We start from the raw sequence: 72,089 nt of genomic DNA, 5'->3' as shown, positions 1-72,089 counted from the left end.
AAAGCAAAGTATATTGTGGAGAAGTGAGAAACGAGATCACAGCACAAAGGCGATAGAACCAGTAGGAGTCGTGCCCCGAGATCGGCAACATCCTACTGAGGCGCGTAGCCGGTGGCCGGAATGCCGAGGAAGTATTGGGCTCCAAACATTACTTCAAACAGCGGCAGGACAGTTGATTATAGGTTGGCTGTCTCACCTAAATCACCTAAGCAGACATAGGAGGCAATTGTGGGAGAGGGGCATCTCTAGGGTTCCAGAATAACTCCAGGCCTACCCGTCATACGGGTGCGTCCTATCCATATCATCTGGGGGACGGAGAAGAACATCAGAAACATACACGACAGTTGTGAGGACTATCCCGTGGTGCTCAGCAGGGAAGTACTACAACACCCAGGCTCTAGTAGGTAGGCACTGATTTCCACCTGCAAAGGGAACTCTGGAGGTGCCTTCGGACTGGCCGGTCTCAGCCAGCCCGGTTAGCAGTGCTCTGGATTGCGGATCCCGAAGCCTTCAGTAAAGAGGTGAAGAGACTGCAACCCTGTGTCCTCTTTATTTCATCGCACCACGCACCACCACCTTTAATTGGACGCCCCTTAGCAGGGTCACGGACCGGGTCAGGCCACCGTGACAACCCCAAGACCGAGACAGAGAGGCCCGGTACCGAGTGCCCCGCGGCCCTACGTCTGGGGTCGCTCCACATACATGCACATATAAATAGCCCACATGGTATGAAGTTAGAAGTCACATATAAACCATATAAAAGAATAGCTTACTCATCAACCAAGCACAGGAAGCGCTATATTTAAGGCACACAAGACCAATCGCATGCTGAGTAGCACAAGTGTGGCAACTATTACAGAGAAATGGCCCACTTACCACATGAACAAGGATGCAGGCACATGCGCAATTGACTCACAAGTTCCAGCGACGATATCCATATCAGAGCGTGTGAATTCAGGTCCACGATGTTCTAAGCATGCTTGCTAGGGCAGCGTCTCAAGCCTTGCATGCGCACAATAGACAAAGGCCTTGCAATAGTCACCTGATTAGTGCGTCACATGAGCTTCTGATCTACACTTCAGTTTAAAGGTATCAAAAGATTTAAAGAGAAGAAAATGTCCAGCTTCACCGAATCCGTGAAAAAAAGTTTTTTTTATTCACAAACTTAAACATGGAGGATACAAACTTCAGCACAAACCATAAGTTTGTGAATAAAGAAAACTTTTTTTCACGGATTCGGTGAAGCTGGACATTTTTTTCTCTTGGATTCTACACGCCTGGACACAGCATGCTCCCGAAACTCAGCTTATGCATCATGGGTGAGCTGGTTTATATTCCTTCTCTTCATCAAAGATTTAACATATGACAAGCCGGCCACATAGAACTGCACTATGAAGAAATACTAGGTGGATACTAGTTTACACATTCAACCAGGTTTCACACCGGTAATGTGTGGTGTTAGAAAGTTCCAAGGGAACAAAAAATTTGTACCAAAAAATAATAAGACTTAATAACATAATAAGGAAATAAAATAAAAAAGTGAAAAAAAATAAAAAACAAATATATGCCATATTTTTTGGACAATAAGACGCACTTTTTCCCCCCAAATTTGGGAGAAAAATGAGGGTGCGTCTTATAGTTGTAATGTACCTGTAGATGGGATTAAGCGGCATTGCAGGAGCTGGGAGCCGGCATCGGTCGATTGGCAATGCAGGAGCTGGTAGCCACCAGCGGTGAAGCAGCACTGCAGGAGCAGGGAGCCGCCGGCGGTGGAGCGGCACTGCAGGAGCCACCAAAGGTTGAATGGCACTGTGGGAGCAGCTAGCAGTGGATTGGCACTGCAGGAGCCGCCAGCGGTGGAACGGCTCTGCCGGAGCTGCCGGCCGTGGAGCAGCACTAGGGAGACGCCGGCGGTGGAGTCACAGTTGCATCGCAGCATCGCTAGACAGGAAGTAGTCGCTCTCCCATCCAGTCATGCGCTGCAGTGATGTACTACAGAGGACGGAAGAGCACAGAACTGTACCCAGCGCAGTTCCTCTGGCCCTGGCTCTTCATTTACCGTAATCACTGTGGCTCGTGATCTGGATGGGAGAACGCCTACTTCCTTTCTAGCATGGCCACAAAGCGAATTGCAGTGTCGTACGATAATTTGCATTAAAAGTATAAAAAAGTATGAAAAAGTTAAAGCACTATCACTACTGTGGTGAACTATAACTCCCAACATGCTAAAGGACCTGCAGGACATGTTGGGAGTTCTAGTTCTCCAAAGCACTTGACATACCATACATGACACCTATGATATCTTAATGGTGACATGTCTGCTGATACATGCTGTCCAATGCTCAAAAAGCGTGTATCAGTGTAGCAATGAGCTATATGACTTTAGCCACTTTTTTTCTCTGAAATGCCACAGCATTTAAGAGAAAAAAGTGGCTAAAGTCATACAGCTCGCTGTTACGCTAATACACGCTACCTGTGCATTAGACAGCCTTTACTTTAAAAGCCACCTGGAGACTAAACAGACACGTGGGTCGCCAGCGGCTTCTCCACATCTGCTCTCATTGAGTGACAATTTTCTTTCTGCGTACATGTACAGGAAGAGACCTGTGTGTTTTTCTCTGAAACTCCATAGCATTTCAGACTGAAGCATACCGTACCTGGCTTAAATCATACAACTAGTGTCTGATACATACTGTCCGTGGATTACAGTAGCATGTATCAGCTGTCAGGTTCCCATTATAGTGTTTACAGCACTTCCGCATTGGGAGGTGAGCGGCATTTGCAGCGCCCCAGTGTCCTGGTCGCTGCAGTAATGTCATTCTCCTCTAGGGGGAGTGATGTTACGTTTGGAGACAATAAAGGAGATCTCACTACCAGGTAACACCAACACACAACACACTTCATACTCCAGTCCACCAGGGGGAGCTATGCTCCTATTTATTAGGGCACTCTTCACAATTAGGTAAAACTGGTGGTCTGGATAGAAAGTTATGTAGAAAAGCCGCGGAGACACCATCATGTGTTTCTCAACGCAAGCAATGAATAGCCAGGTCTTTCACCGGGAAGGAACAACCACGGGAAGGGCAGCATCCAATAAAGGAAAACCACCTATGCCAAAACATGGTATCCATCCACAGACAGCTGTTTTAGGGTATTTGCCCCTCATCATTGTGGAGTAGGAAACTGGCTATTAGGAGCAGTGCCTAGTGAAAAGACTATAAACATGAGGATGAATGACCTCAGGGAGATCAAAAGATCCAACACCGGCAGTCACTGTCTGAGCTTTGCTCAGGTAGTTGGTCCCTGACAGGGGTGGGAGAGAGACACAATATCTAGAACATCCACCACAGTTGTGAGGACCTTATGAGAAGCTCAGCAGTAAGGTATTACAACACCCAGGTGCTTTGCTCCTATTTATTAGGGCACTCTTCACAATTAGGTAAAACTGGTGGCCTGGAAAGGAAGTTAGGCAGTTCATGTCAGGCAGACAGAGAGGAAGGAGGAACATCTAATAGCTGCTGACAGAGGTGGTCCCTGACAGGGGTGGGATCCTGTCAGAGGCCTAGACAGAAGGCCTCGGAGCTGCACCTGCCCCATGTGCGGCAGCTTCCAGAAAAAGACACGAACAGAGAACTGTGTTGTAAAGCATGATAAGAAGTCATAGCAAAAAGGAGAGGAAACCAGAAGGAGTTCTGCCCTGCACAGGCTGCCTCATTCTGAGGTGCAGGATCCCAGTAGCCGACACACCGAGGGAGCAACAGTCCTTTATGCCTTGCTCCAGAGACCGGCAGGACAGCTAATTCTATGTTACCTGCCCGCCCTATACCCAGGAGGCAAGGTGGCACCCACGAGAGGCTGGGGCGTGATAGAGTCCCTGTAAAAAGCCTCACGCCACCGGTCATATGGGTTTGTCCTATCCATCCGGGGGACAGAGAGGGACACAATATCTAGAACATCCACCACAGTTGTGAGGACCTTATGAGAAGCTCAGCAGTAAGGTACTACAACACCCAGGCGCTAGAGGAAGGCTACTGACTTCCACCTGGAAAGGGAACTCTGGATTTGCCTCCAAACCGGCCGAACTCTGCCTGCCCTGTGATCTGGTGCTCTGGACTGTGGATGCTGAAGTCTTCAGTAAAAAGGTAAAGAGACTGCAACCTTGTGTGCTCGTTCTTCACTGCGCCTCTCACCATCCACCATCTACACATTGGGAAGCCTTGGGGTTACACTTCACCTGTGGGAAGGTATACCATCTAGCTGCCATAACATCACCCCAGCGGACCCTTTACAGCAGCGTCGGTCACCCTGACCAAGTATCACAGGTGGCGTCACAAACACTTCCCCTTTAAAGACCTCTCCCTTTTACACGGACGTCCCTAGGGCCATGGACCGGGTCAGCCACCGTGACATCCCCCTTGAGAACCGAAGGACCTGGTACCGAGTACCCCACAGCCCTAGACGGGGGCGATCCACATTCACACGTGGACAGATGCATGATTGGCAACTACGGTGTCATGCAGGTGTCTTGATTGGTTCACATTGATGGTAGGATGTTAGCACTACTCAATTCCCAATCCAGAAGCAAACGGTGCCAGAAAAAAACCTTTAACCCATCAAAAAATACAAGATTTCACCAATCTGTGCACACGCTTTTTTTCAGTCTGCCACATAAAAAAGTGGTGGAAAAATTATAAGTACCATACCACAAATTGGTACCAATAAAAATGCCAGCTTGTTTCTTAAAAAAAAAACTCTCACACGTAGGGTAAACAGAAAAAGGTGTTTGGAGTGTGGGAATATAGTGGCGAACCCGGAAGAAACCAAAGCAATCACAGGGAGAACATACAAGCTCCTTGTTGATGACCTCATTGGTGGGGTGTTGTTCCGTACAACAGTGTTGCACAACCTGTGACCCTCCAGAAGCAGATCCCCCATGATAACAGTGTCAGCAGCAGGACAAAGTACGGTACCATACTGATACCATATGTCACGATATGGTATGAAATATCATAAGTTAGTTTTCTTGCTAGCATGCGGGGGCTAAACCCCCCCCCCCCTCTCTCTGGTTCTCTTTCCTTTCCTGTGTTTCTATCTGTCTGTGTAGAAGAGCTTGCCTTGTGGGGGGAGTTTTATTGACGAAAGGTATTTACGACTAGCATAGCTGCAAGAGAAATTTGTGTTAGCAGGAACTGTTAGAGAAACTTCTAGAACGCATAGAAGGTCTTTGTTCTGTTTTTGGAAGATATTATGCAAACCGTTTAAGTTACGAACACCAAAATATATCGTCATAATCACACTCGGAGGATCTACGCATCACTCTAATCACAGGCTTGTAGCTCCATCTGGTACAGAGGTAGGGATTTCTCTGTCAGTGTGCGTGACAAATAGGACATATTTGATCTCATCGGAATGCCCACGATACTATGAGATGAACGATGGGTATGGTGCGATTATTTTATGTTCGGTGGCGAAGTTACGGGCATCAGATATATTTAATGCCCAGTTAGTGAAACCGAAGAGGTAGGAGGAGTTGGAAAACCAAGCCCTTTCTGTGAGGTCACAGACTGTAGGTTTTAAGTGCTGGCAGGCATCCAAGAGAGGAGAGTTGGGAGTTTTTACCTGAAGCGACCAGACTGCGAGTGCCAATGCACTGGGATAGATGGAAAGCTCTCCTAGCCTAGCCTGCAATGCAATGATCTGAGAATATGTGAGTGTTACCGTTTCTTCCTTTAATCCTTTTATTTTCATAATTACCTTGTACATATTTGCAATTGTCTCATTTGCAACATCTTTGTAAAATATTTTATAAACACTGCCTAAAAATCATTTATGGGGTATCATAGTTATTACTAGTTCGTTCTCCATGCTCTAAAAACGTACCCTGTCTTTGAAGGGAATTTACGCTACTGTTTTGGGTTAGCAGCCGAACCCGTTTAATCGGCGCTGGTGGCAGCTTACCGTGTGCCGGCTTTTTGGGGGGGTCACTGTAGCGACTGCGGCTTGATAATTATTGTTCCTGCCTGAGTGGGAGTAGTTATCGCGTTGCTGCAGTGCGCCCAATAGCCAGTACATAGCAGGCAGCCTTTCTGGCGACTAATTACCCCAGGTGCAGTACCTAATCTGACCTGAGAGTAAGGGGGGCGCCAGAGAGCTGCAAGTGTTAAGTGGAACTGTAAGCGGGATAGACACAAATCCCTGCAGTTCATGGTATACTGAAGAGCAGTGGGATACCTAAAATAAGCCCCTGCTGTAAACTAAGAGGTCAATAGCCTCGTGGGTGTTTTTTCATCACATTGTGGCAGTGGAGGGATAACTAGGATAAGCCCCTGCACATGTGATAGCCGTCTGCTGGTCTAAAGTCACCCCAATCCGTGACATATTGTGGGCAGCGGCTAAGGGACCTTGACAATTGGTGACAGTCACGGTGTGAATCGTGACATATTGGTGGCAAGGCGGTGGGATATTAGAGCATTAGTGATTTTGGTTTGAGCAATCATTCCTCTCACTAAAAACTTGCAGAAAGTTCTTGCGAGAACTCTGCGCAAATAAGTTTGGAGAACGAACTCAGTGTTTATTAGTTGTGAGACAATTGTGTACTGGTAATTATCCCTTCCCTTTCTTTTCGTTTTTCTATTCTATCTTTTATTTGGCAACCATGGCTGCGAAAGGAGAAGCCTGGTACACCCAGCAGAAGAAAGACACTCTTGCTGGGATATGCATGTACCATGGCCTGAAACCCCAGGACAAGTCCAAGGCTCAAATGGTCGCTGAACTGGTGCAATTTGAAGCAGACCAAGCCAGGCCACAGAGCCCAGAGGCCGCAGAAGCTGGCACAAGCGAGCATGGTGCTGCCGCAGAGGTCCAACCACTGAATACGGGCCCTACTGGCAACCAAGGGGGCGCAGACCTCCTCCTGCAGCTGGCTCTGCAACAATGCCCCGCAGATGATCTAGAGAGACGTCTGCAGCTGATTCAGCAATACCGGCAGGAGGCCGAGGCCCGAGCCGAGCGAGAGGCCCAGGCCCAGCGAGCCGAGCGAGAGGCCCAAGCGCAGCGGGAGTACCAGCTGCAGATGGCCCAACTGCAAATGCAGGGGTCGTCCCAGTCCAGCCGTGAGCCCAGCAGCGCTCAGACACCAAAACCCCGACCCGACCACTTTCCTGTTATGGAAAAGGATGGGGACTTGGACACTTTTCTGCGGGCCTTTGAGAAAGCCTGCAGACAGTACCAGCTGCCTACACAAGAATGGGCATGGTACCTGACACCAGGGCTGAGAGGAAAAGCTCTGGAGGCGTTTGCTGCACTCCCTCAAGAACAAGATGGTGACTATGAGGCCATCAAGCAGGCTCTGATAGCCAAGTACCAGCTTACACCCGAGGTGTACCGTAAAAAGTTTCGGACCCTCCAACGTGGCCCACACGACAGTTACAGTGATGTGGTGCATGGACTGGGGACCCACTTTGACCAGTGGACCCAAGGACTGTCAGTGACCACCTTTGTACAGCTGCGAGACCTGATGATCAAAGACCAGTTCTTCCGTCTTTGCCCAACTGAGGTGCGACAGTTTGTGATGGACAGAGAACCCAAAGACGTGACGAAAGCAGGGCAGATTGCCGATGCCTATGAGGCCAACCGTAGATCGGAAGTGCGGAAGCCAGTCACCACCAGCTGGAGAGGGGGTAAGCCTGCAGCCAACGCCAGTACCCCTGCCAGCCAACACACCAGAGGTCCTGTCCCCGTGGCCAACAGCACCAGACCTACCACCGAACTTCGCCAGTGTTACCACTGCAGGCAGACTGGACACCTCAGTCACCAATGTCCAGCCAGGCAGAAGAACCCCTCATCCCAGGCCCCAGGGCCTAATGCAGCAGTTCTTTTGGTGGGTGGTGTGGTTGGGAGGGGGTGTGATAACGTACAGCATGTCACTGTGGGAGGTCGTGTTGCTACAGGCCTCAAGGACACCGGGGCTGAACGAACCCTCATCCGACCCGAACTGGCGGCCCCTGAAGAAATCATTCCGGGGAAAACCCTAACTGTCACTGGGATTGGGGGCATCAGCTGTCCCTTACCGATGGCCCGGGTTTTTATTGATTGGGGTGCTGGGAGCGGGGTGAAGGAAGTGGGGCTGTCTGATAATTTGCCCACTGATGTTTTGTTGGGGACTGATTTGGGGAGGTTGGTTGCATACTTCGTGGATGACCCTCCTCCCCAATCTACTAATGAGGGTAAAGTTAACCCTGGGGATGATGATGATGATGATGATGATGGGAAATCGCATGTGTTACCTGACCATGCTTTATCTTGTAGTGATGCATCTGCTAACCATTTTTTCCCTAGGATTGATGGTGAAAATGTTGTACCTGTGCCAACTGTATCTGATAATGATGTTTCTGTAAAAGTTGATGTGTCCATAGGTACAGGAGTGCTCAGCCACGTTGCTCTGCGGAGTGAGACGGCTGAGGAACCCCTAGCAGGGGCAAGTGTCGGTGCTACAAGAAATGGGGAGATACATGGGAACCGTGAGACAGGTGACGCCATGAAATTGACCAGTGCCACCGAGGAAGGTAACTGGCCCATAAGTAGCAATGCTCCTGAGGTAACGGGGGTGGATGGGGAGGTAGAGCCCATAGCAGCGTCGGCTGTTGGGTCTGTAGAAATCCCCGGGGAGACAGCCTACGTAGCTGCTGTCACCCGCAGTCAGAGTGCCCGGAACACAGATACCTGTCTGCCTTCCGGACCCTCCTCAGTCATCAGTATGACTGAACCAGAGGTGGACCCAGTGCAGGTCCCAGAGGGCTCCCGTGGGGAAGGGACCCTGACGTCGCTTCTGGCTTCCCCTAGCCAGGAGTTTCAGGCCGCTCTGCACACAGATGCGAGCCTAGAGAGTTTGAGACAACTCGCCGAGACGCGCTTCTCCGAGACTGATAAGGAGAAGGTGTTCTGGGAAGGAGGAAGGTTGTACCGGGAGACAGTACCCGGAGAATCACAAAAGGAGTGGTTGAGGGAAAGACAGCTGGTCGTCCCGCAGCAATTCCGGGGTGAGTTGTTGCGGATTGCCCATGAGATCCCGCTAGCTGGACACTTGGGGATCAGCAAAACTAAGGCCCGGCTGTCTCAACACTTCTATTGGCCTAAGATGGGGACAGATGTGTCAAACTACTGCCGCTCTTGTGTCACCTGCCAAAGAGTGGGGAAGGCGGGGCCTGCTCTTAAGGCTCCCCTGATCCCTTTGCCAGTGATAGAGGAGCCTTTCCAGAGGATTGCGGTGGACATTGTGGGCCCGCTGGCCGTCACCAGCAGCTCTGGAAAGCAATATATTCTTACTGTGGTAGACTACGCTACCCGGTACCCAGAGGCAGTAGCTCTGTCGTCAATTAGGGCAGATAAGGTGGCGGATGCCCTGTTGGCCATCTTTTCACGTGTAGGATTTCCCAGGGAAATGCTTACTGATCGAGGGACCCAATTTATGTCTCACCTAATGGAGGCTCTCTGTAAGAAAATGCAGGTGAAGCACCTGGTATCGAGTGCGTATCACCCACAGACCAATGGCTTGTGTGAACGCTTCAATGGTACCCTCAAACAGATGCTACGCATGCTGGTTGAGACACAAGGGCGCGACTGGGAGCGGTACCTCCCACACCTGCTATTCGCTTACAGAGAGGTTCCGCAGGCCTCGACGGGGTTCTCACCCTTCGAGCTCCTGTACGGCAGGCGAGTCCGGGGACCCCTTGGGTTGGTAAGAGAATCCTGGGAAGAGGAGCCGAACCCTTCCGAAGTGTCCATAGTGGAGTATGTCATGCGCTTCCGTGACAAGATGCAGACCTTGATGCAGTTGGTGCATGACAACATGACGCAGGCTCAGGCTGATCAGAAGCACTGGTACGACCAGAACGCCTGGGAGCGGACCTACCACGTGGGTCAAAAGGTGTGGGTGCTGGTTCCGGTACCAACGGATAAGCTTCAGGCAGCCTGGGACGGCCCGTACGTTGTCCACCAACAGCTCAACCCGGTCACCTACGTGGTCACCCTTGACCACACTCGGGGTAGGCGAAAGGCCTTTCACGTCAACATGATGAAGGCTCATCACGAACGTGAACCTTTCATCCTACCGGTCTGCAGCGCACCCGAGGACGGGGAGGAAGACGCCCTCCTGGACATGCTGGCCCAAGCCAAGGCCCGTGGGTCCATTGAGGACGTGGAGGTAAGCGCCTCGCTAGATGAACCACAGCGGTTGCAGTTGCAAACCACACTGGAACCCTTCCGGGTCGTGTTCTCCAACCGGCCTGGAAGGACTGAGTTAGCGGTCCATGAGGTGGACACCGGGAACCACGCCCCACTACGGCGAACACCCTATCGAATCTCTGACCAGGTGCAGCAGATTATGCGCCAGGAGATCGATGAGATGTTACAGTTGGGGGTGATTCGACGGTCAAAGAGCGCGTGGGCCTCACCTGTAGTTCTCGTGCCAAAGAAGGACCGGACCACCCGGTTCTGCGTGGACTACAGGGGGCTCAACGCCATTACAGCCTCTGACGCGCACCCAATGCCGCGTATCGAGGAACTGCTTGAGAAGTTAGCTGGCGCAGAATACCTGACAATAATGGATCTGAGTCGCGGATACTGGCAGATTCCCCTGAGCCCCGAGGCGCAGGAGAAGTCCGCCTTTATCACACCCTTTGGACTGTACGAGTCCACGGTCATGCCCTTCGGCATGAAGAATGCCCCTGCCACTTTCCAGCGGATGGTCAATCTCCTGCTTCAGGGACTGGAGAAGTACGCTGTGGCGTACTTAGATGACATTGCCATCTTCAGTCCCTCCTGGGATGAACACCTGCAGCATCTCGAAGAGGTGCTCGGGCGAATTCACCGAGCAGGACTGACTATCAAGCCGGGAAAGTGCCAGATGGGCATGAGGGAGGTTCACTACCTGGGGCACCGGGTAGGTGGAAACACCCTAAAGCCAGAGCCTGACAAAGTGGGCGTGATCGTGAACTGGCCCACTCCCAGGAACAAGAAACAGGTGATGTCCTTCCTGGGCACTGCAGGGTACTATAGGCGCTTCGTGCAGCACTATAGTAGCCTGGCAAAACCTTTGACGGACCTCACCAGGAAGAAGCTACCCCACATCGTCAACTGGACAGATGGCTGTGAGGGGGCCTTCCAGGCGTTGAAAACAGCACTGTGCAATGCCCCTGTGTTGAAAGCCGTCGACAGCAGTCGACCGTTCTTGGTACAGACCGACGCCAGTGAGTTTGGCCTTGGTGCTGTGCTCAGCCAGGTTGACTCGGAGGACCAAGAGCACCCCGTGCTGTACCTGAGCCGGAAACTTTTGCCGAGGGAAGTGGCCTACTCCACCATCGAGAAGGAGTGCCTGGCCATAGTCTGGGCCCTGCAGCGCTTGCAGCCCTACTTGTACGGTCGCACCTTCACCGTGGTGACCGACCACAACCCTCTGCGCTGGCTAAGCACCATGTGTGGAACCAATGGCAGGTTGCTACGCTGGAGCCTTGCCCTTCAGCAATTTTACTTCACCGTTAAACACAAAGCGGGCAAAGAGCATGGTAATGCAGATGGACTCTCCCGCCAGGGTGAACCCACGGAGGTGCGCATGGAGGCATACCGAGAGGTCCTGCCGCCGTAGCGCACGCCAAAAGGGGGAGGTGTCACGATATGGTATGAAATATCATAAGTTAGTTTTCTTGCTAGCATGCGGGGGCTAAACCCCCCCCCCCCTCTCTCTGGTTCTCTTTCCTTTCCTGTGTTTCTATCTGTCTGTGTAGAAGAGCTTGCCTTGTGGGGGGAGTTTTATTGACGAAAGGTATTTACGACTAGCATAGCTGCAAGAGAAATTTGTGTTAGCAGGAACTGTTAGAGAAACTTCTAGAACGCATAGAAGGTCTTTGTTCTGTTTTTGGAAGATATTATGCAAACCGTTTAAGTTACGAACACCAAAATATATCGTCATAATCACACTCGGAGGATCTACGCATCACTCTAATCACAGGCTTGTAGCTCCATCTGGTACAGAGGTAGGGATTTCTCTGTCAGTGTGCGTGACAAATAGGACATATTTGATCTCATCGGAATGCCCACGATACTATGAGATGAACGATGGGTATGGTGCGATTATTTTATGTTCGGTGGCGAAGTTACGGGCATCAGATATATTTAATGCCCAGTTAGTGAAACCGAAGAGGTAGGAGGAGTTGGAAAACCAAGCCCTTTCTGTGAGGTCACAGACTGTAGGTTTTAAGTGCTGGCAGGCATCCAAGAGAGGAGAGTTGGGAGTTTTTACCTGAAGCGACCAGACTGCGAGTGCCAATGCACTGGGATAGATGGAAAGCTCTCCTAGCCTAGCCTGCAATGCAATGATCTGAGAATATGTGAGTGTTACCGTTTCTTCCTTTAATCCTTTTATTTTCATAATTACCTTGTACATATTTGCAATTGTCTCATTTGTAACATCTTTGTAAAATATTTTATAAACACTGCCTAAAAATCATTTATGGGGTATCATAGTTATTACTAGTTCGTTCTCCATGCTCTAAAAACGTACCCTGTCTTTGAAGGGAATTTACGCTACTGTTTTGGGTTAGCAGCCGAACCCGTTTAATCGGCGCTGGTGGCAGCTTACCGTGTGCCGGCTTTTTGGGGGGGTCACTGTAGCGACTGCGGCTTGATAATTATTGTTCCTGCCTGAGTGGGAGTAGTTATCGCGTTGCTGCAGTGCGCCCAATAGCCAGTACATAGCAGGCAGCCTTTCTGGCGACTAATTACCCCAGGTGCAGTACCTAATCTGACCTGAGAGTAAGGGGGGCGCCAGAGAGCTGCAAGTGTTAAGTGGAACTGTAAGCGGGATAGACACAAATCCCTGCAGTTCATGGTATACTGAAGAGCAGTGGGATACCTAAAATAAGCCCCTGCTGTAAACTAAGAGGTCAATAGCCTCGTGGGTGTTTTTTCATCACATTGTGGCAGTGGAGGGATAACTAGGATAAGCCCCTGCACATGTGATAGCCGTCTGCTGGTCTAAAGTCACCCCAATCCGTGACATATTGTGGGCAGCGGCTAAGGGACCTTGACAATTGGTGACAGTCACGGTGTGAATCGTGACACCATAATTTTGTATTTTCTTGTAGAAAGATACGATCGTGTACTGTACTCTCTTGTAAAGATGTCAAAGCAGAAAAGGATTTCATATAAATTCCCTTTTAAACTGGAGGTAGTGAAGTACACCAAAGAACATGGGAACAGAGCAGCAGAGAGAAATTTCGGGCCACCTCCAACTGAAAAAATGATACGGGAATGGAGGAAACAGGAGGAACAGCTGCAAAAAATTGACAAAGAGAAAAAAAATCTATTCGTGGGCATGATGCAAAGTGGCCACATTTAGAAGTGGATGTGAAAGTCAGTTGCGACGTTTCCAGTAATAAGCCATTTAAAGTTTTAATGAGAAAAGAGTGGAATAAATGGATGTCTGCTGGAAATCATGACCTGACACCAACTGGACAAATGAAGAGGCCCACTATCACCCAAGTTTGTGAGTGGGTGAAAACTTCATGGCAGTCAGTTAAGGATGAAACCTTTGTGAAGTCCTTCAAAAAATGTGGCAACAGCAATGCCTTAAATGGCTCTGAAGATGACATCCTCTATGAACAGAGTGAAGACAGTGATACTATTGATTCTGAGGAACCGAGCTTCATAAATATGGACAGTAGTGACGAGGAGTTCTTGGGGTTCTCCGATAATGAGTTTCCGTACTTAAATCAATATTGGTTGTTAATGCTGCTATTGAGTTCTGTTTACATTTGCCTAGTGAAATATTATGTTATGGTATTAAATATTTTACCCCATAATTTGCTTTAAATTTTTTTTCCTATTTTCAACCTCTAAAACCTAGATGCGTCTTATGGTCCGAAATATACGGTACATCAAAGAGTATAAAGGATTCATGCAATACCATTAATGTTTAGTGGGGTAAGCGGGCAAGTGACCGCTACACCACAAATTAGTATATACTGAGATGCCAAATATACAGTATATCAAACCTTTACTGGGTGAACTAGAAAAGAATTGAACTAAATAAATATTTATATATGAATATAAATAAAAAGGGGAAGGGGACGAGAACAAGAAGTCCAAAAACGCAGTGAAGAAAAGTGCACGTAATGGTGATAGAAAAAAACATGTTATTAAAAAAAAATAACATTCAATAAATACCTTGTGTATACATGACAGAATGGTAAGGTATCATACCATATGGTGCCAATAACTATAAAGGGTAATAATATATTTGCATAAATGTGCATGCATTGTATTCACCCTAGTGATTTAGAGAATCATGAAATGAGTGTGTAAGTAATAAAATGTGAGCAAGTTGGCATAAAGTGTGAATAAGGTGTCATAAACTGCATGAATGTAAAAAAGTGCCTTAGTGTATGCATGTTCCATCTGTATATATTCATATAAAATACTAAAAAAGAAAGAGAAGGATGATTATGGGACCAATTAGAGTCCATGTATAATGCAATGGTGTCAAAACCCTGAAATCCTGGACTATATCCAAGTAGCATAAATATTATTCAATTCAGCAATACAGTGGATACGGAAAGTATTCACACCCGTTTAAATTTTTCACTCTGTTTCATTGAAACCAATTGGTAAATTCAAAAAAGTTAATTTTTTGTCATTGATGTACACTCTTGCACCCCTTCTTTACTGAAAAAAAAGAAATGTAGAAATGTTTGCAAATTTATTAAAAAAGAAAAACTGAAATATCACATGGCAATAAGTATTCAGACACTCTGCTCAGTAGTGAGTAGAAGCACCATTTTGAGCTAGTACAGCCTTGGGAATGATTTCACACCTGGATTTGGGGATCCTCTGCCATTCTTCCTTGCAGATCCTCACCAGTTCCGTCCGGTTGGATGTTGAACATTGGTGGACAGCCATTTTCAAATCTTTCCAGAGATGCTCAATTGGGTTTAGGTCAGGGCTCTGGCTGGGCCAGTCAAGAATGGTCACAGAATTGTTTTGAAGCCACTCCTTTGTTATTTTAGCTGTGTGCTGAGGGTCATTGTCTTGTTGGAAGGTGAACTTTTGGCCAAGTCTGAGGTCCAGAGCGCTCTGGAAGAGGTTTTCATCTAGGATATCTCTGTACTTGGCTGCATTCATGTTTCTTTCAATGGCAACCAGTCGTCCTGTCCCTGCAGCTTAAAAACATCCCTATAGCATGATGCTTCCACCACCATGTTTCACTGTTGGGATTATATTGGGCAGGTGATGAGCAGTACCTGGTTTTCTCCACACATGCCACTTGGAATTATCACCAAAAAGTTCTATCTCTGTCTCATCAGACCAGAGAATCTTATTTCTCATAGTCTGGGAGTCATTCATGTGTTTTTTTTAGCAAACTCTATGCGGTCTTTCATATGTCTTGCAATGAGGATAGGCTTCCATTGGGCCACTCTGCCATAAAGGCCCAACTTGTGGAGGGTTGCAGTGATAGTTGACTTTGTGGAACTTTCTCCCATCTCCCTAATGCATCTGAGGAGCTCAGCCACAGTGATCTTGGGATTCTTCTTTACCTCTCTCACCAAGGCTCTACTCCCACGATGGCTCAGTTTGGCTGGACTGCCAGGTCTAGGAAGACTTTGCGTGGTCCCAAACTTCTTCCATTTAAGGATTGTGGAGGCCACTGTGCTCTTAGGAACCTTGAGTACTGCAGAAATTCTGTTGTAAGCTTGGCAAGATCTGTGCCTTGCCACAATCCTGTCTCTGAGCTCTTTGGCCAGTTCCTTTGACCTCATGATTTTCATTTGGTCTGGCATGCACTGTGAGCTGTGAGGTCTTATATAGATAGGTGTATGCCATTCCAAATCAAGTCCTATCAGTTTAGAAAAACACAGCTGTACTCCAATGAAGGAGTGGAACCATCTCAAGGAGGATCACAAGGAAATGGACAGCATGTGACTTAAATATGAGTGTCTGAGCAAAGGGTCTGAATACTTATGACTAGTGATGAGCGATTGCACTCGCCACTACTTGGTACTCGCCTGAGTATCACTATGCTTGGTGTACTCGGCGAGCACCGAGAATTTCCAGGATTATTCGGCAGGAGCTCGGGTCTCCACCCTGCAACTCTGGCACTCTTTAGAGGATCAATGACAATGCAGGGATTGTCAGCCATGCACCGTAATGCTGGAGCCATCTTTGTTGTGGTATTACAGTGATTGGCTGGCCACACAGCGTCATCAGGTCTATAAGAGACCTGGAGCCGATCTGCTTGCCGTATTATGGTCCGGACTTAGTGGGTGTAGGGAAAACTGCTGCTGAGATAGGGTCAGAATCGTCCTTTTAACAGTTAGTGTAGGTCTGCAACTGTTCAGTCCACAACCCCTGAGAAACCAACAGTCCTTTTTAGGGCTAATTCGGGGGTCCAGAGATTACGGTGCTAGCTAGACAGGGGAGTCTATGTGCACATATCCACATTAGTGCAAGGCCTCCAGGCACTGTATGTGAGTTTGGAGCGCCCCCAGATGCAGGGCAGTGGGGTACTTGGTACCGGGTCCCTCTGTCTCGGTTCTGGGGATGTCACGATGGCCCGACCCGGTCCGTGGCCCTGCTAAGGGGCGTCCAATTAAAGGTGAAGGTAGGAGTCTGTCAAGTGTTTGTGACGCCACCTGTGCTGTTCGGTCAGGGTGACCAACGCTGCTAGGGGTCCACTGGGGTGATGGAATGGCAGCTAGATGGTATACCTTCCCACAGGTGAAGTAGGTCCCCAGGGCTTCCCTTGTGGTGTAGATGGTGATGATGTAGGTCGCAATAAATAACGAGGACACAGGGTTGCAGTCTCTTTACCTTTTACTGTAGACTTCGGTATCCACAATCCAGAGCACTGCTAACAGGGCTGGCCGAAGGCACATCCAGAGTTCCCTTCACAGGTGGAAATCAGTAGCCTTCCTACTTGCGCCTGTGTGTTGTAGTATCTCCCTGCTGAGCACCACGGGATAATCCTCACAACTCTTGTATCTGTTTCTGATGTTCTTTCTCTCTTTCCGTCCCCCAGTGTGGATAGGACGCACCCGTATGACGGGGTAGGCCTGGATCTATTTTATAGGGACCCTAGAGACGCCCCTCTCCCACAATTGCCTCCGTTGTCTGCTTAGGTGAAAATGGTGAGACAGCCAACCTAAAGTCAACTGCCCGGCCGTGGTTGGAGTAGTGTGTAGAGCCAGTACTCCATCGGTATTCCGGTCACCAGCTACGCGCCTCAAAAGGATGTTGCCACGATCTTAGGGCACGACTCCTCCCGGTATTTCTCCTTTGTGCTATATCTGTGATCTCGTTTTCTCACTTCTCCACAATACACTCCGCTTCTTGTCCTTTCTTAAGATACCGCTGCAAGGTTGTGCAGGCGCGGTTCCGTAATGATCTGTCTCTTGCTAGGCCACTGTCAGGATCCCACCCCTGACAGGGACCCCCCTGAATCTTTCCCCGCAACACCCTCTCTCACAGGATGTTGCCTGGGCAAAACCCAGTCAGCTTCTCTCTAACTTCCTATCCAACCCCCAGTTTTACCAGAGTGTGAGGAGTGGCCTAATAAATAAAACCTTTTGCTCCCCCTGGTGGCTGGACTGTGAAGTGTAGTGTGTGCCTGTGATACCTGGTCAGGTGAACTCCTTTAGTACAATCAGACGTAACATCACTCCCCTTAGTGGCAGAGTGAAATTACTGCAACGACCAGAACTCTGGGGCGCTGCAAGCACATAGCTCTCACTGCATATCTCCAAAAGCTCCATTACTGTCTGCTGCTGTTGCTTATTTAATATATACCTAGCTGCAGTTTTCTGTGGCATTTTTTCACCTTATACCTGCTCCTTTTATTCTATAGCAATCCATAGCCCCCTTATTTCAACATTTATTTGCTTGGTCATGCTGCAGACTACAGCCAGGTTATTGTAATCGAAGAGTGTGCAAATCTAACATTTTTTTTTTGTCACAGGCATCAGATGTGAGTGCGCCAAAATATATTTTTTTGTGTGCCATAGCCAACTTGTTGACACAAAAAAATCAAGGCCACATTTAGATCAGTCTGTTATCTCAGGCTGACGGCTGGTGTATCTGTGGTATAAAAATCATAGCTTCGCAGGCATAAGTTTCATAGTTCTGTTTGCTAACCTTGCTCCACTCTTTTTTTTTTCAAAAATTCACACACAAAAAAAAATGTAGATAGTCTGTTATGTCAGGCTGAGGCCTGGTGTATCTGTGGTGGAAATATAGTAGCTTCGCCAGCATAAGTTGCATAGTTCTGTCTGCTAGCCTTGTAGTACTCATTTTTATTTTTTTTCCAAATTTCACATGCAACAGAAAAAAAAGTTATAGAGTCTATTATCTGTGGCTGCGGCCTGGTGTATCTGTGGTGGAAAACACCTAGTTTCGCAGGCATGCGTAGCATAGTTCTGTGTGCTAGCCTTGTTCTATTGTTTTTTTTCAAAAATTCACCAAAAAACAAACAAAAAAATGTATATAGTCTGTTATCTGTGGCTGAGGCCTGTTGTATCTGTGGTGGAAAAATAGTAGCTTTGCAGGCATACTGATCAGATATAATTTTGCTCCAAATAAATACATTTGAACAATATATATAATAATTATAAATGCTGGTGCCATAATCTATTATTATGTATGTATTTTTTTGGCTATGCACCAGCATTTATAATTATTATATATATTGTTCAGTCAGTTTACTTATTTTTACTATATACTATTTTCTGACTTGAACGTCCCGCCCTTCACCATACCTGTGATTTTGAATTACATCTTAACACTATTGGTTCTGAGCCTCCCTATATAAGAAGGCTTTATCATGTCATTAGCCACAAGCATGTGTTCACATTGGGCAGTAGCTCAGAGACCATAGGTAAGTGTTCACACCAGGCAGGCAGTGTAGTTACCCATTCCATCTGAGATTACCTTGTCGTTGGTGAATGGGCTCACAATATTTGGCCAAATTTTGTGCTAAAATCTCATGTTTGTTCATAAAGTTCATAAGCCGTTATGCTATTCCTATTCCTTATATTTCAAACTTCCTTATTTTAGCACAGATGTGTGCAGCCATAATCTATTATTATGTATGTATTTTTTTGGCTATGCACCAGCATTTATAATTATTATATATATTGTTCAGTCAGTTTACTTATTTTTACTATATACTATTTTCTGACTTGAACGTCCCGCCCTTCACCATACCTGTGATTTTTAATTACATCTTAACACTATTGGTTCTGAGCCTCCCTATATAAGAAGGCTTTATCATGTCATTAGCCACAAGCATGTGTTCACATTGGGCAGTAGCTCAGAGACCATAGGTAAGTGTTCACACCAGGCAGGCAGTGTAGTTACCCATTCCATCTGAGATTACCTTGTCGTTGGTGAATGGGCTCACAATATTTGGCCAAATTTTGTGCTAAAATCTCATGTTTGTTCATAAAGTTCATAAGCCGTTATGCTATTCCTATTCCTTACATATCCCCCCAACAGGCAGGAAGAAGCAGTGTGGTGGCCACAGATAGAAGGCGTGCATCCATTCCCCGTAACACAAACATGAGGGAAATTGCCATTCCAACTGTTAGATCTTCCCTAGTCTGGTTATTTTTTAATGACTCTGCTGATAACTCAAAACAGGCCATTTGCAGCACCTGCCATGCTCTCATCAGCAGGAGTAGAAAAACTAACAGCCTGACCACTTTCAGCATGATCAGGCACATGGCAGCAAAGCACTCGACTTTGTGGGCCGAACCCCAGGCTCCAGGAACAGTGTCTGCAGGTGACACCACTGCTTCTTCCACTGTTTTGCATAGAGGCCAATTCCCAGTCCATCGTGCATGTGAATTGGAATGCAAGCGGAAATACCCAGCCAACGCCCCACAGGCCACAGTACTAAATCCTAGGGGCGCATGCACGGACTTCGATGGTAGCAGATGGACGCTGCTGAGCTCTGCTCCCCAACAGGCTAAAAATAGCCCTTATTAGCACCCGGACCATGACAACTTGAATGCCGGAGACATCCCCGCTTACCCAGGACCTCCGTAAGGTGATGCCGACAAGGAGAGTCCCCACACGGCCTGTAACACGTCCAATTTCTGAACACTTCTCAGAGTACAGGAAAACTAAAATGGCCGCTGCGCCTGCAGCGTCTGCTTCTCCTCCTGCTCTGCAGTCACAGGGGGAGCATCTGGCAGGGATGATCTCTCCCTCCACGGGAACACTGAAGTACATACAGCAGAGCTGATAAAAGCCCTACAAGAAACTTTTAGGGCGGAATTGGCCTCGGCTAATCAGACTATTACTATAAAACTACAGGACATAGCACATAGAACTTATGCATTAGAGGAGAAGATGGACGCTGTAGCTGACTCTTTGGAGGAGAACCAGGGGGCCCTTAAACATCATATAGAGCATATTACTGAACTGGAATTGAAGTGCGAAGATATTGAAAACAGATCCCATAGGGTAAACTTACGTATCTGGGGCCTCCCTGAGGAAACCACAGCTCTTAAGGACATGGCCGCTGCATTATTTTCTGCTCTACTCCCACAAATAGAACCAGCCCTGCTGCATATCACTAGAATTCACAGAGTAGTGGGAAAACCACTTTCAGACAATAACCCCAGGGATGTTATCCTTAAATTGCTTCATGAAGAAGCTCGTGATCTAATACTAATGGTGGCAAGAGGCTTAAAGACTCTACCTGGCCTTCTGGACTCAGTGCAAGTATTTGCAGATATAGCACCTGCCACCCTGATGAGACAAAGAAACTTAAAACCAGTAACCTCCACTTTACATGCAGCTCAAATTAAATATAGATGGGGATTCCCTTTCGCCCTATCCTTTTCAGCGCACAACAAAACTTATATGTACAGATCACTGGAGGAGGGTAGGCTGGCGTTGACTCAAACGGGAATATCAATACCGGAGGCTCTTCAACCATTACCACACCGGAGCTCAAGGCCTGTGAGGGAATGAACAGAAGTCCGAAGATCGAGCTGCCAGCAATCGAATGTCTCCTGATGATCCTCGATCTATATATATACCCAAGTTGGGGTTTGATCTCCTTCTCTTTCTTTTTTTTTTTTTTTATCGGAGCGGCCTCTGATGAACCGAAGGGGCACTATTGGTCCTGATGGCACTCCCTAATTACGACTGTTTCTTATCTTCCCCAGTTGCCCCGACTTGTATGCAGAGAAGTTTGCTTATTGTTTTTGAGTCTGTCCTGGTTTTATGACTCGGTCCTAGATAATTCAGGATTTCAACATAAGCAAGGGCTTTGCCTATGGGGACATTACATGCTGCCCAAATGTGGTGATCCCTGGCCTACCTCTGATAATAGGGGGTACCAGATCACTGTGAAAATTGGACTTTTAGTCCATTGGATGTTATTTGTTTACTGTTTGATTAGTGTGTTTGTCTCCCCTCCCTCCTGTTTTCCCCTATTGTTTCCACATAGGATTGCTCATACTTGCTGTTCCAGTGATTCCCGAGCTTACCACGAGGTTATTGAATTATTTTCATTCTTCCGTATATACGGGGTGAGTGATCAAGGGACGTTATTTATTGGCTTCATAAATTCCAATCAAACATGTGTAGGGTCCTATCACATAATGTAAGAGGCTTAAAATCCCTTTTAAAATTAAGTAAAGCATTCCTGGACTATCAAAAGCATAACCCAGATATTATCTGCATCCAGAAGACTCACTTCTCAAGCTCCTCATCCCCAAAGTATTTTGACTCTGCATATTCTCGCTTTTTCCTATCGGCTTGGGACTATAAAACAAAGGGAGTGGCTATCTTCCTTAAAAATAGTTTCCCTTTACAACCAGTAAACACCTACGCATATCACTAGGGTAGATTTTTTTATTCTTCAAGTTACGTTACAGAGACAAAATATTTGCATCATCAATAGCTATCTTCCAACCTCAGCCCAATTCTCGACCTTCAAATTAATCCTAACCAAACTCAGCATGTTCTCTTTCAACCATTTGATATGGTGCGGCGACTTTAATTTTACTATAAATTAGTGATGAGGGAATATGCTCATTACTCGAGATTTACCGAGCATGCTCGGGTGTCCTCCGAGTATTTTTTTAGTGCTAGGAGATTTAGTTTTTAGCGCCGCAGCTGAATGATTTACATCTGTTAGCCAGCATAAGTACATGTGGGGGTTGCCTGGTTGCTAGCGAATCCCCACATGTACTTATGCTGGCTAACAGATGTAAATAATTCAGCTGCGGCGCTAAAAACTAAAACTCCGAGCACTAAAAAATACTCGGAGGACACCCAAGCGTGCTCGGGAAATCTTGAGTAACGAGTGTATTCGCTCATCACTACTATTAATCCTTCTTTAGATAGTAGTGCCGCAAAACGCTCTGATATTACTAAAATAGAGAGGAAAAAAATTCTTAACCTAATGAAGGAAAATCATTTAGCAGATCTTTAGAGAGAGCATAATGGGACTTCGAGAGGTTACACTTATTTTTCACCAGCCCATTCTAGAATAGACCTCCATTTGACCATAGCTACTTCACTTATAACGGCTCTTTACACGCGCCATGTACCCTCCTTGTGGTCAGACCACGACGCAGTCATGTCAGTCTTTAGATTTAATATTGCCACATCTAGGCTTTATAGGTGGAGGCTAAATGAGTCTGTCCTTGCTGATCCGGTTAATGTAACAACTTTAAAAAAAGAATTAACCTATTTCTTTGAAACTAACACAATGGACGAGTCATCACTTGGAATGATTTGGCTTGCGCACAAAAAATATATCACTGGATCTTTGATCAAGTTAGCGGCTAACAGGAAAAAAAGAATGTTCTGAACTTGAATTAGCTAATCAACTCTCTCCATCCCTTCACATATCTAAACAGATTCAAGACACGAAATTGCAATTACAGTAAATACCATTCTTACTGCCAAAATGGAAAGGCCTTAACCTGGACTAAAGCCACATTTTAGAAACATGCTAATAAGCCTAATAAGATGCTATCTCGCAGGTTCGGAGCAAAAGAGTCACTTAATATTATATCCTCAATAAAAAAAACCCAAGGGTCAGATATCAGCCCACCCCGATGTCATTTATAACACTTTTAATGATTACTACCAGAATTTGTATACAGCCCCACAATCACCCCCTCCCTCACTACTAGAGGCATTTCTTCACAAATTACATTTACCAAAACTGACCGAGTCGGTAGCACAACAACTCTATTTAGACATCTCTGAAGAGGAAATAATTTCAACAATCAAAATAATTACAAAAAGGGAAGGCCCGGGACCAGATGGTCTTACTGCAATATACTATAAAAAATTCAGTGATGTGCTGATACCACACATAAAAAACCTTTGTAATTCGCTGCTGAATGGTTCTCAGTTGCCCCCTGAGTTTTACGTGGCGCATTTAACCATAATCCCTAAAACTAAGAAAGACCACCTCCTCATAAAAAACTATAGACCCATACCCCTTTTAACATTGATGTAAAAATCTTCACGTCCATTCTGACTACTAGGATTAATAAAATCCTTCCCCACCTTATCCATCAGGACTAGGTAGGTTTTATACCTACACGACAAGCCCCAGATCATATTAGAAGAGCTTTAAATATTATACATACAACTATCTTACAACGAAAGCATCTTCTATTGCTTGCCTTAGACATTGAGAAGGCTTTTGATTCAGTGTCCTGGACATATCTTTTCATGGTTCTCTCAGAATTCGGATTCTCCCCTAAACTTATAAAGAGCCTTCAATTGTTATATGATAGTCCGATTGCCTACTTAAAACTCCCATCAACATACCCTGCCCCTATTAATATTCAGAGGGGCACCAGGCAGGGTTGCCCTCTATAACCGGCGCTTTTTGCAATAGCAATGGAACCCATAGCGGAAGCAATAAGGAGAGATCAGAATATCCTGTGCCCTGAAAATTTGGATGACCAATATAAAGTCAGCCTCTTTGCAGATGACCTTCTGTTAACATTGAGAAATCCCCACACCACTCTTCCACACTTGTTTTCCCTTCTTCGCGAATTTGAGAAAATTTCAAGATTAAAGATCAACATTGATAAGTCCGAAGCTTTATTTGTACATTTTTCTAAAACAGAGCAAGCAAATATAGCATCCCACTTTGCTTTTATATTTAATGAACATTACCTAACATATCTGGGTATTAACTTAACAGCCAACAGATCAACCTTGTTTAGGTGGAATTACACTCTGCTAATTCAAAACTTTCAGAGGGACCTGGATAGATGGGCCTCTTTAAAGCTATCCTGGCTTGGCAGACTTATATTTATTTAGGTCCCTCCCAATTACAATACCAGCTATAACCTTTATCCATCTACATTCTATTATGACGAAATTTCTCTGGCTAGGTAAAAAACCCAGAATTACGCAAAAACCTATGTTCCATCACAAAAAAGAAGGGGGTCTTTCACTCCCCCACTTTTTACTTTACCACAAGTCAGCACAAATTGCTCAATTAATATGTCCACTTCCCATACTCTTTTTCAGGACTAATGTGGACCACAGGCCGCCTTCCACGGGGACAAATGAATGTGGCTCACATTACAGCCCATTTGTTGCTCCTCTGGAGGAAAGCCTGGTTTAAATATAATTTACAATCAAACCCCTCCCCTTTGACAGCTATACTACAAAATCCCATGTTCCCACCAGGTCTTGAGCCATGGTTTTTTCTTGGTGGATGCTGAAAGGTATTCATATACTTAAACACCTGTGCTCCCCATTTAATATTTTACTTGACAGGCAGGAGTTTGTTCAAAAATTTGACCCTCCTTTTAAGGAAGTTATGCGATTGAAACCAGATCTACCACTTTGCGAAGCAGCTTCACCCGAACGGTACTACCCTCAAAGCGACAATCTTTGAAAATAAAGTCTGAATGACCCTTTGGGTAGGGGAACAATCTCATTGGTTTATCATACTTTAAATTCCCCTCACGATAGTAAAATACTGAAGTATATGATCCAATGGGAGTAGAATCTGGGGTTTGAAATGCCAATTGAAGAATGGTATCGGTGCTGTGACATATTATCAAAGGGTAGCCACCAGACCTCCCTTGTAGAGACCTCTTTAAAACTATTACACAGAACATACTATGTACCGGAAAAAATTCACAACATTTTCCCTAACATCTCGAGAGACTGCTTTAGGGGCTGTGGTATACCTGGTGACATGAAACATATCTGGTGGTCTTGTATGGTGGTGTCTGGGCTTTGGGAGAGGGTCAAGGGTATGATAATTCGAATGCATGGCGGTCCGGTTAATCTGGACCCTCCTGCCCTCTTACTGGGAGCCAGGCATCCTCTGTTTTCAAAAAGCTTTCAGAAACTAACAAACTACTTATGCATGACCACTAAAATCCACATTGCGTCAAGATGGAAATCACCTTCACTATCAATGGTGAAAGAGAAAATGAATGACATCATGTTGTATGAAGGAATTGAAGCAACAAGAAATGACACATGGGATTCTTTCTTCAAGGTTTGGCATCTCAGGATGAAGCTTCACGCAGATAACAGACTCAATCAGGCATAGAGGTTTTCTCCATAACCAATCGCAAACTAGGCACGGTCTGCAATGAACTCCACCAATGATCTCATGATGATGGACTGTATTTGTACTCTAAGCACCCTGAGAAGTTTGTTAATGTCACTATTGCTGATTTATGGACTCCATACAATTGACTCCTATGTATCTTTCCCTACCCCGTCACTGTCTTGTCTTCCCTTATATATTTTGAAGTTCCTTGAATGTTTGTTTACTGAACATTTGTTAACCTACGCTCCCCTGCGTGGGAGTGCAAAAAGTTTAAAAACTTGGTTTTCTAAGTTTCTAAAAAAAATTTATTGAAACTAAATTCCAACATTTCTCTTCTGCTTGCACTCGAAATGTTGCCTTTTAGGCTCGTTGAGACGGAAGCTTTCCGCAACCTAATGGCAGCGGACGTCCCAAAGTACTCAGTCCCCAGTCACCACTATTTCTCTCGGTGTGCCATACCGGCATCACACCAGCATGTGTCCCACAACATTATCCGTGCCCTCAACAAAGGATACGTGGACAAGTGCTTGAGGGCAGTGACGGTTCATCTCACTGACGGCACACTAGGTTAACATAATGGAAGCCGGTGCCCAGTCAGACCTTTGGATGGAACACATCCTCACCACGCTGAGGATTGCGGGCCCTACGTCAATCATGGTTGCCCCCACAGTCTACAGTTCCTGCACCTCCTCCTCCTCCTCTTCAGCCTCCTTCTCTGAAATCAACACATCAGTCAGAAGCTGGAAGCACTGCAGCACTGTGTCACGCTCACGCCCTGACTGGTGGGCGTGAGCTCGGGGGGGTTTGTGGCCCCACTGTGCCACAAACCAGACTACCCTGGAAGGGGCGTGACTATGACAGCTGCCTGGGTTTTCACTGGAGCCTCTGATGGTGAGGTCAGGCTTGTGCAGCAGGCAGCTGCCAGGTGCTACTCCAGGGTGGTGTCTGGCTGTGGCTGCTGATCTCACTTGGGAGACAGGAACACCAGGGCATCAGGCAGGACTGGCAGAAGAGCATGGCTGAAACTCAGATGAGTAGGCTGGCACGGCAGAGACACAGGGCTGGCAGAGACACGGCAGAGAACACAGGGCTGGCAGAGACACGGCAGAGAACACAGGGCTGGCAGAAACACAAGACTGGCAGGGACGGCAGGAAACACAGGACTGGCTAGGATGGCAGGAAACACAGGACTGGAAGGCACGGCAGAGAACACAGGACTGGTTGATGTGGTGTATGAAGGAACAGGTAGGGACCTGTTCACACAGGTGGTGCGGGAACAGATATGAAATATGAAGGAACAGGTAGGGACCTGTTCACACAGGAGATGCAGGAAAGGAAAGAAGCAGAAAGGAATGAGGTATGAAGGAACAGGTTGGAACCTGTTTACACAGGAGATGTAGGTACGGAAACAAGCCAGAAGGAAGGGAGAATGAAGAAACAGGTTGGGACCTGTTCACACAGGAAGAGAACCGCAAGGCTGCGGATAGGAATGGTTGAGCAGCAAGAGAAAGTGTAGCAACAAAAGCTAAGCAGAGCAGAACTGCAAGGAATACGGAGAGGAGCTGCAGCGAGAGGTTTCTGCAGCAAAGCAGAGCGGAGCCGCAAGGAATGTGGAGAGGAGCTGCAGCAAGGGATTATGGCAGCTACAGAAGCTAAGCAGAGTAGAAAGGAGCAGAACCACAGAAGTGCGGAGCAGAGGTAAAGCCACAAAGGTACAGAGCAGGCAGAGCCACAAGAGCGCGGAGTGTAAGCAGACTGAGAACACAAGGAAAGACACAGCAGGGAAGGAAGCCACAGACAAGGAGACCGAGATAAGACTAAGTTCAGACAAGGAAATGGAACAAGACAAGAAACAAGGACAAGGACACAGGGACCAGGATATTCTGCCTCCTGGAGGGCGGACAACAAGACCAAGGCAATAGCACAGAGAAAAGCCTCCAGAGAGGGAGTAACACAGAGCAAGGCCTGGCAAACTCAGAAGCTAAACACTAACTGAGCTAACAAATTGCACAGGCCCAGACCACTTGGTGGAGCTACTCTATATATTGGAGGCCTCTTGGTAATTGGTCAGGAACAGATTAGACAGATGCACCTGATTCCTATAAGAACCAGAGAGTTCAGGTGCCGCCCCCTATACACACAGCCATGAAGCATGCAGCGAGCAGAGACACAGAACATGGAGCTGGCATGAAACAGAAACCACATCATGTCCTGGAGCAGTGGGTAAGATAGTGTGAGAGATGCGAGGCCATGCCGTGATGCCAGCAGAGTTGTTACACACTGCCTCAGCCAAGCGGCAACAGGCTTTGCTGAAGCTAGTCTGCATAGGTGACAAACCGCACAATGCAGAAGAGTTGTGGACAGTTTTGGAAGAGCAGTTATATATTTGGATGAAACCGCTGAACCTACAGCCAGGAGTGGTCATGTGTGACAATGGCCGGAACCTGGTGGCCTTCCTCCACATCTCATTATTCTCTGTAACTAGAACACCATGGTGAACTTGTTGTATGCTGCAACAGCCATTCCATTTATGTGCAAGGGTGTATTTATGATGCCCATTACCAATTTGAAACCAAAACAAATGTTAGTCCCCAGGAAGAAATGTCATAAAAATGAGATGTTTGTATAATCTTCCCATTTATTTGTATATTTTCCATTTTTCATATCTCTGGAGAATTCTCTAATGAGATACTGTATACCTCTACAATAGAAAAAATCCCTGTCTCTGAGCTGTTGCTAGGGACAAACATATCTCATTAGACATATTCTGGCTTCAAATCTATCAACCTGTGTTCGCCCCTCCCTTTTGTCATTTTCTTTCAGAGGTGGATTCACTTTTTTTTATTCATTTGTTTGATTTTAGTATTATTTATCATTATGTCTCCTCATTCTCCGCCACTAGATCACCAGGGTTAACATGTTCTGTGCTGCTACAGGCAGTCCAATTTTTGCCAAGCCTGTCTATGATGTCCATAAAACAATTTTAAGAAAGGTAACCCCCATGGGGAAATGTTTCTCAGTCCATGCACTTCGTGTATGGGCATTACAAGTCTGGGTAGACCCGCTCCTTAACATTGGGCCTAGTTTTTAATTTTGCTAGTTGGGCAGGGTAGTCTATGTGCACATATCTACATCACTTCAAGGCTTGCAGGCATTGTATGTGAGTCTACAGATCTCCCTGCATACATCAAAATTATCCATTACTGTCTGCTACTTATTTAACATACACCTAGCAGCAGTTTTCTGTGGCATTTTTTTCACCTTATACCTGCTCATTTTATTATAAAGCAATCTATAGTCCCCTTTTTTGACATTTATTTGCTTGATCACGCTGCAGACTACAGCCAGGTCATTGCAATACAAGAGCGAGAAAATATAATTTTTTACCTATTTTTTGTTGGGCCCAGGCATCAGATGGAAGTGGGCCTAAAAATCTGTCCTTTTTAGGGGTACTTTAATATTTTGTAGTGTCTTGCAACATTTTTGGACACCATTTTGCTGCCCCCAAAAATTTAGCTACAGTTGTTATATTTATCATTGTGAGTTGTACGCCACATGCATCACATATCATTGCGCTAAATATCTTAAAATTTTAATACTCCAATTTTATTTTTGGGTGTCATAGCCAACTTTTTGACACAATTTTGGTGTGCCCAAAAAAATCAAGGCAAAAACTGGAGGAAAGACTAATGCGTATGTAGAAAGTGCACACCCGAGGTACAGAAAATATCAAAAACTACTTTGTCACCAAAGCACAAACATTTAAAAACAACAATGATAAGACCCCCATCCATGTACTACTATGTGACCCTAGGACATGATACCATAGCAACATAGGCACTCATAATGGAAATGCAATATGCATGAATAATGTAAACACCAAGAAGTTATCATAAGGTCTTAACAATCCACCCGTAAATAATAAAATAAAAATCATTTAAGTCAATATAGTTGGCGTAGTGCACATACCTACATACCCACACCCTGGAATGTGGGTGTCCCCACAGTTGTAAGCTCGGTGCCTGAGAAAGATAAAGCAAAGAAGGAAGAGTCACATACTGTGACAGGAAGCCATCCTAAATCCCTCTTACGTGCAAAATAGCACTATACAAATTGGAACAAGACACTTGATGGGTCATAAAGCATAAAATCACATTGTGGCCAAGAGTGAAACCGTATCACTCTCCCATCATAATTATCCAACAGAAATATTTGAGTGAGAGTACTCCCAGATAATATACCTGCAAACACTTGGAGTAAGCACAAAGTCTCACAAATCATTCTACAATACTTCATTTATTAAACAAATATTATACACAAATATGTCAAAGTACATAATACATACAGGACAGAGCAAGGAACAAACTAGCGATATACCAGGGAGTAAGTGGGAAAGGAAGTATAATCCCTCATGGTAATAGCCTTAATTTCTGCATTAAAGTAACCCAAGACACAGCCCATAAATCGCCTATTGTACAGTACTATAATAGCATCTCAGCGTACAAGACAGTCAAGACGGCTTACCCATGATACGGGGTGGATCCCACGAGCTCCCTGACACCCCTGACGCGCATTTCGCGGTCCAGCTTTTTCAAAGGGGAGGTGAGTATAAGCTAGTCTTTTGGCGTTAAATAGGAGGAAACCGGAAACCGGAAATGCCTGATGATGTCGGCGCACCCATCCCGGACTACATCACCCATCATCCCTGTGGCCGTCAGGGCGGAAGTGCGCATGTGGGCGGAACTCCAGCCTCTGACGTCAATTGTACATGCACACTCCACCTAGAGTGATAGCCACCAGGGAGGTAGGGCTTAGTGGAGCCAAGGTATGCATGCGCACCATCAGACACCATGTTGTTGAAGACCATAAAAACGGCCATTGTACAGATGGTGAAGTTTATACTGCTATTTCTCCCAAGAAAAAAATACACATGAACACATATTATATATTACACAATGATTATATATTTACAATCAATACTGCGTGTAAAAGCCCGACCTAAAAAGGTTGTGATTATAATATTAAAGTGCAGGGGAAGTGCAAGACCCCAGATTAGCATATCAATACGTCTATTATCTTATTATCTAATTTAAAGTGACATAGTGCAAACACATTAGAACAGACAAGACAAAAAATTTATCCTCAACTAACATAGTGCTTATGGGCCATATAAACTAACCTGGTGCAAGTAGTACATACAATCAAATAACCATTAGTGGAAAAAATCTTCCATAAGTGTATAATATTACATATAAAATTAACATACATAAATAAATAAAGAAAAATTGGATTTGCAGTATGCTTCCTTTTCTGTATCCATCTTCAAAAGGGGGACTGTAAAATCCAACGATGATTATCAAGACAGACTTGAACAGATCCAGTTTCCTCAATAGACAAATTACATATATACTAAAAAAAATAAAGAGTTAGAAACAAAAAATAATAATAAAAAAAGACTAAAAACAAACAGTGGCTTAATATCCAGGGAGCGTGAAAAACACTGTCACTTTAGACCTTTTCAAAGCCCAATATTTTTAACTGAGCTTAATCAAATGCGAACAAAGTACACGTGGAACAGGGTTATCATAGTCCACCACATCTATAGATGCAATGGAGAGAGGATCATAAAAAGAGGAAAAACTCAAATTGTCATTCAGTCCCCTTGGTGCCAGGGTATTAAGGGTGACAATCCATCTGCACTCACGTTGTGCTGAAAGTTGATTAAGATTGCCACCCCTAATCCCTCCATGTATTTTTTCAATTCCTCTCACCATCAAGCCACCCGGATCAGACCCATGGTATTCTTTGAATTGTTTCGGTAATGTTTTTAATGTAGAGATATCTGTTATTTCCTTGGCTGCTTTGATGTCCCTCACGTGTTCGCGTGTCCTAACTTTTAGTTCCCTGTTATGATCCTTAGTGGCTGAGGATCACAAAACGGACTAGCTAAGTTAATCAACATAGACACGAGCTCTAGGGAGGTGGTAACTGGACTGACCGCAAACCTGATCCTAACCAAACACACTAAAGGTAGCCGGTGAACGTGCCTAAATTCCTGGACGTCTCGCCGCAGCCTGAGAAACTATCTACTCCTAGAGGGAAAGTAAGACCTCACTTGCCTCAGAGAAATCACCCCAAAGATATAGGAAGCCCCCAACAAATAATAACGGTGAGGTAAGGGGAAAATACAAACGTAGAAATGAAAACAGATTCAGCAAATGAGGCCCGCTAATACTAGATAGCAGAAGACAGATAGGGAACTGTGCGGTCAGTAAAAAACCCTATGCAAAATATCCACGCTGAGAATACAAGAACCCCCACACCAACTAACGGTGTGAGGGGAAAAACTCAGCCCCCTAGAGCTACCAGCAAGCAAGGAAATCACATATTAGCAAGCTGGACAAGAAACAAAAATAAACCAAGAAACATATGAACACTGATGATCAAAAAATGAACAAACAAAAACTTAGCTTCTCTTGAAGAGACTGATAACGAAGGAATGCAGGAGAGCTCAAAATAGCACTGAAGACATTGACAGCAGGCAACCACTGAAAGTCCAGGTGAGCTAAATAGGAAACCAACTACCAGATAACGAGACAGCTGATCCCAGCCACAAACCTGCAGAAAAACACAAAGAGCCACCAGAGGGAGCCCAAAGACAGCACTCACACAGTACCACTTGTGACCACCAGGGGGAGCCCAAAAATAGAGTTCACAATAGTACCCCCCCTTGAGGAGGGGTCACCGAACCCTCATCAAGACCCCCAGGGCGATCAGGATGAGCCACATGGAAGGCACGAACCAAATCGGCCGCATGAACATCAAAGGCGACAACCCAGGAATTATCCTCCTGACCATAGCCCTTCCACTTAATCAAATACTGAAGCCTCCGTCTAGAAATACGAGAATCCAAGATCTTCTCCACCACATACTCCAATTCACCCTCAACCAGCACCGGAGCAGGGGGCTCAACAGAAGGAACCACAGGCACCACATACCTCCGCAACAAAGACCTATGGAACACATTATGAATGGCAAACGATGCTGGGAGGTCCAAACGAAAAGACACCGGGTTAAGGATTTCCAAAATCTTATAAGGACCGATGAAGCGAGGCTTGAATTTAGGAGAGGAGACCTTCATAGGCACATACCGAGAAGACAGCCATACCAAATCCCCAACACGAAGTCGGGGACCCACACCACGACGGCGGTTGGCAAAGCGCTGAACCTTCTCCTGTGACAACTTCAAATTGTCCACCACATGGTTCCAAATCTGCTGCAACCTATCCACCACAGAATCCACCCCAGGACAGTCAGAAGGCTCAACCTGCCCCGAGGAAAAACGAGGATGAAAACCAGAATTGCAGAAAAAAGGCGAAACCAAAGTAGCAGAACTAGCCCAATTATTAAGGGCAAATTCGGCCAATGGCAAAAAAGTCACCCAATCATCCTGATCAGCAGAAACAAAACATCTTAAATACGTTTCCAAGGTCTGATTAGTTTGCGCGGTTTGACCATTCGTCTGAGGATGGAAAGCCGACGAAAAAGACAAATCAATGCCCATCTTAGCACAAAAGATCCGCCAAAATCTGGACACAAACTGGGATCCTCTGTCCGACACAATATTTTCAGGGATGCCGTGCAAGCGAACCACATTCTGAAAAAATAAAGGAACCAAATCGGAGGAGGAAGGCAACTTAGGCAAGGGCACCAAATGGACCATTTTGGAAAAACAAATCACACACCACCCAGATGACAGACATTCTCTGAGATACTGGAAGATCCGAAATAAAATCCATGGAAATGTGCGTCCAAGGCCTCTTCGGGACAGGCAAAGGCATAAGCAAACCGCTGGCACGAGAACAGCAAGGCTTAGCCCGAGCACAAATCCCACAGGACTGCACAAAGGAACGCACATCCCGCGACAAGAAAGGCCACCAGAAGGACCTAGCCACCAAATATCTGGTACCAAAAATCCCAGGATGACCTGCCAACACCGAAGAATGAACCTCGGAAATAACTCTGCTGGTCCATCTATTAGGGACAAACAGTCTCTCTGGTGGGCAACGGTCAGGTCTATCCGCCTGAAATTTCTGCAGCACTCGTCGCAAATCTGGGGAAATGGCAGACAAAATCACTCCCTCTCTGAGGATACCAGCCGGCTCTGAAACTCCCGGAGAGTCAGGCACAAAACTCCTAGAAAGAGCATCAGCCTTCATGTTCTTCGAACCAGGCAGGTACGAGACCACGAAATCGAAACGGGAGAAAAACAACGACCAACGAGCCTGTCTAGGATTCAGCCGTTTGGCAGACTCGAGATAAATCAGATTTTTGTGATCAGTCAAGACCACCACACGATTCTTAGCTCCCTCGAGCCAATGTCGCCACTCCTCAAATGCCCACTTCATAGCCAACAACTCCCGATTACCAACATCATAATTCCGCTCGGCAGGCGAAAACTTTCTTGAAAAGAAGGCACAAGGCTTCATCACAGAGCAATCAGAGCTTTTCTGCGACAAAACAGCCCCTGCTCCAATCTCAGAAGCATCAACCTCGACCTGAAAAGGAAGAGAGATATCAGGCTGACATAAGACTGGAGCTGAAGAGAACCGTCGCTTCAGCTCCCGAAAGGCTTCCACGGCCGCAGGAGACCAATTAGTCACATCAGAACCCTTCTTGGTCAAATCCGTCAAGGGCTTAACCACGCCAGAAAAATTAGCGATGAAGCGACGGTAAAAATTAGCAAAGCCCAAGAACTTCTGAAGACTCTTAACAGATGTAGGCTGAGTCCAGTCATGAATAGCCTGGACCTTGACTGGGTCCATCTCAATAGTAGAAGGAGAAAAAATAAAACCCAAAAAGGAAACCTTCTGGACTCCGAAGAGACATTTTGAGCCCTTCACAAATAAGGCATTAGCACGCAGGACCTGAAATACCATCCTGACCTGCTTCACATGGGTCTCCCAATCATCAGAAAAGACCAAAATGTCATCCAGATACACAATCATAAATTTATCCAGATATTCTCGGAAGATGTCATGCATGAAGGACTGAAACACAGAAGGAGCATTAGAGAGTCCAAAAGGCATCACCAAGTACTCAAAATGGCCTTCGGGTGTATTAAATGCTGTTTTCCATTCGTCCCCCAGCTTAATACGCACAAGGTTATACGCACCACGAAGATCTCTCTTGGTGAACCAACTTGACCCCTTAATCTGAGCAAACAGATCAGACAATAATGGCAAAGGATACTGAAATTTGACCGTGATTTTATTTAGAAGACGATAATCTATACAAGGTCTCAGAGAACCATCCTTCTTGGCCACAAAAAAGAATCCTGCACCAAGAGGGGAGGAGGATGGACGAATATGTCCCTTCTCCAAAGACTCCTTTATATAACTCCGCATCGCGGCATGTTCTGGTACAGACAAATTAAAAAGTCGTCCCTTAGGGAACTTACTACCAGGAATCAAATTTATAGCACAATCACAATCCCTATGAGGAGGCAGGGCACCGGATCTGGGCTCATCAAATACATCCTGGTAGTCCGACAAAAACTCAGGGACCTCAGAAGGAGTGGAAGGAGCAATTGACACCAAAGGAGCATCGCCATGAATCCCCTGGCAACCCCAACTTGACACAGACATTGCTTTCCAATCCAGAACTGGGTTATGGGCCTGCAGCCATGGCAGGCCCAATACGACAACATCATGCAAATTATGTAGTACCAGAAAGCGAATCACCTCCTGATGTGCAGGGGCCATGCACATGGTCAATTGAGTCCAGTACTGAGGTTTATTCTTGGCCAATGGTGTAGCGTCAATTCCCTTTAGTGGAATAGGGAATTGTAAAGGCTCCAAGATAAAACCACAGCGCCTGGCAAATGACAAATCCATCAAATTCAGGGCAGCACCTGAATCCACAAAAGCCATAACTGAGTAGGATGACAAAGAGCAAATCAAAGTAACAGACAAAATGAATTTAGGTTGTACAGTACCAATGGTGACAGACTTAGCAAAGTTTTTTGTGCGCTTAGAGCATGCTGAGATAACATGAGCAGAATCACCACAGTAAAAGCACAACCCGTTCTGACATCTGTAGTTTTGCCGTTCAACTCTGGTCAGAATCCTGTCGCATTGCATAGGCTTAGGTTTCTGCTCAGAAAATACCGCCAGATTGGGCACAGGTTTGCGCTCCCGCAAACGCCGATCAATCTGAATGGCCAAAGACATTGACTCATTCAGACCCGTAGGCGTGGGGAACCCCACCATAACATCTTTAAGGGCTTCAGAAAGGCCCTTTCTGAAAATCGCCACCATGGCGCACTCATTCCACTGAGTGAGCACTGACCACTTCCTGAACTTCTGGCAATAAACCTCTGCTTCATCCTGACCTTGAGAGAGAGTCAGCAAAACCTTCTCTGCCTGGTCTACTAGATTAGGTTCCTCATAAAGCAATCCAAGCGCCAGAAAAAACCCATCAACATTTAGCAGTGCAGGATCTCCTGGCGCCAGAGAGAATGCCCAATCTTAAGGGTCGCCACGTAACAAAGAAATAACAATTTTAACTTGCTGAACAGAGTCACCAGATGAGCGAGGTCTCAAAGAAAGAAATAACTTACAATTATTCTTAAAGTTCAAAAACCTAGATCTATCTCCGGAGAACAGCTCAGGAATAGGTATTTTAGGCTCTGACATAGGACTGAGGATTACATAATCCTGAATGCCCTGTACCCTTGCAGTGAGATGATCCACACTAGAAGACAGACTCTGAATGTCCATATCAGTAGCTGCATTCAGAACCACCCAGAGATAAAGGGGAGGAGAGAAGCTGAACACAGTGCAGAGGAAAAAAAAAATGACCTTTTGATTTCTCTTCTCCCTCTTCTGCTGCATTTAACACTTTTGGGCCTGCTGTACTGTTATGATCCTTGTGGCTTAGGATCACAAATCTGACCAGCTAAGTAGGAATATAGAACGAGCTCTGGGGATGTGGTAACTAGACTGAGCGCAATGCTGATCCTAACCGCACACACTATAAGCAGCCGTGGAACGTACCTAGAAATCCTAGACGTCTCTTCACAGCCTGAGAAACTAACTACCCCTAAAGGGAAACAAAGCCTCACTTGCCTCAGAGAAATAATCCCAAAGTATAGAACAGCCCCCCACAAATAATAACGGTGAGTAAAGGAGAAGGCACAAACGCAGTAATGAAAACAGATCCAGCAAAGGAGGCCCGCTAATCACTAGATAGACAGAGGACAGCAAAGAGTCTATGCGGTCAGTAACAAAACCCTATCCAAAAATATCCACGCTGAGGATGCAAGAACCTCCACACCAACTAACGATGTGGGGGGAGCACCTCAGCACCCCAGAACTAACCAGCGAGCAAAAAATCACATAAAAGCAAGCTGGACTGAACTCATAATATACTGAGAAACATTTTCAAGGAAATCATGAGCAAATAAACAAGCAAACTTAGCTTCTCCTAGCAGAAGACTGGTCACAAGGAATATTCAGGAGAGCAATGAATCAGGACTGAATACACCGACAGCAGGCAACAAGTAAAGGTCCAGCTGGCTTAAATAGGCCTCGCTTAGCAGCAAAAATGAAACAGCTGAACCAGCCAAGACCAGCCATAAAGCTAAAGGCCACCAGAGGGAGCCCAAGAACAAATTCACAACAGAGCCCAAGAACAAATTCACAACAATCTCCACTTGTGGACAAATGGACAATGGAGGGAAGGTGTGTGATCTGGGCATAAGAGACCGAGGGAAATTACCTATATGGTTAGGTTGTTGTTCCCTTAATAGATCTTCCAGGGCTGTCAATGCTTCATGTTCCACATCATCAGATATACCCTGTTGAGTGTTTCCGTGGCCATGTAGCTTTTTAAGAATCAATTTGCGACAAAACAGATGTGTATCCTTCAAGGCTGTGAAAAAATCAAAGCTATTACTAGGTACAAAATTTAAACCTAATCTTAACAGTTCAGACTGTGTGTCAGAAAGGATGTGTGAAGACAGGTTAATTACCTCTAAGATGGAATTCTTGGCTTTACGCTCATATATAGGTGGAGATGTAGGTTTCCTCTTATTATAATGTCCTTTTGTCTTCCTCATTGGCAATGCTCGCCTGGTTTTCTCACCCCCCACCCCCAGTCTGGACTGGTCCAAATTCAGACTAGACTCCTCAGCGGAGGTAAATCAGGAGATAGAGCCCGATCTAGACTGAGAAGGGAGTCGTGCTCTAATTTTGTTGTATCTCCATTGATATACCTTGTTTTCCCGATAATCACTATGGTCTCTCTGTAATTTCTTGGTTTTTAGTGCACCTATTTCCTGCTCCCATTTGGAGAAATCCTTCTCTAAATCCCCATTTAATTTTTCCAAGGCCTCAGAAGTTAAAGGGAACCTGTCACCTGAATTTCGCGGGACCAGTTTTGGGTCATATGGGCGGGGTTTTTGGGTGTTTGATTCACCCTTTCCTTACCCGCTGGCTGCATGCTGGCCGCAATATTGGATTGAAGTTCATTCTCTGTCCTCCGGAGTACACGCCAGCGCAAGCCAATATTGCCTTGCGCAGGCGTGTACTCCGGAGGACAGAGAATGAACTTCAATCCAATATTGCGGCCAGCATGCAGCCAGCGGGTAAGGAAAGGGTGAATCAAACACCAGAAAACCCCGCCCATATGACCCAAAACTGGTCCCGCCAAATTCAGGTGACAGGTTCCCTTAAATTCATCCTTAACAGATGTCTGTATGGTATCAATTTCTTTTTCAATGTCATTTAATTTATTCTCATCTAGTTTAATCAGGAGCTCCATGAAACCACGGGAACATTTGGTTGCAATATCCTCCCAATCTCTTCTAAAATCTTCATTCCCCACCGGGAAGGATGGAAAGATTTGAACTCGTAAACCTCTAGGTATTAGGCCAGGAACAAGGTATTGTCCCAGGAAAGCCCTGTTCCACCATAACTTCGTCCGCTTATGTAACAATGATTTCAGTCTCACAATCCGTTCCCTGGAATCACCACCGTTTGTAATTAAAACGTCACCAGAATCTTCCTCCATCCTGTAAGCGAGACAACCAAGTCTGGTCTCGAGTACGAAAATCCATTTGCTTTAGACTAATGGCTGTGAAAAACACAGAATAAACACATTCACTTGATGGGTCATAAAGCATAAAATCACATTGTGGCCAAGAGTGAAACCGTATCACTCTCCCATCATAATTATCCAACAGAAATATTTGAGTGAGAGTACTCCCAGATAATATACCTGCAAACACTTGGAGTAAGCACAAAGTCTCACAAATCATTCTATAATACTTCATTTATTAAACAAATATTATACACAAATATGTCAAAGTACATAATACATACAGGACAGAGCAAGGAACAAACTAGCGATATACCAGGGAGTAAGTGGGAAAGGAAGAATAATCCCTCATGGTAATAGCCTTAATTTCTGCATTAAAGTAACCCAAGACACAGCCCATAAATCGCCTATTGTACAGTACTATAATAGCATAAATATAAGCGTCGCCGGTCTCAGCGTACAACAAACAGTCAAGACGGCTTACCCATGATACGGGGTGGATCCCACGAGCTCCCTGACACCCCTGACGCGCGTTTCGCGGTCCAGCTTTTTTGAAGGGGAGGTGAGTATAAGCTAGTCTTTCGGCGTTAAATAGGAGGAAACCGGAAACCGGAAATGCCTGATGATGTCGGCGCACCCATCCCGGACTACATCACCCATCATCCCTCTGGCCGTCAGGGCGGAAGTGCGCATGTGGGCGGGACTCCAGCCTCAGACGTCAATTGTACATGCACACTCCACCTAGAGTGATAGCCACCAGGGAGGTAGGGCTTAATGGAGCCAAGGTATGCGTGCGCACCATCAGACACCATGTTGTTGAAGACCATAAAAACGGCCATTGTACAGATGGTGAAGTTTATACTGCTATTTCTCCCAAGAAAAAAATACACATGAACACATATTATATATTACACAATGATTATATATTTACAATCAATACTGCGTGTAAAAGCCCGACCTAAAAAGGTCGTGATTATAATATTAAAGTGCAGGGGAAGTGCAAGACCCCAGATTAGCATATCAATACGTCTATTATCTAATTTAAAGTGACATAGTGCAAACATATTAGAACAGACAAGACAAAAAATTTATCCTCAACTAACATAGTGCTTATTGGCCATATAAACTAACCTGGTGCAAGTAGTACATACAATCAAATAACCATTAGTGGAAAAAATCTTCCATAAGTGTATAATATTACATATAAAATAAACATACATAAAATAAATAAAGAAAAATTGGAGATGCAGTATGCTTCCTTTTCTGTATCCATCTTCAAAAGGGGGACTGTAAAATCCAACGATGATTATCAAGACAGATTTGAACACATCCGGTTTCCTCAATAGACAAATTACATATATACTAAAAAAACAATAAAGAGTTAGAAACAAATAATAATAATAAAAAAAGACTAAAAACAAACAGTGGCTTAATATCCAGGGAGCGTGAAAAACACCGTCACTTTAGACCTTTTCAAAGCCCAATATTTTTAACTGAGCTTAATCAAATGCGAACAAAGTACACGTGGAACAGGGTTATCATAGTCCACTACACCTATAGATGCAATGGAGAGAGGATCATACACTGTGTTCCAAATTATTATGCAAATTGGATTTAAGTGTCATAAATGTTGTGAATTTGCTTTTTGCTCCCTCTAGTGGTTACTAGTTTTTTGACTCTGGTTTTTCTGTCTTTCCTTTTATCCGCACCTGGGTCGTTAGTTAGGGGTGTTGCTATATAAGCTCCCTGGACCTTCAGTTCAATGCCTGGCAACGTAGTTATCAGAGCTAGTCTGCTGTGCTCTTGTCTACTGATCCTGGTTCCAGTTATATCAGCTAAGTCTGCCTTTTGCTTTTTGCTATTTGTTTTGGTTTTGTATTTTTGTCCAGCTTGTTCCAAATCTATATCCTGACCTTTGCTGGAAGCTCTAGGGGGCTGGTGTTCTCCCCCCGGACCGTTAGACGGTTCGGGGGTTCTTGAATTTCCAGTGTGGATTTTGATAGGGTTTTTGTTGACCATATAAGTTACCTTTCTTTATTCTGCTATCAGTAAGCGGGCCTCTCTGTGCTAAACCTGGTTCATTTCTGTGTTTGTCATTTCCTCTTACCTCACCGTCATTATTTGTGGGGGGCTTCTATCCAGCTTTGGGGTCCCCTTCTCTGGAGGCAAGAAAGGTCTTTGTTTTCCTCTACTAGGGGTAGCTGGATTCTCCGGCTGGCGCGTGTCATCTAGAATCAACGTAGGAATGATCCCCGGCTACTTCTAGTGTTGGCGTTAGGAGTAGATATATGGTCAACCCAGTTACCACTGCCCTATGAGCTGGATTTTTGTATTCTGCAGACTTCCACGTTCCTCTGAGACCCTCGCCATTGGGGTCATAACAGTTTGCCAGGCCAGTATTAAATGTTTAATGCATTGCAGAAGAGGGATTATAAGAAAGAAGATTCTGAGTTTTTTTTTTCTCCTTCCCCTTTACCTCAGAGTGGCTATGCTTGCTGCAGACATGAATGTCCAGACCTTGATTACAAGTGTGGACCAGCTGGCTACTCGTGTGCAGGGCATACAAGACTATGTTATCAGAAATCCTAGGTCAGAACCTAAAATACCGATTCCTGAACTGTTTTCCGGAGACAGGTTTAAGTTTAGGAATTTCGTGAATAATTGTAAATTGTTTTTGTCCCTGAGACCCTGTTCATCAGGAGATTCTGCTCAGCAAGTAAAGATTGTTATTTCGTTCTTACGGGGCGACCCTCAGGATTGGGCTTTTTCGCTGGCGCCAGGAGATCCGGCATTGGCTGATCTTGATGCGTTTTTTCTGGCGCTCGGTTTACTTTATGAGGAACCCAATCTTGAGATTCAGGCAGAAAAGGCCTTGCTGTCTATGTCTCAGGGGCAGGACGAGGCTGAAGTGTATTGCCAAAAATTTCGGAAATGGTCCGTGCTGACACATTGGAACGAGTGTGCACTGGCCGCTAATTTTAGAAATGGCCTTTCTGAAGCCATTAAGAATGTTATGGTGGGTTTTCCCATTCCCACAGGTCTGAATGATACTATGGCACTGGCTATTCAAATTGACCGGCGGTTGCGGGAGCGCAAAACCGCAAATTCCCTCATGGTGTTGTCTGAACAGACACCTAATTCGGTGCAATGTGATAGAAAAACCGCAAATTCCCTCATGGTGTTGTCTGAACAGACACCTGATTTAATGCAATGTGATAGAATCCTGACTAGAAATGAGCGGAAAATTCATAGACGCCGGAATGGCTTGTGCTACTACTGTGGTGATTCTACACATGTTATCTCAGCATGCTCTAAACGTATAGCTAAGGTTGTTAGTCCTGTCACCGTTGGTAATTTGCAACCTAAATTTATTCTGTCTGTAACTTTGATTTGCTCACTGTCATCTTATCCTGTCATGGCGTTTGTAGATTCAGGTGCTGCCCTGAGTCTCATGGATCTCTCATTTGCTAAGCGCTGTGGATTTACTCTTGAACCATTAGAAAATCCTATTCCTCTTAGGGGTATTGATGCTACACCATTGGCAGCAAATAAACCGCAGTATTGGACTCAGGTTACCATGTGCATGACTCCTGAACACCGCGAGGTGATACATTTCCTGGTTTTACATAAAATGCATGATTTGGTCGTTTTAGGGCTGCCATGGTTACAGACCCATAATCCAGTCCTGGACTGGAAGGCTATGTCAGTCTCAAGTTGGGGCTGTCGTGGTATTCATGAGGATTCCCTGCCTGTGTCTATTGCTTCTTCTACGCCTTCGGAAGTTCCGGAGTATTTGTCTGATTATCAGGATGTCTTCAGTGAGTCTGAGTCCAGTGCACTGCCTCCTCATAGGGACTGTGACTGTGCTATAGATTTGATCCCAGGCAGTAAATTTCCTAAGGGAAGACTGTTTAATCTGTCGGTACCTGAACATACCGCTATGCGTTCATATATCAAGGAGTCTCTGGAAAAAGGACATATTCGTCCGTCTTCTTCCCCTCTTGGTGCGGGATTCTTTTTTGTGGCAAAAAAGGACGGATCTTTGAGACCTTGTATTGATTATCGGCTTTTAAATAAGATCACTGTCAAATTTCAGTATCCTTTACCGCTGTTGTCTGACTTGTTTGCCCGGATTAAGGGTGCCAAGTGGTTCACCAAGATAGACCTTCGTGGTGCGTACAACCTTGTGCGCATTAAGCAAGGTGATGAATGGAAAACCGCATTCAATACGCCCGAAGGTCATTTTGAGTACTTGGTGATGCCTTTTGGGCTCTCCAATGCGCCTTCAGTTTTTCAGTCCTTTATGCATGACATTTTCCGGAAGTATCTGGATAAATTTTTGATTGTTTATCTGGATGATATTTTGGTTTTTTCTGATAATTGGGATTCGCATGTGGAGCAGGTCAGGTTGGTCTTTAAAATTTTGCGTGAAAATTCTTTGTTTGTCAAGGGCTCAAAGTGTCTCTTTGGTGTACAGAAGGTTCCCTTTTTGGGGTTCATTTTTTCCCCTTCTGCTGTGGAGATGGACCCAGTCAAGGTCCGAGCTATTCTTGATTGGACTCAGCCCTCGTCAGTTAAGAGTCTTCAGAAGTTCTTGGGCTTCGCTAACTTCTACCGTCGTTTTATCGCTAATTTTTCTAGCATTGTGAAACCTTTGACGGATATGACCAAGAAGGGCTCCGATGTAGCTAACTGGGCTCCTGCTGCCGTGGAGGCTTTCCAGGAGTTGAAACGCCGGTTTACTTCGGCGCCTGTTTTGTGCCAGCCTGACGTCTCACTTCCCTTTCAGGTTGAGGTGGATGCTTCGGAGATTGGGGCAGGGGCCGTTTTGTCGCAGAGAGGCCCTGGTTGCTCTGTTATGAAACCTTGTGCCTTTTTCTCTAGGAAGTTTTCGCCTGCCGAGCGAAATTATGATGTGGGCAATCGGGAGTTGTTGGCCATGAAATGGGCATTGATTTGTCGTTTTCGTCTGCTTTCCATCCTCAGACTAATGGACAGACGGAGCGAACCAATCAGACTTTGGAGGCTTATTTGAGGTGTTTTGTCTCTGCTGATCAGGACGATTGGGTGACATTCTTGCCGTTGGCTGAGTTTGCCCTTAATAATCGGGCTAGTTCCGCCACCTTGGCTTCGCCTTTTTTCTGCAACTCTGGTTTCCATCCTCGCTTTTCTTCAGGTCATGTGGAGCCTTCTGACTGTCCTGGGGTGGATTCTGTGGTGGATAGGTTGCAGCAGATCTGGAATCATGTGGTGGACAACTTGAAGTTGTCACAGGAGAAGGCTCAGCGCTTTGCCAACCGCCGCCGCGGTGTGGGTCCCCGACTACGCGTTGGGGATTTGGTGTGGCTTTCTTCCCGCTTTGTTCCTATGAAGGTCTCCTCTCCCAAATTTAAACCTCGTTTTATTGGGCCTTACAAGATATTGGAAATCCTTAATCCTGTATCTTTTCGTCTGGATCTTCCTGTGTCGTTTGCTATTCACAATGTATTTCATAGGTCCTTGTTGCGGCGGTACATTGTGCCTGTAGTTCCTTCTGCTGAGCCTCCTGCTCCGGTGTTGGTTGAGGGCGAGTTGGAGTACGTGGTGGAGAAGATCTTGGATTCTCGCCTCTCCAGGCGGAGGCTTCAGTACCTGGTCAAGTGGAAGGGCTATGGTCAGGAGGATAATTCCTGGGTGGTCGCCTCTGATGTTCATGCGGCCGATTTAGTTCGTGCCTTTCATGCCGCTCATCCTGATCGCCCTTGTGGTCGTGGTGAGGGTTCGGTGACCCCTCACTAAGGGGGGGTACTGTTGTGAATTTGCTTTTTGCTCCCTCTAGTGGTTACTAGTTTTTTGACTCTGGTTTTTCTGTCTTTCCTTTTATCCGCACCTGGGTCGTTAGTTAGGGGTGTTGCTATATAAGCTCCCTGGACCTTCAGTTCAATGCCTGGCAACGTAGTTATCAGAGCTAGTCTGCTGTGCTCTTGTCTACTGATCCTGGTTCCAGTTATATCAGCTAAGTCTGCCTTTTGCTTTTTGCTATTTGTTTTGGTTTTGTATTTTTGTCCAGCTTGTTCCAAATCTATATCCTGACCTTTGCTGGAAGCTCTAGGGGGCTGGTGTTCTCCCCCCGGACCGTTAGACGGTTCGGGGGTTCTTGAATTTCCAGTGTGGATTTTGATAGGGTTTTTGTTGACCATATAAGTTACCTTTCTTTATTCTGCTATCAGTAAGCGGGCCTCTCTGTGCTAAACCTGGTTCATTTCTGTGTTTGTCATTTCCTCTTACCTCACCGTCATTATTTGTGGGGGGCTTCTATCCAGCTTTGGGGTCCCCTTCTCTGGAGGCAAGAAAGGTCTTTGTTTTCCTCTACTAGGGGTAGCTAGATTCTCCGGCTGGCGCGTGTCATCTAGAATCAACGTAGGAATGATCCCCGGCTACTTCTAGTGTTGGCGTTAGGAGTAGATATATGGTCAACCCAGTTACCACTGCCCTATGAGCTGGATTTTTGTATTCTGCAGACTTCCACGTTCCTCTGAGACCCTCGCCATTGGGGTCATAACACATAAAGGTTTAATCGTTTTGTTTTTCAAATAAACTCATGGATGGTATTGTGTCTCAGGGCTCAATGGATCACTGAAATCAATCTTAAATACATGTGATAATTAGTTTTCCAGGTGATTCTAATTAAAGGAAAACTACTTAAAAATGAAGTTCCACATTATTAAGCAGGCCACAGGTTTCAAGCAATATTGGAAATAAAAAGGATCTCTCTGCTGCTGAAAAGTGTTAAATAGTGCAATGCCTTGGACAAGGTTTGAAAACATTAGATATTTCACGAAAACTTAGGAGTGATCATCATACTATGAAGAGATTTATGAATGAAACAGACTTCATGCAGATAAAGGCATATTGAGGAAGGTTTCTGCCAGACAAATTCATTGAATTAAGAGAGCAGCTGCCAAAATACCATTACAAAGCAGCAAAAAGTTATTTGAAGTTGCTGGTGCCTCTGGAGTCCCTCAAACCTCAAGGTGTAGGATCCTTCAAAGGCTTGCTTTGGTGCATAAACCTACTATTCGGCCACCCCTAAACAGTGATCACAAGCAGAAATGGTTGCAGTGGGCCCAGACATACATGAAGACTATTTTTCAAGCAGTCTTGTTTACTGATGAGTGTCGAGCAACCCTGGATGGTCCAGATGGATGGAGTAGTGGATGGTTGGTGGATGGCCACCATGTCCCAACAAGGCTGCAACGTCAGCAACGAGGTTGAGGAGTCATGTTTTGGTCCAGAACAGCTGGTAGGGCCCTTTAAGGTTCCTGAAGGTGTGAAAATTACCTCTGCAAAGTGTATAGAGTTTCTGACTGACAACTTTCTTCCATGGTATAAAAAGCAGAAACATGCCTTCAGGAGCAGAAGCATCTTCACGCATTACAATGCACTATCTCATGCTGTCATGCTGCAAAGAATACATCTGAGTCATTGGCTGCTATGGGCATAAAAGGAGATAAACTCATGGTGTGGCCACCATCTTCCCCTGACCTCAACCCTATAGAGAACCTTTGGATTATCATCAAGCAAAAGATCTATGAGGGTGGGAGGCAGTTCACATCAAAACAGCAGCTCTGGGAGGCTATTCTTACTTCATGCAAAGAAATACAAGCAGAAACTCTCCAAAAACTTACAAGTTTAATGGATGCAAGAATTGTGAGGATGATATCAAAGAAGGGTTCCTATGTTACATGTAACTTGGCCTGTTAGGATGTTTTGGAGTTAAATAGCTTTTTTGTTCAGTGAATGTGACCTCCTAATGCTGCAAATTCCACAAATGAGCATTTTCAGTTCTTTAAAACATATCAAATGTTTAAAAATTCTACTGTGCCTAATAATTTGGAACAGTGCATTTTGAGTTTTTATTCATTTTAAAGATTATACTGTTATCATTGGGAGGTTTATCCAATAAAATTCGATATATACTCTAACGGGTGATGACTTTTATTAGACTGACTGTCATTTGCACTGACCATTTAGGAAAATCCGAGAAAAATGTCATTTGCATAATAATTTGGAACATAGTGTAGAAAAGAGGAAAAACTCAAATTCTCATTCAGTCCCCTTGGTGCCAGGGTATTAAGGGTGACAATCTGTCTGCACTCACATTGTGCTAAAAGTTGATTAAGATTGCCACCCCTAATCCCTCCATGTATTTTTTCAATTCCTCTCACCATCAAGCCACCCGGATCAGACCCATGGTATTCTTTGAAATGTTTCGGTAATGTTTTTAATGTAGAGATATCTGTTATTTCCTTGGCTGCTTTGATGTCACTCACGTGTTCGGGTGTCCTAACTTTTAGTTCCCTTGATGTAAGTCCCACTGTATGTATTATGTACTTTGACATATTTGTGTATAATATTTGTTTAATAAATGAAGTATTTTAGAATGATTTGTGAGACTTTGTGCTTACTCCAAGTGTTTGCAGGTAAATTGGAACAAGAGCGCAGAAAAAATGTATTATAGTGGACAAAGTTATTATCCAATATTGAATACCTGCAATGTCAAATAGATATGCTGCGCTGCGAAAGAACCAGGTGGTAATCACAGGGGAGAGCCCATGTAAATAGCTAGAGAGTCCCTAAGACAATAGAGATAATGGCAGCAGGGAGCCCCTGGATGAAGGGAGGAAGATGGATGGCATGGAAAGATGGGAGTGTGGGAGAGCCCCACGCGTATCGCTGCAGTGCAGCTTCATCAGGGGAAGTGCCAGGCAGTGACTATTGCAGTCTTTAAGTAGAGGCAAAAGGAGTTAAGATAATTAGAAAACTGATTACCGCTGTGTCAGGAACGTGTTTCTCAACCACACCTGAATCAGGAACATGGCGCCGAAGCAGGAAGTAAAGCTGTATATGGGAAGAAGAGTACAGCATAACTGCGTATGCTCCCAGTGCCACAACAAACCTGGGAAATACCATTATTAGAGGAGGGCGCATGTGCTGTGAAGAGCAGTGTCAGGATTAGTGTTGAGCGATACCGTCCGATACTTGAAAGTATCGGTATCGGAAAGTATCGGCCGATACCGGCAAAGTATCGGATCCAATCCGATACCGATACCCGATACCAATACAAGTCAATGGGACTCAAGTATCGGACGGTATCCCTGATGGTTCCCAGGGTCCGAAGGAGAGGAAACTCTCCTTCAGGCCCTGGGATCCATATTAATGTGTAAAAGAAAGAATTAAAATAAAAAATATTGCTATACTCACCTCACCGAGGGAACCGGCAGCGTTGTTTGCTTAAAATTTGCGCATTTACTTCCTTACGTGAAGTCCCGGCTTGTGATTGGTCGCGTCGCCCATGTGACCGCGACGCGACCAATCACAAGCCAGAACGTAATTTTAAAATCCTGAAGGACCTGATATTACGTCACGGCTTGCTGTGATTGGTCGCGTCGCGGCCACATGGGCGACGCGACCAATCACAAGCCGGGACGTCACGGGAGGCAGGACACGCGCGCATTTTAAAATGCGCGCGTGTCCAGCCTCCCGTGACGTCACGGCTTGTGATTGGTCGCGTCGCCCATGTGACCGCGACGCGACCAATCACAAGCCAGAACGTAATTTTAAAATCCTGAAGGACCTGAAATTACGTCACGGCTTGCTGTGATTGGTCGCGTTGCAGCCACATGGGCGGCACGCGACCAATCACAAGCCGGGACTTCACGTAAGGAAGTAAACGCGCAAATTTTAAGCAAACAACGCTGCCGGTTCCCTCGGTGAGGTCCAGGCTGCGTCGGAGAGGTGAGTATAGCAATATTTTTTATTTTAATTCTCTCTTTTACACATTATTACATTAATGTTGTTTCGATACCGATACCCGATACCACAAAAGTATCGGATCTCGGTATCAGAATTCCGATACCCGCAAGTATCGGCCGATACCCGATACTTGCGGTATCGGAATGCTCAACACTAGTCAGGATGTAAAGAGTAGTGTGAGCAGTCATTATAGCCATATGCTGGGAGAATGAGTCCCAGAGTTTGGCTTGAGGTACAGCATGGGTGCCTTTAGTCAAGGTACCTGAACATAAAGGCAAAGGGGTCACCTGATAAAATAGAACATGATATGTTGTGAGATGCGAAGGGTATAAAATGCAAATATTGATGGACAACCACAAATGGACAAGAAATAAAGAAAATTAAAAAAGGAAAAAATGTGTTAATAAATATAGATGTGAAGAATGAATGGAAGAATAAATGGGTAAACAAAGACAACAATGGATGAAAACATAATAAAATAATGAATATATGGACAAATGTATTGGAGAGTGAGTGTCAAAGCATGTAGAAAAGAAAGATTAGATAAGAGAATGTGGATGACAAAATAAACAATGACATGGCAAATATGCCATATAAAATATTAAGAAATAAGGAAGGGGAAATTGCGTACATGTTAGAAAAAGTCATGAAAACCTGCAAAAACCAGACATCAATCATATAAGTTGCAAAAGAGACCAAAATCCATTTATTAAGAGGAGACATGCCACGAATGGAAAACACAGAATAAGGTTATTGGTTAGTTCCTGGTGTTTAAGAATAAGGGACCAAGTAGCATGTCAGATATTAAAGGTTTTTTTTTTTTCCCTTTCCCCCTTTTCCTTTCTCTTTCTTATTCCTTCTCCCTTCCTGCATGCCACTGTAATAGTATGCAGGTACTGAGTATGTCACCACGGAACAGACAGACCAACAGTTGAGGGGTTTAATAATAGGAATCAGGTTCTCCTCGCAGGGAGGAAGCAGTTGAATATAACAAGTAGGGTTGAGCGACCTTTACTTTTATAGGATCGGGTCGGGTTTCACGAAACCCGACTTTTTCAAAAGTCGGGTCGAGTGAAATCGGCCGATCCTATAAAAAAGTCGGGGTCGGGGTCGGCCGAAACTCGAAACCCAATGCAGTGCATTGGGTTTCCAATGGTTCCCAGGGTCTGAAGGAGCGGAAACTCTCCTTCAGGCCCTGGGATCCATATTTAAGTGTAAAATAAAGAATTAAAATAAAAAATATCGCTATACTTACGCTCTGATGCGCCCTGGTACTAAGCGGGAACCTTCCTTCCTTAGAATCAGCCTTCCAGGACCTTGCGGTGACGTCGCGGTGACGTCGCGGCTTGTGATTGGTCGCGCGGCCGCCCATGTGACCGCTCGCACGACCAATCACAAGCCGCGACGTCACCGTGACGTCACCGAAGGTCCTGGAAGGGCTGATTCTTAGGAAGGAAGGCTGCCGGAAAGAAGCCGAGGGTGAGTATATTCCTATTAGGTATATACTCACCCTCGGACATGCCCTGCTTCTTTCCGGCAGCCTTCCTTCCTAAGAATCAGCCCTTCCAGGACCTTCGGTGACGTCACGGTGATGTCGCGGCTTGTGATTGGTCGCGCGAGCGGTCACATGGGCGGCCGCGCGACCAATCACAAGCCGCGACGTCACCGCGACGTCACCGCAAGGTCCTGGAAGGCTGATTCTAAGGACGGAAGGTTCCCGCTTAGTACCAGGGCGCATCAGAGGGTAAGTATAGTGATATTTTTTATTTTAATTCTTTATTTTACACTTAAATCTGAATTCCGATACCAATTCCCGATATCTTAAACATATCGGGAATCGGTATTGGAATTCCGATTCCAGATTCAGAAGATCACCGACTTCATGGCCGACCCCACACAGGGGTCGGGTCGGGTTTCATGAAACCCGACTTTGCCAAAAGTCGGCGACTTCTGAAAATTGCCGACCCATTTCGCTCAACCCTAATAACAAGCAATAAAACAGTGCAAAAATATGGGAGTCAAACAGTGTAACAGAATTAAGCAGGATTTCTTGAGAAAAAAAGAACACTTATCAGTCTGATGAGGACTTGCTTGAAGGGTCATCTTCTCCAACGTAGGTGCCGAGAAACAGCAGCACTTGTTGTCCCTCTATTGTCCGTGGGCTGAGTAGTCTCTAGGAGCCCGCTGCCTGGGGTTTTGGGAGTTAATGTGGTATGCACAGGCTCTGAGTCTTTAGGTTTTACAGCACAGCCTATCCCGGGAAAACGATGGTCAGTCTATTATTAAGTCTCTCACCAGAAATCAAGGGCTCTGCACTGATACCGTGGGTAACAAGGGTCACAGTCTTTGTACTGATACCATGGGTACCAGGGGGTCACAGTCTCTGCACAGGCCAATGTCTCTGAACAGGTCTCAAAGTGCCCCTCTCCAGTCACAGCAGAGTCCGCTTTCATGTACTCACAGGATGCAGTCTTTCTGGGCAATCTCCCTGTATTTGTCCTCTGACCGGGAGCTCTCTCTCTCTCTCTCTGTGCGCAGCTGTGCCCTGCTCTGACCGCTGCTCACGCTGCACACGCTGCTCTCTCTTGTGCGCGTGCCTTTCCCGCTCTGTGCCCGGCTTCCTTCCTGTCCCAGTCTCTAAGTCTGCCCCATGGGGAACCTGTAGCACAGCTCAATGGTTCCAGACACAGAGCCGAGAAGGTAACCGCCCCCGGACTCTTCTTGTGCTTCACCTCCTTACATTTCCCCCCTCTTTCTGTTCGCCATTCCACAGGCGAGATTTTCAGGAGTTCCTCTTGGCAATCTTCCAGTCCTTGCACAATCTGCTGCCAGATGAAATAGTCCTGATTGTAGTGAACAGGGGGTACACAAGCCGTTGAACGTTCAGAGTGTCTCAAATCAGCAGGGGCGGTGGTGTCAACTGCTGTGGGAGTAGTCAAGGTTTCCTCCAATACGTTGATAGTTTCAGGCACCAGCCCTGTTTCTGGGTTCCCTGGGAGAGATTGGGAGTCTTCCTCGTCTTCTACATCTACATTGATCACTGGCGCAGCCGGTGTGGGCGCTGGAGCCAATTGGACTGATTCAGGATCTCGAGACAAACATGGATGCAACATATTCCTGTGCAGTGTGCGGGTGGGAGTCCCCTCTTCTGTTTCAGGCTGGACCTCATAAACGGGAGCCCCGTTGCCAAGCCGCCGCTTCACTCGGTACGGCTTTTTCTCCTACCGGTACCCTAGTTTGTTGTGTGGGTGCTTTTCCCTCACGAAGACTCGGTCTCCAGGCCGCAGGGCTGTCCCCTTTTGAGGAGCTACCTGGGGATGCTTCAATTCTTGCAGCCGGTTCTGCACTAGACGTTGAATTGTCCGCAGCCGACGACGATGTTCTTGAACCCAGGAGCACACCCCCATCCGTGCGTAGTCCTCCTCGGGTTCCAGCTCCAGCTCTGCCAGCCCCTCCTCTGGTTGGCCAAAGAACAAAGAGTAGAGGGTGAATCCGGTGGTGCTGTGTTTCCAATTGTTATACGCCCACACCAATTCAGGGATGGACTCAGTCCACTTCGCCTTCTGGTCCTCTTCCAGGGTGCACAGCATTTGAATCAGAGTGCGGTTAAATCTTTCACAAGCCCCATTCCCCTGTGGATGATAAGGGGTGGTCCGGGACTAATCGATTTTGTACAGCTGGTGCAGCTCCTCCATCACTCTTCCGAGGAAGCAGGCCCCTTTATCAGAATGGATGCGCTTGGAACACCCATACACCAGTATGAAGTGTTTGCAAATTGCGTGAGCAGCAGACTCAGCAGTCTGGTCCTGCGTGGGCGTCACTACGGCAAATTTAGTAAAGTGGTCTATCATCACTAAACAATGCTCATAGCCTTGGTGTGCTGGTCCAATTGTCAAGTAATCTATTGCCAGTAGGTCCATGGGGTCAGAAGACCTCACCATCTCTGTAGGGGCTCGTTGTTCTGGTGGTTTGACCAGCTCACAACTTCTGCATTGCTGACATACTTTCTCCACAATGTTCCTTAACTGGGGATGATAAAATAGGCGCTGTAACCACTGGAAAGTTTTTTCTGGCCCAAAGTGTGCTCCTTTCTCATGTGCTTCCTTAGCCACCTGATCTATCAAGGACGAGGGAATCACCGTCTGCCATACAAGACTGAGTTCTGTTTGCAGGAATACCTTCCGGTACAGGATACCATCCCACAACTGGAGCCTCTCCCACTGGCGTAGCATCTTCAGTACTTCAGGTGACATGGACCTCCTCTCGTGCCGATTGGGCATTTGTTCAGACACGACCCACCTTCTCAACTGAGCTAGCTCCGGATCCTCCTGCTGCACTCAGACACACTCTTTGCAGGGCTGCTCCATCAAATTCACACAGGCCTCTTGCTGTTCAATTTCCCACGTCGCTGCTGCTGTCCTGGCAGTTCCTCCAAAACCTGGAACCTCCACATTTTCCTGTTCTACATCCTGGCTGGGTGCTGGTTTGCGATAGTTTACTCGGGAGAGGGCATCAGCAAGAACATTCTCAGCTCCTCTTTTATATGAAATTCTGTATTGAAACTTGGCCATTCGGGCTACACCAACGTTGTTCTAGGGCCTCTAACTTGCCATTCTAGAGATGGGCCAACGGATTGTTATCGGTGCGTACATGAACTTCTGAGCCTGCCATATATTCCACGAACTTCTCAGTTATTGCCCACACCAGTGCCAACAACTCCAGCTTAAATGAACTGTAGTTTTCTGGATTCTTTTCAGAGTCATGCAAAGACTGACTGGCGTATGCGATGATGCGCTCTTTCTCGTCCTGCATCTGCAATAGTACAGCCCCGAGGCCCTGCAGGCTCCCATCAGTGTGCAAGATGAACGGTTGTGTGAAGTCAGCGTAGGCCAGCATGGGGGCCTCCGTCAAAGCCTTCTTCAAAGCCAAGAATGCCTCCTCCTGACGCTCCTCCCACTGTATGTTCCTGTTTTGGCACAAGAGGGCACTCCCCTCAACAACTCCTGGAGTGGATTAGCAAGGAGGATAAAGTCTTTTACGAAGCATTTGAAGTATCTTGTGAGTCCCAGGAACTCACGCACATCTTTCACAGTTTTTGGAGTTGGCCACTCTTGTACCACAGAGATCTTCTCCTGGGAAGGCCTCACCCCCTCAGCGGAGACAACATGTCCCAAGTATTCAATCTCAGTACCGAAGAGGTGACATTTCTGGGGTTTCACTTTCAAGCCATACTTCTGTAGCCGACTCAGAACTTGCTCTAGTCTCTGCACATGCTCCTCAAAGGTGGGGGCAAAGACGATGATATCATCCAAGTAGATCAAAGTGGCTTCAAAGTTCAGATCTCCCAGACATCTCTCCATGAGTAACTGAAATGTTCCTGGGGCGTTTGCTAGGCCGAAAGGCATCCGGTCGAAGTCATACAGTTCCATCGGAAGGATGAAAGCCGTCTTGGCTCGGTCTTGCTCAGACATGGGCACCTGCCAGTAGCCACTGGCCAAGTCTAACGTGGAGAAATATCTGGCATTCCCTAGTGCCATCAGGGACTCCTCTATCCTGGGCAGTGGGTACGAGTCCTGCACTGTGCAAGCATTGAGCCAGCAATAGTCAACACAGAACCGCAAGGACCTGTGTTTCTTTTTCACCAAGACTGTAGGGGCAGCCCACAGGCTCTGACTCTCGCGTATAACTCCCTTCTTCAGCATGTGTGACAGCATCCCCTTCACCTCCTGGTACATCTGTGGGGGTATTTGGTGGTACCGTTCCCAGATTGGTGCCACATCCCCGGTGGGTATCTCGTGGGTGATGGCCGTGGTACGTCCAAAGTCATCTTCATCTTTGGCGAACGCATCTTGAAAATTCTCCAATACGGCTTCCACCTGAGGTACCTGCTGCGGAGTAAGTTCTGAGAGCTCCGCCCTCATGCATTCCAGAATCTGGCGCCCTTATTGCAGTAATCTGGGGTCCGGAGCTGCCTCCACTCTGATGGTCACCAGCCACGGATCTTCTGGCCTTGCTGTGAGCTGTACCGCCTCAGTTGGGACCAAATCATCTGGGAGGCCCAGGACTTGAGCAACTTCGCTTCTAGGGGGCAAAGTTGTATCTGTCTCCCCCAAATTTATGCAGAGCACAAGGACAGTTCCATCCAGCATGGTAGCCAGGGACCTTGCGACCAATATTCCTGACAGCAGCTGGTCGGCTCTGCTGGGCTCAATTTAGACTTCGACCCCTTCCAGCGGGATGCCAGCTCGTACAGACAGGGGAAGCACTGTCTGCCCAGGGGGCAACACTCGATTGACTGAGGTGGGGGGACGACTTTGCCGAGTTCCTTTCCGTCACTGTATGCTTCCCGGACCTGGGTGGTGCGTATCAGTTGTTGAAAGACCCTTCTCTGGGGGGTTTGGTCGCTCCATTGTTGCAAGAACTGTTCCGGGGACTTGTTTAAAAACAGGCTTCCGAGGTCTTTTAACACATTCATGCCCAGGGTCACGGTATGGTCATTAGCTACCTCTCCATCCACCAGTACCACTCCTCTTCTCCCGAGTTCTTTTCCGCAGACCTCTATGTTCATCCATACCACCCCTGCGACCGGGATGGGCAAGTGATTTATCACCATAAGTTTGATTACAGGGCCCCATTTGGGCCTTAGCGCCACTGTGAAGTGACGGCGGAAATATCTCTCAGGCATGGTGGTCACTTGTGAGCCGGTGTCTATCAAGCACCGCACTGCTCTTCCATTGATTTCTGCCCAGACCAGAAGGCGCATGGAAACAAGGCTGTGGGGACTTTTCTACTCCTCCTCTGTTCTTCACGCTCCGAGCGGTGCCCCTCAAGCTCAGAGCCACCTAGTTTAAAGGAGGGCGCGGGGATGGTCGGCTCCGCCGGGGACACCATCCAGCAATGTGGCCGGATTCTCCACAAGTGTAGCATATAAGAGGGCTTCTCCTCTTGGTAGTTTTACCCTCCCTTCGGGGGGCAGCTTCTCTGTCTCGCACCAGAGGGCCGGGCCCTTCTGGAGGCTATTTCTTCACGGACTTGTCTAATCTCCATTCTCAGGTCCTCCACCCACTGGGGCATAATGCCTGGGGTGGTGGTTACCTCCCCACTCTGCACCCTTCCCACCATCCCCGTCACTCCCTATTCTTGTACACGCGCCTCACTTCCAACCTCAGAGAAAGTCATGTCTGGCTTTACTCGCATGCGCTCTCGCAGTGCCTGTTTCATCATTGCATCACGCAGTCCCGCCACCAGCTGATCTCTGAGCACCACATCAACTGACCCAACCCCTACACCATCCTTTCGTCTGATAGCAGTGTGAAGCTCTTGTAGGGCATTCATGAATTGGGTCACGGTCTCCCCCTCCCATTGTACCCAGTGAAACAGTCGCATGCGAAGTACCCCTACGTCAGTGGGGTCCCCATGCGTCTCCTCAAGTATGCGCAGCACTTTGTCCAGGGTATCTCTCTCCCGGGGGGACCTATGCATGACAGAATCCCGCACCTCCCCCTCCAGGGCCATCAATGCAATTTCTGCCTCCAGGGCTGGTGTCATGGGATGCATCCGCATCATTCCCTGGATACGCTCCGTACAACTCCACAGCATTACATTGTACCCAGTGACAATTGGCAAATTATTCAACGTGGCTCGCAGGGAAATGCTAGACCTGGGAACTTTCCCAGCTGCTTGGTCTGCCCTGTCCGCGCTACCGTGTGACATCCTGCCGACTACGCCAAATGTAATAGTATGCAGGTACTGAGTATGTCACCACGGAACAGACAGACCAACAGCTGAGGGGTTTAATAACAGGAATCAGGTTCCCCTCGCAGGGAGGAAGCAATGGAAAATAACTAGCAATAAAACAGTGCAAAAATATGGGAGTCAAACAATGTAACAGAATTAAGCAGGGTTTTCTTGAGAAAAGAACACTTATCAGTCTGATGAGGACTTGCTTGAAGGGTCGTCTTCTCCAACGTTGGCGCCGAGAAACAGCGGCACTTGTCGTCCCTCTGTCCCTCTTTGGGCTGAGTAGTCTCTAGGAGCCCACTGCCTGGGGTTTCGGGAGTTAATGTGATATGCACAGGCTCTGAGTCTTTAGCTTTTACAGCACAGCCAGGAATCAGGGGCTCTGCACTGTTAAGTCTCTCACCAAGAATCACAATCTCTGTACCGATACCGTGGGGACCAGGGGGTTGAAGTCTCTGCACGGGCCAATGTCTCTACACGGGTCTCAAAGCGCCCCTCTCCAGTCATAGCAGAGTCCGCTTTCATGTACTCATGGGATGCAGTCTTTCTGGGCAATCTCCTTGTATTTGTCCTCTGACCGGGAGCTCTCTCTCTCTCTCTGTGCACAGCTGTGCCCTGCTCTGCTGCTCATGCTGCACACGCTGCTCTCTCCTGCGCGCATGTCTTTCCCTCTCTCTGCCCGGCTTCCTTCCTGTCCCAGTCTCAAAGTCTGCCCCCTGGGGAACCTGTAGCACAGCTCAATGGTTCCAGGCACGGAGCCGAGAAGGTAACCGCCCCCGGACTCTTCTTGTGCTTCACCTCCTTACACCACCAATATACACTGAGATAACCACAGACTAATGAGACCATGAGATAGTGACAGGTTAAATACAGATGGAAAAGCAAAGGAGTAGGAAGATCAGCAATCTTCCAGCCATTTTCTGTCCGGATCCTTGCCCTCGGCATGACTTCACTTAACAAATAGATTTTGGTCTCTTTTGCAACTTATATGATTGATGTCTGGTTTTTCAGGTTTTCATGACTTTTTCTAACATGTACGCAATTTCCCCTTCCTTATTTCTCAATATTTTATATGGCATATTTGACGTCATTGTTTATTTTGTCATCCACATTCTCTTATTTAATCTTCATTTGTACATGCTCTGATGCTCAATCTCTAATACATTTGTTTATATATGCATTATTTTATTGTTTTTTCATCCATTGTTGTCTTTATTTACCCATTTATTCTTGCATTCATTCTTCACATACATATTTATTCACACATTTTTTTCCCTTTTTTCATTTTCTTTATTTCTTGCTCATTTGTAGTTGTCTATCAATATTTGTATTTCATACCCTTGGCATCCTAGAACATATCATGTTCTATTTACATACTTACATGCGTCCCCTGCCGTCTGCTTCCCACACTGACTGAGCGCCGCAAAGTGAAAGTGAAAGCACAGCACAGCGGTGACGTCACCGCTGTGCCCTGCTACTGCCGGCGCTCACACAGTGCAGGAAGCGGACGCCGGGGGACGCATGTAAGTATGTACTGTTTGTTTTTTTTACATTTTACGCTGGTAACCAGGGTAAACATCGGGTTACTAAGCGCGGCCCTGCGCTTAGCAACCCGATGTTTACCCTGGTTACCCGGGGACCTCGGCATCGTTGGTCGCTGGAGAGCGGTCTGTGTGACAGCTCTCCAGCGACCAAACAGCGACGCTGCAGCGATCGGCATTGTTGTCGCTATCGCTGCAGCGTCGCTTCGTGTGAAGGTACCTTTACACCTGTGGGGACGCCCACATTCCAGGGTCCATGGTATGTGCACTATGCCAACTATATTGACTTAATTGATTGTTATTTTATTATTTACGGGTGGATTGTTATGACCTTATGATAACTTTTTGGTGTTTACATTATTCTTGCATATTGCACTTCTATTATGAGTGCCTATGTTGCTACGGTATCATGTCCTCGAGTCACATAGATGTATTATAGTGCATAGATGAGGGTCTTATCATTGTTGTTTTTAATCATGTTTGTGCTTTGGTGACAAAGTAGTTTTTGATATTTTCTGTACCTCGGTTGTGCACTTTTTACATATGTGGCGTAAAAATCACAGCTTTGCAGGCATAAGTTGCATAGTTCTGTCTGCTAGTCTTGTTGTACTCTTTTTTTTAAAAAAATTTACCAAACCCCCGCCAAATAAGTCCTCGACTTCAACCAACACTGCCTGGTTCATCTTGATGTACATTTGTTATGTGATCTTGAACATGTTCTGCAGAAGAGCGTTCGCAGAGTCCTAATTTCTACGGGGGTAAAAGGGCAGCCAATTATTCATATCTTGGGAGCTAATCAGGACGGGACCCCTTTGCTCTTGCAACTGATCAGCAACCTGTGGATTATATTTAGCAGATTTGTCTTTTTGCAGCGATTCTCCCTTTGAACTGTAGGAGTTCGGTATCAAAATTCAGCCCCCAGCTCTTTCTGAATGCTCTTATCCATGTGTATTTAGTTCTGGCAGTGGTGGTAAGCGGGTGTAAATGGCCAGGTCTTTCATGACGTTGAAGTTGTTTCTCATTCTGTCGGTCAGACCTGTTAGGTTACAGTACTCTGGCACCAGAACCATAGCTCCGCCTGTGGCTCCCGGCTTGGGCCTCCGGGGGATGTTCACGATTAGCGGCTGGATTATGTATTTCACTTGTTCGTTGTATTGGTTCTTATAGTAGTCCACAAAGCTGATCTTGCTTCCGTCTGCCTTCTTGAAGGTGGATGCTGGAGTCATTTTCCAGGCTCTGACTTAGGTGGCGTCACCGCTCGGGTTGTAATAGTTACGTCCTTTCTGCTTCATATCCATTCATATTCATATCCATGAATTTCATATTCATATCCATATCTTCAGGAGTCTTCGGAAAAAGATGTTATAGAAATGGAAGCAGGTGGGCGAGGTTGATGGAAGCTCATTGGTCAGCGTGATTGTTATCCGCATGTTCTCTGCATTTCGAGTTTGGCTGAACACCTCGGTCATCTTTCTCAGTCTTTTTGGTAAAACACGGTTCCATGAAATGCCCACGCCTTCCCGATGGTTTCTTCATGATGGTACAGGAGGCCATACTTCAAACACTTGGACTCCATGGCGAGGTTGAAGTCACCATGATACTGGTACAGGGCCCACTGTGCTCAGGACACTAGCTTGATGTGGTTGTCTTGGTTCCAGAGGCTCCAGCTTTCGATTTTTGGACGTGTTCTATAGTCTGCCAGGTGTTCACCCTAATGTGATGGAAGTCACGCATATGGCCGCCCCGTTACCCAATAGACACTTCTGCAAGTCCGGCTGACACCTGCAGAACCTTGGGCGATGGTCTCTCTGCTGCCACTGCAGGCGGACTTCTCTGGCGTCATCTGCCGACAAGCAAAGGCTCAAGCACTTGCTGCTGAGATCTGACTGCTAGCTGGGGTCCTTTGGGCTGCTGTACCTGTCCAGGTGGTCTTTGTGGGGCCTGCTCCTCTACACAAGCTCAGCCACCGGCCAGGGATCTTGCTGGTCCACTCATCTTTTACTTCATACAAAAAACAGTTACATTGGGCCTAGTTTTTAATAAGGCCTTCATCAATGTTTCCTCTTTCTCCACCACTAGATCACCAGGTTTAACGTGTTCTGTGCTGATACACCTGTGCAATTTTTAGCAAAAGTGTCTATATGATGGACGTTACCAATTTGAAGCCAAAATAAATGTTACTCCCCAAGGGGAAAATTTCGTAAAATGGAGATGGACATATCTTCTTCCCGTTTATTATTATATTTTCCATTTTTCATAGCTATGGACAGTCCTCTAAAGAGGTAGTGTATACCTCTACAATAGAAAATTCTTCAAAGACTTTTATATTATATTTTTATTTATAGCCCTGTCTCTGAGCTTTTGCTAGGAACAAACATATCTCGTTGGACAGATTCTGGCTTCATATTTATGAATCTGTGTATGCCCCTCCCTTTTGTTATTTTCTTTTATTAGGTGGAGTCACATTTTTTATTTATTTCTTTTATTTCAGTATGATTTATATTATGTCTCCTCATTCTCCAACACAAGATCACCAGGGTTAACTGGTTTTGTGCTGTCAGTCCAATTTTTGCCAAGAGTGTCTATGATGGCCATAAAAGATTTTTTAAAAATGTAACCGCCATAGGAAAATGTTTGTCAGCCCATGCACTTACTGTATTAGCATTACAAGTCTAGGAGACCCGCTCCTTAAAATTGTGCCTAGTTTTTAAGAATGCCTTCCTCAAGATATCATCATTTGGCGCCACTAGATAACCATGGTTAAAGGGTTTTGTGCTGCTACAGCCAGTTGAGTTTTTGGAAAGGGTGTCCATGATGCCCATAGAAGATTTTTAAAAAATGTACCCCCCATGGGGAAATGTTTGGACAATTTTAGTACTCCAAATGTTTTATTTTAGTGTCATAGCCTGCTTATGGACACATTTTTGGTGGGCCAAAAAAAAACAAGAACACATTTTGATCACTCTGCTATTTCCGTCAGATGCACGGTGTATCTGTGGTGTCCAAATCCTTTCTTTCCAGGCATACATTTTATTTTTTGGTTTGCTAGACTGCTACCCTTGGTGTATACAGTATTTTGTGGTTTTAAAAAATTACATCACACATATTGAAACAGTCTGTTATCTCAGTCACATGTCTGGTTTATCAGTGGTCTTCAAATCTTGTCTTTTCAGCCATACATTCCAGTTTTTGGTCTGATACCCTTGCTATAGACAGTATTTTTTATTTTTTTTTAATTTTAAAAAAATACATCCCACATATTGAAACAATCTTTTATCTCAGTCACATGTCTGGTCTATGTGTGGTCTTCAAATCTTAGCTTTTCAGCCATACATTCCAGTTTTTGGTCTGATAACCTTGCTGTAGACAGTATTTTGGGTTTGTTAAAATTTTAAAAAATACATCCCACATATTGAAACAGTCTGTTATCTCAGTCACACTTCTGGTCTGTCAGTGGTCTTCAAATCTTGTCTTTTCAGACATACATTCCATTTTTTGGTCTGATACCCTTGGTGTATACAGTATTTTGTGGTTTGAAAATTTTTTAAAATACAGGCCACGTATTGAGACAGTCTGCTATCTCTGTCTGACGGCCATTTTATGTGTGGTCTAAAAATTTTTTTTTTTCATACATACATTCCAATTTTTGGTCTGTCTAATACCCTGGGTCTATACACTATCTTGATTGCAACAAAAAAAAAATTTGACAATGCGGTAGTTCCGTGACACGCCTCATCTATCTGTGGGCTACAAAGTTTCCTTTTGATGCTTCCATTCTCCTTTTTTTGCTGTGTGCTACCCTAGCTCAATACAGTAAACACTATTTTGTCATGATTTTTTTTTTTTTATTCAACCCCCAAGGGGAAATGTTGGTCGGCCTATACACTTAGTGTATGGGCAGTATGAGTCTAGGAGACACACTCCTTGGTAATGAGACAGTTTTGTTTAGGATGCCCTCCACCATGCTTCTTACAAGGGGGGATTGGGGCGCGGGCAAATTTGGGATAAGGCGGGCCTTGCATTGAATGTATAAGAAACCTGTATGGCAGGACCAACTGAAGACTGTGAAGTGGGTTTTCCTGTGGCCGTCCAGTACCTGGGTTCAAAAGCTTATTGGGGTGCATATGACTTGATAGCAGGCCAAGCCTTGAATTCAATGCACCTCTCATGAAAGGGATATTGGGGTGGGTTGTAATTCTTGGCAGCCCAGCCACTCACAGCATAGGCGATAAAAGCATAGGAGACCCACTGTTTAATAATGGCCCTTTAAGAATATTAATGCCACCTGATGCCCCTCTAAAAATAGGCTTTGTGACTTTTGGAGTCCCTCCTTCATAAATAAGACAAGATGTGTCTCCTTATGTGTCACACGCTACATGCCCAGCTAGGGTTGTTAAATGTTACATTTCAAAGTGAATTTATTTGTATTGGTTGAAAGCACTGTTACAGTTGAAAAACACATCAAAAACGCTGCGTGTGAACATACCCAAGTGGTGGAGGAACATTTTGGTCTGAGGTAAATTGTTTTGCCTTATATACAAGTCATTAGCCTGGAAAGGATGTACCTTAACTAGTGATGAGCGAGTATACTCGTTACTCGAGATTTCCTGAGCTCGCTCGGGTGTCCTCCGAGTATTTTTTAGTGCTCGGCAATATAGTTTTCATCACCGCAGCTGAATGGTTTACATCTGTTAACCAGCTTGATTACATGTGGGATTCCCAAGCAACCAGGCAACCCCCACATGTACTTATGTTGGCTAGCAGCAGTAAATCATGCAGCTGCATCAACAGAAACGAAATCTCTGAGCACTTACAAATAGTCTCAGACTCCCAAGCATGCTCGTGAAATCACGAGCAACATGTACAGTACAGACCAAAGGTTTGGACACACCTTCTCATTTAAAGATTTTTTCTGTATTTTCATGACTATGAAAATTGTACATTCACACTGAAGGCATCAAAACTATGAATTAACACATGTGGAATTATATGCTTAACAAAAAAGTGTGAAATAACTGAAATTATGTCTTATATTCTAGGTTCTTCAAAGTAGCCACCTTTTGCTTTGATGACTGCTTTGCACACTCTTGGCATTCTCTTCATGAGCTTCAAGAGGTAGTCACCGGGAATCGTCTTCCAACAATCTTGAAGGAGTTCCCAGAGATGCTTAGCACTTGTTGGCCCTTTTGCCTTCACTCTGCTGTCCAGCTCACCCCAAACCATATCGATTGGGTTCAGGTCTGGTGACTGTGGAGGCCAGGTCATCTGGCGTAGCACCCCATTACTCTCATTCTTGGTCAAATAGCCCTTACACAGCCTGGAGGTGTGTTTGGGGTAATTGTCCTGTTGAAAAATAAATGATGGTCCAACTAAACGCAAACCGTATGGAATAGCATGCTGCTGCAAGATGCTGTGGTAGACATGCTGGTTCAGTATGCCTTCAATTTCGAATAAATCCCCAACAGTGTCACCAGCAAAGCACCCCCACACATCACACCTCCTACTCCATGCCTCACGGTGGGAACCAGGCATGTAGAGTCCATCCATTCACCTTTCACCTCAAAGACACGGTGGTTGGAAACAAAGATCTCAAATTTGGACTCATCAGACCAAAGCACAGATTTCCACTGGTCTATTGTCCATTCCTTGTGTTCTTTAGCCCAAACAAGTCTCTGCTGCTTGTTACCTGTCCTTAGCAGTGGTTTCCGAGCAGCTATTTTACCGTGAAGGCCTGCTGCACAAAGTCTCCTCTTAACAGATATTGCAGAGATGTGTCTGCTGCTAGAACTCTGTGTGGTATTGACCTGGTCTCTAATCTGAGCTGCTGTTAACCTGCGATTTCTGAGGCTGGAGACTCGGATAAACTTATCCTCAGAAGCAGAGGTGACTCTTGGTCTTCCTTTCCTGGGGTGGTCCTCATGTGAGTCAGTTTCTTTGTAGCGCTTGATGGTTTTTGCCACTGCACTTGGGGACACTTTCAAAGTTTTCCCAATTTTTCAGACTGACTGACCTTCATTTCTTAAAGTAATGATGGCCACTCGTTTTTCTTTACTTAGATGCCTTTTTCTTGCCATAATACAAATTCTGACAGTCTATTCAGTAGGACTATCAGCTGTGTATCCACCAGACTTCTGCACAACACAACTGATGGTCCCAGCCCCATTTATAAGGGAAGAAATCCCACTTATTAAACCTGACAGGGCATACCTGTGAATTGAAATCCATCCCCGGTGACTACCTCTTGAAGCTCATCAAGAGAATGCCAAGAGTGTGCAAAGCAGTCATCAAAGCAAAAGGTGGCTACTTTGAAGAACCTAAAATATAAGACATAATTTCAGTTGTTTCACACTTTTTTGTTAAGTATATAATTCCACCTATGTTAATTCATAGTTTTGATGCCTTCAGTGTGAATGTACAATTTTCATAGTCATGAAAATACAGAAAAATCTTTAAATGAGAAGGTGTGTCCAAACTTTTGGTTTGTACTTAATACTCGCTGATCACTAACCTTAACATATTTCCCAGCAAAATCCACTTTGGTATTATTTTTGTGTGCACCTGTAAAAATGGTGTGAAACTCTGACAACATTGTTTAAAGCTGTGACCTAGGAGTCAGAAATTCTTCCAGGGGCGATCCCCCTGATGTTCCTGTGTCATTTGAGCAGTGTTTCCATCATTTTCAGACATTTTTAGACCTTAAAAAGACTCTGGGGGGGGGAAGATCGCGGTAAAAATACTCATGTTTTCCATAGACTTACATTGGTCTTGTTGCTCGGGTTGAGTACCCGAGTATTCCAATTTGCTCGACCCGAGTAACAAGCACCCGAACATTTTATTGCTCGCTCATCACTACTTATGACCATGTGATATTTCAGGTTTTCTTTTTTTATAAATTTTCAAAAATTTCTACATTTATTTTTTTTTTCAGTCAAGATAGGGTGCAGAGTGCACATTAATGAGAAAAAAATGAGCTTTTTTGAATTTACCAACTGGCTACTGGCTGCAGTGAAACAAAGAGTGAAACATTTAACCCCTTCACCCCCAAGGGTGGTTTGCACGTTAATGACCGGGCCAATTTTTACAATTCTGACCACTGTCCCTTTATGAGGTTATAACTCTGGAACGCTTCAACGGATCTTGGCGATTCTGACATTGTTTTCTCGTGACATATTGTACTTCATGATAGTGGTAAAATTTCTTTGATATTACCTGCATTTATTTGCAAAAAAAATGGAAATTTGGCGAAAATTTTGAAAATTTTGCAATTTTCCAAATTTGAATTTTTATGCCCTTAAATCACAGAGATATGTCACACAAAATACTTAATAAGTAACATTTCCCACATGTCTACTTTACATCAGCACAATTTTGGAACAAAATTTTTTTTTGTTAGGGAGTTATAAGGGTTAAAAGTTGACCAGCAATTTCTCATTTTTACAACACCATTTTTTTTTAGGGACCACATCTCATTTGAAGTCATTTTGAGGGGTCTATATGATAGAAAATACCCAAGTGTGACACCATTCTAAAAACTGCACCACTCAAGGTGCTCAAAACCATATTCAAGAAGTTTATTAACCCTTCTGGTGCTTCACAGGAATTTTTGGAATGTTTAAATAAAAATGAACATTTAACTTTTTTTCACAAAAAATTTACTTCAGCTCCAATTTGTTTTATTTTACCAAGGGTAACAGGAGAAAATGGACCCCAAAAGTTGTTGTACAATTTGTTCTGAGTACGCCGATACCCCATATGTGGGGGTAAACCACTGTTTGGGCGCATGACAGAGCTCGGAAGCGAAGGAGCGCCATTTGACTTTTCAATGCAAAATTGACTGGAATTGAGATGGGACGCCATGTTGCGTTTGGGGAGCCCCTGATGTGCCTAAACATTGAAACCCCCCACAACTGACACCATTTTGGAAAGTAGACCCCCTAAGGAACTTATCTAGAGGTGTGGTGAGCACTTTGACCCACCAAGTGCTTCACAGAAGTTTATAATGCAGAACTGTAAAAATAAAAAATCATATTTTTTCACAAAAATTATTTTTCGCCCCCAATTTTTTATTTTCCCAAGGGTAAGAGAAGAAATTGGACCCCAAAAGTTGTTGTACAATTTGTCCTGAGTACGCTGATACCCCATATGTGGGGATAAACCACTGTTTGGGCGCATGGGAGACCTTGGAAGGGAAGGAGCGCCGTTTGACTTTTCAATGCAAAATTGACAGGAATTGAGATGGGACGCCATGTTGCGTTTGGAGAGCCACTGATGTGCCTAAACATTGAAACCCCCCACAAGTGACACCATTTTGGAAAGTAGACCCCCTAAGGAACTTATCTAGATGTGTTTTGAGCGCTTTGACCCACCAAGGGCTTCACAGAAGTTAATAATGCAGAGCCGTAAAAATAAAACAAAAAATTTTTCCCACAAAAATTATTTTTTTAGCCCCCAGTTTTGTATTTTTCCGAGGGTAGCAGGAGAAATTGGACCCCAAAATTTGTTGTCCAATTTGTCCTGAGTGCTCTGATACCCCATATGTTGGGGGGAACCACCGTTTGGATGCATGGAAGGGCTCGGAAGTGAAGGAGCGCCATTTGGAATGCAGACTTAGATGGAATGGTCTGCAGGCGTCACATTGCGTTTGCAGAGCCCCTAATGTACCTAAACAGTAGAAACCCCCCACAAGTGACACCATGTTGGAAAGTAGACCCCCTAAGGAACTTATCTAGATGTGTGGTGAGTGCTTTGACCCACCAAGGGCTTCACAGAAGTTTATAATGCAGAGCCGTAAAAATAAAACAAAAATTTTTTCCCACAAAAATTATATTTCAGCCCCCAGTTTTGTATTTTCCCGAGGGTAACAGGAGAAATTGGACCCCAAAAGTTGTTGTCCAATGTGTCCTGAGTGCGCTGATACCCCATATGTGGGGGTAACCACCGTTTGGATGCATGGGAGGGCTCGGAAGGGAAGGAGCGCCATTTGGAATGCAGACTTAGATGGAATGGTCTGCAGGCGTCACATTGCGTTTGCAGAGCCCCTAATGTACCTAAACAGTAGAAGCCCCGCACAAGTGACCCCATTTTGGAAACTAGACCCCCCAAGGAACTTATCTAGATGTGTTGTAAGAACTTTGAACCCCCAAGTGTTTCACTACAGTTTATAACGCAGAGCCGTGAAAATAAAAAATCTTTTTTTTCCCACAAAAATTATTTTTTAGCCCCCAGTTTTGTATTTTCCCAGGGGTAACAGGAGAAATTGGACCCCAAAGGTTGTTGTCCTATTTGTCCTGAGTACGCTGATACCCCATATGTTGGGGTAAACCCCTGTTTGGGCACACGGGAGAGCTCGGAAGGGAAGGAGCACTGTTTTACTTTTTCAACGCAGAATTGGCTGGAATTGAGATCGGACGCCATGTCGCGTTTGGAGAGCCCCTGATGTGCCGAAACAGTGGAAACCCCCCAATTATAACTGAAACCCTAATCCAAACACACCCCTAACCCTAATCCCAACAGTAACCCTAACCACACCTCTAACCCTGACACACCCCTAACCCTAATCCCAACCCTATTCCCAACCGTAAATGTAATCTAAACCCTAACCGTAACTTTAGCCCCAACCCTAACCCTAACTTTAGCCCCAACCCTAACTGTAGCCTTAACCCTAGCCCCAACCCTAGCCCTAACCCTAACCCTAATGGGAAAATGGAAATAAATACATTTTTTTTATCTTTCCCTAACTAAGGGGGTGATGAAGGGGGGTTTGATTTACTTTTATAGCGAGTTTTTTAGCGGATTTTTATGATTGGCAGCCGTCACACACTGAAAGACGCTTTTTATTGCAAAAAATATTTTTTGCGTTACCACATTTTGAGAGCTATAATTTTTCTATATTTGAGTCCACAGAGTCATGTGAGGTTTTATTTTTTGCGGGACGAGTTGACGTTTTTATTGGTAACTTTTTGGGCACGTCACATATTTTGATCGCTTTTTATTCCGATTTTTGTGAGGCAGAATGACCAAAAACCAGCTATTCATGAATTTCTTTTGGGAGAGGCGTTTATACTGTTCCGCGTTTGGTAAAATTGATAAAGCAGTTTTATTCTTCGGTTCAGTACGATTACAGCGATACCTCATTTATATTATTTTTTTATGTTTTGGCGCTTTTATACGATAAAAACTATTTTATGGAAAAAATAATTATTTTTGCATTGCTTTATTCTCAGGACTATAACTTTTTATTTTTTTGCTGATCATGCTGTATTGCAGCTCGTTATTTGCGGGACAAGATGACGCTTTCAGCAGTACCATGGTTATTTATATCTGTCTTTTTGATCGCGTGTTATTCCACTTTTTGTTCGGCGGTATGATAATAAAGCGTTGTTTTTTGCCTCGGTTTTTTTTTTTTCCTTACGGTGTTTACTGAAGGGGTTAACTAGTGGGCCAGTTTTATAGGTCGGGTCGTTACGGACGCGGCAATACTAAATATGTGTACTTTTATTGTTTTTTTTTTTATTATTTAGATAAAGAAATGTATTTATGGGAATAATATTTTTTTTTTTCATTATTTTGGAATATTTTTTTTTATTTTTTTACTTTGCCCCAGGGGGGGACAATACAGATCGGTGATCTGCCAGTTTGCATAGCACTCTGACAGATCACCGATCTGAGAGAAGTGCAGGCTGCTTCACAGTGCCTGCTCTGAGCAGGCTTCTGTGAAGCCACCTCCCTCCCTGCAGGACCCGGATCCGCGGCCATCTTGGATCCGGGTCTGGAGCAGGCAGGGAGGGAGGTAAGACCCTCGCAGCAACGCGATCACATCGCGTTGCTGCGGGGGGCTCAGGGAAGCCCGCAGGGAGCCCCCTCCCTGCGCGATGCTTCCCTGCACCGCCGGCACATCACGATCATGTTTGATCGCGGTGTGCCGGGGGTTAATGTGCCGGGAGCGGTCCGTGACCGCTCCTGGCACATAGTGCCGGATGTCAGCTGCGATAGGCAGCTGACACCCGGCCGCGATCGGCCGCGCTCCCCCCGTGAGCGCCGTCGATCGCGCTGGACGTACTATCCCGTCGGTGGTCATACGGGCCCACCCAACCTCGACGGGATAGTACGTCCGATGTCAGAAAGGGGTTAAAGGGGTATGAATACTTTCCGTACCCACTGTAGGTGCAAAGTGTGCATCTAAATAAAGAAAAGTAAAACATAAAAAAAAAAAATGTTAAAATGAATAGACTAAGAAGACGTTGATGCCACAGCCCTTGGGGGAAGCCCAGCAGGTGCTCAACTTCCAATAAAGTTGAATTTTTTTCTAGAGAAATGGAACTAATGATGTATGTTTGTTTAGACCATTAGGGGACTGAGGCTATGTGCACATGCTGCAGATTTGACCCTGCGGATATGCAGCTGTTTTCCATGCATTGTACAGTACCATGTAACAGCTAACATAGAAAAAACTCAGAAAAAAATACATACCATGAGATACGGCCTTCCAAAAAACCCTGTCTGATGACAAATGCACACTTAGCAGGATGCAGCAGGCCTCCACTGATAAAGGCTAGGAGCGGCACAGGTGCAAACTACTTGATAAAAACATCCACCCCCAAACCAACCAAACATTGCAGGGGTTGGCTGCCTAGTAGAAAAAATGCACATTGATATAACTCACATAGGACACCAGTCACACTGATAAATGTGGTGCACAGTGTCTGGTATGCAACCTATTAATGATGCCCCTTGTATTAACAGGCGGGCTGCCCAGCACTATAACATGCTGCACACAGTGACAGACGCCCCAGAAAAACCTAACCAACATAAAGAGGCCTGACCACATCCTGCAAAAAAGGATATGATATAGTGCAAAAAAATGTATGCATATGATAAACACATACACTATATGAGGTATTGGTTTAATATTTTGGCCAAAATAAAGTAAGCCCGCAACCCAACGTCAAGGGTCCTCATAATATTGCAGGTCCTACCACTAATATCAAAAAAAGCTAACATAGAAAAAACTCAGAAAAAAATACATACCATGCCACCTGTTAATACAAGGGGTGTCATTAATAGGTTGCATACCAGACACTGTGCACCACACTTATCAGTGTGACTGGCGTCCTATGTGAGTTATATCAATGTGCATTTTTTCTACTAGGCAGCCAACCCGTGCAATGTTTGGTTGGTGTGGGGGTGGTTGTTTTTATCAAGTAGTTTGCACCTGTGTCACTCCTAGCCTTTATCAGTGGAGGCCTGCTGCATCCTGCTAAGTGTGCATTTGTCATCAGATAGGGTTTTGGGAAGGCCGTATCTCATGGTATGTACAGTACCATGTAAACCTATGGAAAACAAAATCCGCCATGCACATGCTGCGGAAAAAACTGCACGGAAACACAGTGATTTATTTTCCACAGCATGACAATTCATTGTGCGATTCCCCAGCGGTTTACACCTGCTCCACAATAGAAATCCACAGGTGTAAAACCGCAGGTGAAATCCGCACAAAAATGCAGAAAAACCGAGGTAAAAAGGCGGTAATTCCGCAGTGCTGTTTACCTGCGGATTTACCCAAAACAATGGGGAAAAATCAGCACAACATTCCGCACCGTGTGCACATAGCCTGAGTTTCCAACTTAAATATCCATTCTACCTCTTTCTGTGCTAATATTTGCTTCATTTTACCCCCTCTCGGGCATGGTGTTACAAGATCTATGCCTAATGGTCTAAAAGAACATACAGTGAGGGAAATAAGTATTTGGTCTCTTGCTGACTTTGTAAGTTTGCCCACTGACAAAGACATGAACAATCTATAGTTTTAAGGGTAGGTTAATTTTAACATTGAGAGATAAAATATCAAAATAAAATCCAGAAAATCACATTGTATAAATTATTTTAAATTTATTTGCATTTTGCATGAGGAAGGAGAGAGATCAGCCTAAAACTGCACCGGGGGGGGGGGGGGGGGGATTTGTTAATGACCTCAAGGCAGCTGGGACCACAGTCACAAAGAAAACCATTGGTAACATAGTACACCGTAAAAGTTTAAAATCCTACAGTGCCCATAAGGTCCCCCTGCTCAAAGAGGCACATGTGCAGTCCCGTCTGAAGTTTATTAGCTATAGCAAAATTAGGGTTTTACTTAAAACTTAAAATATAACTTTTATTATTTTAAGCTAACAATAGGACACTCAAACATGCAAATGATCCAGCTGTAGCATCATGTAACTAAAATTACCTTCAACACTGAAAGGCAGAAATACCTTGTACTCCCTATAAACAGCTAGTATAGGCACAAGAACAGGAGGTGAATATAAAATTACACTATAAAGAAGCTCTCATTTACCAAAGAGGTTCCACATCAAAGCAGAGAGACTGCTAACTATGGCACACTTATTCTGCCATAAAGTGTAAGTGCAGCTTTCAATCACCACAAAAGTTCTACATAGACATTTATTTTGCCATAAAGTGTTAATGCAGATAGGCTCTGTGTGCTTAATCAGAAATCAACATGTGATATAGAGCTGGAATTATGGTCAAGGTGAGTGACTGAAAAGTGGAACTCTCTCACCCATAAATGACGTTCAACTCCAATAAGCGCCTTGTATTCAAGCCCATCAGAACATGGAGAACGACATTTGTCTCCAATAACAGTCCATTCTTAAGGGCCACAAGGAATACTGTAGTGGAGAATCAGACCACCTCCCGAAGCATTTCTTCCCATTCACGGATTCATCATGGGATCCAGTAGTCTACCAAGGAGGTACGTACATCCTCTCATATCCTGTAGTTAGGTCTAAATGTCCGGCAACTTTTTGTAATACCGTGCGATGCCCGGTGTCCAGATTCTGGCAACATCATTTCCGTCTCCTACTGCACATGTCCTGAGTAGTGAATCACCGCAATTTGCATTCCAAGCTTCATTCTTAGGTAATACCTGCTTACTAGTGATGAGCGAGCACTAAAATGCTCAGGTGCTCATTGCTCGGGTCGAGCAAATTGGAATACTCAGGTAATCGGCCAGAACAACGAGCCCAATGTAAGTCTATGGGAGACCCGAGTATTTTTACCGTGATCCCACCCGGGGGTCCTTTTAATGTCTAAAAACATCTGAAAATGATGGAAACACTGCTCAAATGATACAGGGACATCATGGGGATCGCCCCTGAAAGCATTCCTGACTCCTAGTTCACAGCTTTAATCATTTTTTTCCGAGATTCATGCCATTTTTCCCGGCGCCACAAAAAACACATTAAAACGAAACCAAAATGGGTTTTGCTTGGAAATATGTCAAGGTACGTCCTTTGCAGGTT

Source organism: Ranitomeya variabilis, chromosome 4, assembly GCF_051348905.1.
Source record: "Ranitomeya variabilis isolate aRanVar5 chromosome 4, aRanVar5.hap1, whole genome shotgun sequence".
NCBI classification, from domain to species: Eukaryota; Metazoa; Chordata; class Amphibia; order Anura; family Dendrobatidae; genus Ranitomeya; species Ranitomeya variabilis.
This window is presented reverse-complemented; position numbering follows the sequence as displayed.